Raw genomic sequence first — 71,651 nt, 5'->3', positions numbered from 1 at the left:
TAGAGGGCCAAAGCCGCCACACGCGCCATTGGCACATTCCATGCAACCCTTGCAACCTGGCATGCCAAGCCGTGCAACCTAGGGCCAAAGCCGTCACACGCGCCATTGGCACATGTCGTGCAACCCTTGCAACCTGGCATGCCAAGCCGTGCAATCCAGGGCCAAAGCCACCACACGCGCCATTAGCACATGCCGTAGAACACTTGCACTTTGTCATTTACACTTGCACCCGACGTGCAACCTAGGGACAAGGAATACCACACATTCCACTGGCACATGTTGTGCAACACTTGCACTTTGGCACTTCCATTTGCACCCGACGTGCAACCCAGGGCCGAGGCATGCCACACATGCCATTGGAACATGTCGTGCAACCCTTGCACTTTGGCATGTCGCGCCTACATCAAAGGCCACGATTGCTCTTATACAAAACCTCGACTATCGAAGGTCGCTACTGAGCCGACAAGTCTCTCAAGCTCAACTTATCAAAAACCAGCGACATGCTACATGTTTTCCACGAAAACACTCGATACATCAAAACATATGTCACAAACTGGGGGATGCTCATTAGGGTTTTGGTTTGGCGGTCTACAGCGTGCGACATGCACAAATGCCCGTTTCAAGAAGGTGTAATAAGAATAAAAAGGTTAGTAAATGCAGGAAGTAATGGTGAAACGCTCCTTCATTATGGAACATCAAATTCATCAAATTCCATCAATACCAGGCGTTACCACCTCTTCCCATTTAACTCATCCGTTTCTTTTCTTACGAGGCCAAAGTACGTTTCACTTGGACTTGTATAAATAGGTTTTTCCTATTTCCACCACAACACAATTTTTTGGTCAGGGAGAAATACTACACTCGGAAAGGCAACTCTTGCTAGCTTTCTCAAAGATTTCATCTTCTGATACAAGTCAAGTACTACTCTTCCAGAACTGCTCTGGTCTCAACACTCTCTTCGTTTCCCCCCTAAACCAGCCCTTCTCCTCCTCTTTGTGACTGAAGCAAATCCGGAACAACCATTTCTTGGTTTAGGCCAGATTTGTATAGATTGATCTCTCGAATCTAAAGTACTACCATGAAGTACATTTTTTTAGGGTTTAGATTTGTTTCTCATTCACTCACCGAAATTACCAAAATCAGCAGAAACGGTTTTTGCCTATAAACAATTGGCGACCACAGTGGGAGATTGATCTTTCGGTTACAATGTCAGTTTTCAATCCTCGATCTCATACTTCAATCCAGACATCAGGACGGCAGAAGCGAGCGATCTGTTTAGGGATCCACAACTCGACTACCAGACAACCTGGTTACCAGTCGCAACCACAAGAGACAGCTGGGGACTTCACAGAAACCGAAATTAAATGATCCAGTCATCAAGTGACTGAAAACGACTGGGAACTTTCCACAATCGCGGTGGTGCTTCCCACAAAACTTGATCTTACACACAGAGGATCCCTTTTTCATCAGGAGATCCGGGAAACCGAGTAAGTCTTGCGTAGACATAATATATGGTTTACAATTTCAAGTTTTCACGGGAATGATAAAACCAATAGCCATGTTATGTTTCATCCCATGTCATCTACCAACATGCAACGTTCACGGTTCCGTATCTTCCCTGGGATGTCCGTATCACTTACAATCATAACAAAAAAACGGCATCATCCTAAAACGGTTCATCCCAAATAATAACCCAAAACCCTCATAGGTAACACTTGTCTATCAACCCATAAATCCAGAAAATAAAAACCATAAGTCAGGTGCTTCATTTGCCTTTCGAAAAAAAAAAAACAAAAACAAAAGAATTTCAGAAGACAGAAGTGCATACAAAGGAAGCCATTCAACAGTGGTTCGCTCTTCTCGAAGAAGACGTCCTTCGTCATTTGGAGAACCGCCTGCTTCAGCTCCAACTCTTTGGAAAACCTTCCAACCTCCGCCTCTTGTTGTTTTCCCCGTCCGTAGAAGGACCTTCAGTCACCTTGGCCTGCAACCTTGGATCTCATAGAAACCCTAACGCTTAGTCTTCGTGGAATCAGTTGCATGCCCATGTGTACCTACTTTGCGTCATAACGATTACCAACCACTATTCATGAGGTAGCTGACGCTACTACGGTAATATTCGAAGAGAAGAACAATATTTCTACAGATTTATGGGAGGCATACCTATGGCTAGGGTTTGCACCAACACAAGAAACGCTGGAGTACAAACCTGAAATATGCTGGCCCACTTTATTGCTACCACGCCACGCCAAGACAGATCCCATGCCGGAACCAGCGCCCACGCCAAGCCAGCGTCGTACCAAGCCAGTGCCTTGCCAAGCCAACATCCATGCCAAGCCGTCGCTCGTTCCAACAAGATCCAGCGCTAACAACTTGCGTCTTTCCAGGGCCAGCAGCTTGCATCTTTTCCAGCACACTGACAGCCTGCGTCCTTCCGATACCGGAAGCTTATATCTTTCCAGCGCCGGCAGCTTGCATCTTTTCCACAACTTGCGTCCTTCCAGCGTCACACTTTCACTTCCAGCTTGCATCTTTACAGCAGCTTGGATCTTTACAACAGCTTGGATCTTTAAAGCAGCTTGGATATTTACAGCATCTTGCATCTTTACAACAGCTTGCATCTTTACATCAGCTTGCATCTTCCCAGTGCTAGCAGCTTGCATCCTTATAGCGTTACACTTGAACGCCCCGTAGGGAATCAGCAGTCTGATTTCATCACACGTAAAGATCAGGAACGACTTCTCTAAAATCGAAGAAAAGAAAATCATCAAACCCCCTGAGTTCACGAAGACTCTCTTCCTGTCAAGAGACGCATGATTTATAGGGACTTCGCCCACAAAAATGTGTAGTCCATGATGAAACATTTATGTGAGATTCTATGTTTCTCCAAGGCACAACGTCAAGACATATTTGCATCCCTCAACCGCACTGCATCAGGGAAACAACCTTTTCCAACCAGAGAAATCTTTCCCAAATCTCAACCTCTCTTGGAGAACACGATTAATAGATGGAACTAGGGACTCCTAACCACTGTCCGCTTGAAGGGAGCCCAAACTTACAACACAGTGATTGACGCAGCCTCTCTAGTGGCTCTGTTTCAATGTTCGCTTCAGCAGCCGCTCCGCTTTAAACATTCGCTCCAACATCCACTCCGCTTCAGCGTACTCTCCATAAGCTCCTCTAGGATCCGAAGATGAAACTTCAGCGTCTTTACTCCATAAGTTTCAACGTCCTCTCCAAGAACCGAAGCCACTTAAACGCCCCTTTCCTGCAAAGGATCGTGTCGTGGCCGCCACTCTTTCTTTCTAAGGATCTTGTCGTAGCCGCCGCTCTTTCTTGCTTTAAGCGCCACTCCTTACTTCCAAGTCTCTTCTGATCACATCTGCTGCCAAGAACTGTTGCCGCCCGTTTGTTGATACAGGCCAGAGCTTTACCATGGAAACAATCACTGTGAAGCCCAACGACCACACAAGATAGTAACACACAACCACTATCTCCAATATTATCTCCAACTTGGTCGTTTCCGAGCGCATATTTCATCCATCTGTCGCATTCTGATGAAGTTCAGTAAATTTTGGAATCCATTGGAGAGACATTACAGATGAAGGCGCGGATCCGGACGAGCAACAGAAAACAGGAGAAGGTCAATATCTCTTTTCATGTGGACAGAGTTTCTAGAGTTTGTACAAGATAAATATCCCTTCTTGCTCCATGAAACGGATGACTGGGCGCGACTATGCCACCTCAGGCCCGCAACATCCCTCTCAAATTCTTCCTGAATTTTACTGCCAGGATGTTTTCGTCTCCCGGACGAGCTCGAAACCTAAATATTCGCGCGAAAGGAGATAGGAAATTCTTTTCCGCTCAGAATGGAGGGGCGGACCGTCGAAATCCGTGTTCGTTCGAGAATTATACATTGATTCTACTAAAGGGCGCTAATTAGGGTTTCAGCATGCCAAACCCTAATTCAGACAAAGTTTCCATCATCCCACGGAACCGAAGACAGTCGACATCCTTCCAAGGAACTCAAGCTATCTCCACTCCAAGCCTAGCAACGCAAGCATCTCCGTTTCAAGACGACCAAGTGCTAACGGCTCCAGGTCCAATCCCACCAATGCTAACGACTAATCCCAAGCCGACCCAATGCAAGCGGCTTCCCTTCACGTCAAGTCTATGCAAGCAGATCCGCTCCATATTCCAAAGCCTAGCCCAGAAGACGCGCGACCATTCTAGGTCGAGGCCTACAACTTTCATCTCAACCGACCTCTACCACTCCGCATCCTGACCTGCGGTACCACGAGCAAAATCCACGCAAGGCTGCCAAACACAAGGATCACATATTCTCCTTGCTTCCCGAAAAAGACAAGATGGGCCTACATTACAGCCGGGGACTCAGCCTCAGCAAGATCTCCCGTCAAAATATCTAATCAAGAGTAAGGAAGGTGAAGATATGTACCAGGAACACGCTTACCAATGTTTCACCACCTGCACCGAGGGAGGAAAGCAAAACCGACAACATGACGTGGAGGGAGGAGTGACGCCCCCTTTTCATAGACATGGCACTTTTAATATTTTGGATAAGGAAATGATTCCCAATTGAAGTCGTGAATGAAGAAAGAGAATTGGACCCGCAAGGAAAAGCCTTACCACGCCCAAACAGTACGCACCTTTCCCGCTCCAGCATCATTCCAACGCTATGCTCAACCTGCGCGTTGCCAACAGTCCGCGCTTTCCTTGCCAACGCCATGCTTTCCCAAGCGATCCCCACCTCTGCACTGGAAAGAGGAAGACGGTACAATTTCACAAACAATATATGATGCACCAACCCTAAAAGAAAAAGGGGAAAAGAGAGAAGCAGATTTTAAGAAGACAAGATGGGATTACGTTACAGTCGGAAGTTTAGCCTCAGCAAAATTTTCTCTCGGATTCTAAACAGGAAATAAAGAAAAGAAACGTAAATCATGGGAATGTACCTACTGGCGTTACTATTTCCTGTCCCTACCAGCATCAAGACCCGGACACAAATCCAGTAGCGCATCATGAGAAAAGAAGTAATCCCCTTTTTGGGTATAACGCTTCCTGATTTTTGAATAAGGAAAGGAAATCGGGCCCAAAAGAGCAAGCCTTGTCGCGACCCCAGCAATCCATGTTTTCTTTTTGCAACGGCGCCAAAGAAACCCGTGCTTTCCTTCCTATGCCACGTTGTGCCTTGCCAAAGCGACCCGCGCTTTCCTTACTGCGCCAACGCCATGCCTTGCCGAGCAGTATGCCGACACCATGCTTTGCCAACGTCATGCTCTGCCAAACGACCCACGCCCATTCTAAGCCCATTTGTGCTGACAATCCCCACTCGTGACCAGTCTATGCTAGCAGCTCCGCCTCGCGTTCCAAAGCCTGGCCCCAAAGACACCTAGTCATACTGGGATTTGTGCAAAGCTACCAGATGCAAGGATTGCAAATTCCACTTACATCTCGAAAAAGGTCAGAAAAATCTCCTCGGCCCTCTTTCACGACTTACTGTCTCAGTTCTATCCTCGTCTGTCACCATCTTATGCTTACCTCGCAACAAGGCCCTTGTTCCAAGCTAACCAGGGGACTTAATGTTGATGGTGGTTTTAAGACAAGGGGTAAAATCATAAAACCTCACGTATAGCATGACCTCACCGGTGACACTAGCACATTTATTAGAGCATTTAACGCGCTTATGTAAAAATCACCAGGGTACCCTTTTTCAAATACTAAATTAAGGTTTCGATGCGCGAAACCCTAAATTCACACATACCGCGCAACCATTACGCAAAAAGCATGGAAAACAAGCAAAATGCACCCACCGTGCAATCATCGCGCAAAACATAGCAATTGCACGTACCGTGCAATCACTGGGCAAAAGCATGGCAATCATGCCACTCACACATGTCATGCAACATGCCATCGCGCAAAACATAGCAATTGCACGTACCGTGCAATCATTACGCAAAAGCATGGCAAACATGCCAAATGCACGCACCGTGCACTCATCACACAAAACATAGCAATTGCATGTACCATGCAATCATTGTGCAAAATATGGCAACCATGCCAAAACTACAAATAACGCGCAACCGTCGCGCTAAATATGGCAACATGCCAAACCGCAAATAAATACGCAATCATTGCACTAGATGTAGCAACCGTGCCAAACAGAAAAGCAACGCGCAATCATCACGTTAACCATGCTAAAAATCCAAAATGAACCTACATTGCACAAAATGGCAACCATGCCAAAAGCGCGCGCCATTGGCACATGCCATGCAACCCTTGCAACCTGGCATGCCAAGCCATCCAATCTAGGGACAAAGCCGCCACACATGCCATGCAACCCTTGCAACCTGGCATGCCAAGCCGTGCAACCTAGGTTCAAAGCCGCCACATGCGCCATTGGCACATGCCATGCAACCCTTGCAACCTGGCATGCCAAGTCGTGTAACCTAGGGCCAAAGATGCCACACGCGCCATTGGCACATGCCGTGCAACCCTTGCAACCTGGCATGCCAAGTCGTGCAACCTAGGGCCAAATCCGCCACACGGGCCGTTGGCACATGTCGTACAACACTTGCGCTTTGGAATTTCCACTTGCACCCGACGTGCAACCTAGGTCCAAGGCATACCACACATGTCACTGGCACATGCCGTGCAACAGTTGCACTTTGGCACTTCCACTTGCACCCTACGTTCAACCCAGGGCCGAGGCATGCCACACATGCCAATGGCACATGCCGTGCAACCCTTGCACTTTGGCATGCCGCGCCTACATCAAAGGCCGCGATTCCTCTTATACAAAACCTCGACCGTCGAAGGTCGCCACTGAGCTGGCAAGTCTCTCAAGATCAACTTATCAAAAACCAGCGACATGCTACATGTTTTCCACGAAAACACTCGAGACATCAGAACATACGTCACAAACTGGGGGATGCTCATTAGGGTTTTGGTTTGGCGGTCTACAGCGTGCGGCATATACAAATGCCCGTTTCAAGAAGGTATAATAAGAATAAAACAGTTAGTAAATGCAGGAAGTAATGGTGAAACGCTCTTTCATTATGGAACATCAATTCCATCAAAGTTCATCAATACCAGGCGTTACCACCTCTTCCCATTTAACTCATCCATTTCTTTTCTTACGAGGCCAGAATACGTTTCACTTGTACTTGTATAAATAGGTTTTACGTATTTCCACCAAAACACAAGTTTTTGGTCAGGGAGAAATACAACACTCAGAAAGGAAACTCTTGCTAGCTTTCTCAAAGCTTTCATCTTCTGATACAAGTCAAGTACTACTCTTCAAGAACTGCTCTGGTCTCAACACTCTCTTCGCTTCCCTCCCTAAACCAGTCATTCTCCTCTTCTTTGTGACCGAAGCAAATCCGGAACGACCATTTCTTGGTTTAGGCCAGATTTGTATAGATTGATCTCTCGAATCTAAAGTACTCCCGTGCAGTACATTTGTTTAGGGTTAAGATTTGTTTCTCATTCACTCACCGAAATTACCAAAATCAGCAGAAACCGTTTTTGCCTATAAACAGTAATACAAATTGTCTGTCTCAAATTCAACTCCCGCCACTATTGATCCACTTTTGTTGAGATCATTTCCAGTACATACTCATGTTCAATTACCTTGTTTTGAGTCCATATCTACATCCCCATCTACTTCACCACATATCTCTGATTCTCCCAACAATGTTGTCATCACTACATCTAGTGAACATCCTACTTCTACATTGCCTTCCTCATCCCATCAATCTACTGATTCTTCTACCTCTCCCACTTCCAACAATCATAATATGCTCCCTAGATCCAAAAACAATATCTACAAACCCAAAGCTCAGTTATCCACCAAATATATTCTTCCCACAGCTTATGTTGCTCATGTGAACTCTTGTACTCCTCTTACTTTCTTTACTCAAGCTAACAAAATTCCACAATGGAGAATAGCTCTTCATGATGAGTATAATACACACATGCTTGCTGGTACTTGGACAAAAGTTCCTCCTCATCCTTCTCAAAATCCAGTTGGCTGCAAATGGGTTTTTAAGGTGAAACAAAATGCTGATGGTTCTTTAAATAAGCACAAAGCAAGACTAGTTGCAAAAGGGATTTAACCAAAAAGCAGGTTTGGATTACACAGAGACATTTAGCCCTGTTGTAAAGCCTACAACTATTAGATTAGTTCTTTCACTAGCTGTTCAGTTTGATTGGAAGGTGAAGCAACTTGATGTAAGAAATGCTTTCCTTCATGGTGACTTGAAGGAAGAAGTTTATATGGTTCAAACTCCAAGGCTTGTGGATCCAGACCATCCTGAATATGTTTGCAAGCTCAATAAATCTATCTATGGATTGAAGAAAGCTCCAAGAGCTTGGTATGAGAATCTTGTCGATGTTGTTCTTTCTCTGGGTTTTCACATGTCTCATGCAGATATATCTTTGTTTGTTCATAAGGCTGACACTCAGATTACAATTCTACCGGTTTATGTAGATGACACACTCATAACTGGGTCTTCTGAGACTTTCTGCAATACAGTCATTTCTGACATAAAACAACATTTCCCAATTAATGATATGGGTGAAGTTCGTTACTTTCTTAGTTTGGAAGTCAAGAGGAATTATATTAGTATTTTTATTAACCAAACAAAGTACATACTTGATTTACTTCAGAAGACAAACATGCTAGGAGCAAAACCTTGTTCTACACCAGTTGTTACTGACATCAAAATGAGCAGAACTGATGGCACTCCTCTATCTGATCCTACTGTGTACATGTCCTTAGTTGGGGATCTTCAATACATTACTTGGACAAGGCCATAAATTGCTTATTCTGTGAACCAAGTTTGTCAGCACACGTAAGGACCAACTGACACTCACTTCACTGCTGCAAAGAGAATTCTTAGATACTTAAAATCTACTTTGAATTATGGCATTGTTCTGCAAAAAGGTCTTGTTGCTCTCAATGCCTTTTCTGATGCTGACTGGGTTAGTAATCCTGATGACAGGAGCAGTACCAGTGGATTTTGCATATTTTTTTGGTACAAACCCCGTTACTTGGAGCTCTAAGAAACAAGCTACTGTCTCCAGATCTTCCACTGAAGCATAATACAGATCATTGGCTCAAACTGCTGCTGAAGTTGTGTGGGTATGTCAACTTCTTAAGGACTTGCACATTTTTCTTCCTATCACTCCTACTATTGGTGCTAACAACATTGGATCCATCTCCTTGGATACAAATCCTGTCAACCATAGTAGAATGAAACAGGTTGCAGTTGACTTTCACTTCATCCGAGAGTTGGTCAATTCAAAGACACTCAAGCTTTACTATATCTCCAGAAGTAATCAAGTTGCAGATATATACATTAAAGGCTTGTCTGCTGCAAGATTTGACTTCCTACGTGACAAGTTGAGTGTTCATACGTCTGCCCAACTCAACTTGCGGGGGGCTAATAACAATACTAACAATAGTTAGTTTATAGTCAGATGTTTTCTGTTAAATATAACTGCAACTGTAACTTTCCGTTATGTCTTAGCTGTAATTAGTTGTCTCACCAGAACTCTGTCTGTATAAAGACATCGCTTATTGTGTGTCTGTATAATTCATTGAATTCTAAGAGAACCTTTGTTTCAACAGTTTCTCCAGTTTGAAGTACACTATTTCCGAACAATCCTTCGGAAATAACATATATATTGAAAGTTTGTGTGAGTTTTAGAGAACCAGTTCAGTCAAATAGCTAGTAATTGAACCGGTTCTCTAAAACTCCAGACGTGTATCTGATTACAATTCACTTGTTTTTTTACTAAAGATTAATATAAGGAAAAACAAGACGTCTTTTCCTTTTATTGTCCACCAAATTTTTTATTCGCAACTTTTTATTTTATGTCTTATTCATGCAAACTATCGAGAAAAGTAATTAGAGGCATGAAGGTTGTGATTTTGTTTAGCCGAAGAAAAGAAAAGTCATTGAAAGGCTAGATATAGTTGAAAAGTCTTATTCATTAGGTCCTTGATACTTTGTAGAGATTTCATGATCACTCGGAAAGTCAAGATTTGATTTGGATGACCTAATTTCTCCCTAACCTCTAACCACTGCAATTTCAGCTGATTCTTGCTTCGAAACTAAGATTTCATGACTCAAAAGTTTAAAACTTGGCAAAAGCATCAACCGTTGATAAGAATAAGGTGATCCCATCTTTGACTAATGCGGCAGGTCGGCAGCTACTAGATTGTTCATACCGCAGATGTATGAACAAAAAAAGTTGTTATTATGAATCTATGATGATGATGATAATAAAAAATGTTGTGGAACTCAACCAGGCGCATATTCTCTAGGAAAAACTCTTGTGCTATGTTTTGGACCTCCCCTCCTCTATCTGTCTTGCCTTTTAAAGGGTGAGCTTGTTTTTTTTTTATATATATATTTTTTTATTATTTTTATATTTTTTTTTGGTAAACTTGTTTTATATCTTTTCAGTTTTCCTAAATAAAGAAAAACCATAGAGACCAAGTGGGGCTTAGTTTAGTTTCATGAAAGCTGCATTTTTTTTTGTACTGGTTTATTCTTTGATGTCCACTAGTCCACTACTTTGAAAGTCACTGTCTGGTATTATTCTGCCTAATCTACTTGTTAATGTGTGTTGAAGCACCCTTCACTATCGATCGACCGAGTTGGTATTATTCTCCCTAATCTACTTGTTAATGTGGGTCTCTGCAGAACCCTTCATTATCGATCGACCCACGTCGGTCCAGGGCCAGCCTTGAGGCAAGGTCAACGAAGGTTGACTTTGGGGCAGCACGCGAGAGGGGCAACAAAATTAGGATATTTGCAAGGTTGTTACGTTTAAGAAAAAGCAAAATTGGTTTAAAATATGATTAGAAATCAAAATTGGGACGACTCCGTAAAAAGGAAGGGGCATGCTATAAATAAATGTGTTTCTTAGTGGTCTCACTATAAAATTATACGGAAAATGGGTCATTTGTCCAAATATTTTTAAATCACGGTTCAAATGGACGGGTAAAAAATAGTTTGGGTGAAATGGCCAAAAAAAATAGTAAGGATGAATCTGGTTTCATCCTAGCTTAAATTTAAAAAATAGCAAGGATGAAACTGGATACATCCTGTTTAAATTAAAAATAAGAAAAAATATTTGAAAATAGGCACGATGAAATTGGCTAAATCCTGCCTATTTTTACATTTTTGGCTATTTACACAGTATCAAAATCTAACTGTCCATTTCATCTAGAAATTGTTGATTTTGATTTTTTTAACCAATTTTGTGAAAATTATAATAGAAAATTAAAAAGTTCAGAAACAAACTTTAGTTTAGCCTCAATCAATTCTAAACCCCTTTTTCTCTCTCTCTGTTACTGTCGTCGACGACCATTAATGGTAAACTATTACTCATGTAAGATTATTCATTATAGTTGCTTATTATGTATTTGTTCAAAAACTATTTTGAATCTTCAATTTTATCAAAAACTTCAGTGTCTGGGAAGGTACATAAATTGTTTGCGCAAATGCCTGGTAAGTGGGGAGGAGAACTTTTTTCTCTTACAAATGGAGTGGGGTTTTCTTTAATAAGATTGTGCAGTTTGATTGGCAACAAATGGTTCTTAGCCATCATGTGCCTTTGGATTCTGCGAATCATGGTGACTGGTTTGACCGATTTGGTAGCACCTACTGTACATCTGCTAGAAAGGTGTCTACACAAGTGATTAAACTTCCAAGTTTAAAATGTACCTTGGTGCACTTTATATTATTTACACCCAAAGTATATGGAAGACTTATAATTCAAGGATGGTTGTAAGGATAGTTTTGCAATCTAAAAGCAGTAGTTGTTTGGTTAAGTTTTACTGTGTGCTCGATGTTGTCCTTGTTGCGCACAATTAATTGACATATCTAACAGGGAAGAATTGTTGTTGTCTCGATGGTCTGCAGGAAATGGTTATTGCCATTCATCTTACAGGGCTATTAAAATTACCTCATAATAATCACAATACAGTTGGTGGTCTCATTGAAGTGGAAATTTACAGAAAAATTGTGCCGCTCAACTCAGCTCAAGTGTGTACGAGTACCAGGATGGATGGGGCGAAGAATTTACCAGCGCTTCGGGGCAGCCAAATCTCAGGGCTGGTTCTGGTTCGTGGTACAGTATAACTTCTATAAAATAATAGGCTTGGGAGTTGGGACCAAGAAAAATTATTATTTTAAAGAAATATTATATCATCCATAATATAATAAATTATTATTTTATAGTTAAATAATATATAATTATTTTAAAAAGTGATTCTAGTTTGGAGGTTAAATAATACTTGTAGGTTAAGTAAAATATCGACTAATTTTGTAAAAGTATTATATTATTGACTAATCGCAATACAAATACAAGCACTCTAAGTATTAATGACACTTTAAAATTACTTCTTGTTGCATAATAACAACGTGGCCTTGGGTACTTTGATTGCATTACAAATTTTGAAGATGAAATACAACTTGATTTGAATTTTAAAGAAAAACAAACTAATATTAAATCATATTATGGAAAAGTTTAATATGTATGAAATTAATTTTTTATTTTTCCAGTAGCATTATTATTTTACATATTATTTGGGACCGTGAAATTTGCACCAGTTAGCAATGTGCACCCTAGTTAATAGAGCACCGCAATATATTATTTCAATCATAAACGTAAGAGATGTTTCTTTGAGTTTGCACTGCAATCATAGCTTAATAGAGCACCAGTTAGCAATGTGCACCCTAGTTCTAGGCTGGAAATAAAGGATGCAATATATTATTTCAATTTCCCAAATATCTTTCAAAAAAGCAGAGGGAAAAAACATAGATTTAAAGCAATATAATAAAACGAGAAGTAAATGATGAGACTCTAGTTTTCCAGTTAACGAACACAGTACATTCCAGACAAAATAAAAACCTTAAAAATATCCTTCATCAACCTAACTTTTCAAAGAAAAAAGACTCAAGTGATTGAAACTGAAAGTGAGAATGAGAATGAGTATGAATTAAACAACGCCAGCACTCTAACCAAACATATCATCGAAGAAACCCCCAATTTCTTCATCGTCGCTCTCTTCGTTCTTCTCTTCCTTCTTTGCCTCAGCTGCAGGAGCTTCAGAAGCTGCTGCAATGCCAGAAATTGCTGCTGCAACAGCACCTCCACCACTTGCAACAAAAGAACCACCACCAATTTTTACCTGAAAGAAGCCATCAAGAAGTAAAATAAATCACAGCTGTTTTCCAAATCCGTTAATCGTTGCTCCAGATAGTATATTATAATGCCATTGCCATCACTGACATGTGTGGTTACATTATCTAGTATTGCATCCTAGTATTGTTATATCTGTCGTTCTGCATCAACGAGGGGAAACCGAGATTTTATACGCATTGTTATATCCATAACTAAACATCAAGAATCAAGATCTTAACCCTCAATATATATAGTGTATGTATTCGAAGACATGAAATATTCTATAAGGACATAAAATATTCTGTAAGGATATAACTGAACATCAAGATCCTAAACCCTCAATATATAGCATTACGTATATGTATTGGAAGACATGAAATATTGTGTAACAATGTGAACGGCACTTTCATGAGACGGGATTTCAAGTAAACCCTAAAAAATTTATAATAATATTATGGTTTTCAGAACTATATAAAAAGATAGGGTAGTGATTCAAACCTCAAAAACACCAGAAGTTGGGCTAACCAAAGAGAAGTAAGATTGAACAGCACCAGAAGAATCACGAGACAGTACTTCTTTAACCAATTTCCTCTCTAAATCATAAGTAGAATCAGCAGAGGCTTCAATATCACCGTTGTACTGCTTTGCGCTCCACACTCCGTCTTTACTTTTGCAAACAAAAGTGAAAACACCCATTTTTTTTCTCTAAAAGCTTAACGAAACGAGAAGATCTTTTTATGAAACCCTAGCTAGTTTTTGTATAGCCAAAGAAACTTTGTGTACTAAGATCATGGTTCTGCGTGGTATTTATATAGAGTTCGGGAAAACTATAACCATGTTTAATAAGGAAACCATGTTTAATAAGGAAACCTGATGGGAGTACTCGTAAATAAGGAAGCCTAATGGGAGAGTGCTCGACGACCCAACCGTATCGACGGACAAATTTGAGACCCAAACACTGGGTAAAAATAGCTCTACCTTTTAACACTTTTTTACGTACCAAAAGTTCAGAAAGGGGTTCCAATAGTGCGTCACAGATTTTGAAGTGGCGTTCGAGTACGATAAGATTATTACAAGTACAATATGTATAGTTATTTGTTAACTAGTCCCTACTTAGGTTACATATATACTTAAGAAGCTACATAAGACATCGTCATGCCACCGACGCATATCACAAATGCAACATTTGGTGAAGAATGATATGGGACGATGTACAAAGTGCGGTAAAGGTCCAGTGGAAGGCGAGATTACTTGGACAAGTTGGAGTACTCGGGATGAATCCAGGAGTTGGGTGAAGTACAAAGGATCTATGTTGTATTAGGCGCTAGGCGAGGCGAGGAGCCAAACCTAGCGCCTAGGAAAAATTGGAAAATTGCAGAAATGGGCATGTCTTGGCGCCTTGGGCACCTTTTTTTGCTAGGAGCTAGGCTTCGCTTAATGCGCCAAAGGCGCTCGCCTTTTACAACATAGCAAAGCACCAGTTAAATAACTCCCCAATTTGGTTCCTATGATTAGAACCAAGTGCATATGATCTCGTGGGAGGTAAGGCTATGGCCTGTGGATAATGCCATCTGCTTGATGTTTTATGCACGAGACAAGACGAAACCGGTCCGGCTATTGTTGACCAGTCAAAGATAAATCATAGAACTCTTTTTTAATTTATTTTTGATTTTTATATATAGTGCCAAGTCTGCTGACAAATTCCGAAATCAGGTCGATGGTGTTATCATCACCTAATAAGTTCATCACTGTACTATGGCATAGGCATTTTCCTGCATTTTAGTAGAGGTTCCCAATACTGATCAAAGACATAATAGTGAAAAATGGAGTTGTAAAATCCCAATTTTTGACTTGTAGACAAGTGAGTAAATTTTTAGTTCGTGGTAGAGCAGAAACTAAAAATTATCCTTTCTAATATTTAGTTTTCTTATAAGGTTCGCAAGCAGTGAGCTTATTATTTTTTTATAAGATAGAAGCAGCTGGTTGATCTTTAGGTTTAAAGCAAGCAATATGGTGGCCACGTACATTTTGGGTTTATATCGAGAATGTGAAAAAGAGCAACTATTATGAAGTTCATTAACTCCTTATTACAGGAGACAGCTTAATTCGAGGCTTAGCCTAAGCGTTCGAAAACTTCTCCGAAACTATTCAACCAAGAAGATGTAATCTACCAAGTAATTTACTTAACATTAAGATTTCAGTAACATAAAATAACTTAAGTTTTGCAGTCTCCCTCCGATTGAAGATTCTGAATTCCTTTCCTTTGAGCCTAAATCACTGCTTCCATCAAAGCTTTTGCTTCAACTTGCTCACAGTCTAGAGATGCTGTTGGAGCACTCTTAGCTCCATTGCTTTCCCCCTTGCTTGAAAAAGTTAATAGCATCTTTCAACGCCTCTATGAAGGTATCAACATCTTCTTTGGTGTTGTAGAAATATAGACTAGCACGTGCACTTGAATTTACATCTAGATGGCGATGTAGAGGTTGAGCACAATGATTACCTGATTGGACCGCCACACCGTGTTGGCTATCAAGGTAAATGGCAATATCTGTTGCGTTGCCATCAACGTTGAATGCAGAAAAATCAACGTTGAATGCACAAAGAGCAGCTATTCGAACAGTTGGGGAAGGAGCTGGGCCATATACACGAATGTTGGAATGGAACAAAGGCTTTCGTAGAGATAATCAGCTAACTCAATCTCATAATCATGGATTTTTTGCATGCCAATTCCTGATAAGTAATCCACTGGTGCTCCAAGACCTACTATGGCTTCTCCAATTGCGGGAGTTCCAGCCTCAAACCTGGAAGGAGGTCAATGATAAAATAAATCAATCAAGAATAAATAAATCTACATACCAAAACAATAATGGAGACGATGTTTAACGTGGTTCGGTCAACTCGACCTACGTCCACAAGCAACCCCGTAGGCTGAATAATAATATTGATCATCAGAACATTCTGAGATGATTTTACAATTACATTGAGACACTCTATTTATAGAGTATGAATAATTAATATAGGATATTATATTATTCTCTAGAATATATATCCTAATTAACTATAATATGAATAATATGAAATTAGCTAGATATTTGACTTATCTAGAAAACTACCTAAATTACACGAGATCTTTTTATTCTTGGAAACTTAACTGATCTCCCTCGATCTTTTGTGTTGTTTAATCTCCGTCGATCTTCTGGTAACTTGAGTCTTGATCACTTCATCTTGACTTTGACTTCAGTTTGTATATTGTATGGTCTTCACTTCACGTGCCATGTATATCACGGTCACTTGACTTAACCTCCACTTCACGTGTCTTACTGCACAGTTACTTGATTTAGTCTTCACTTCACCATATAGTTTCCTCGGTCCTTTTCTGCACCTCGGCTACTTGTTTGTATCTGCTATATATTCTAATACCCACCCCCCCCCCCCCCTCAAGTTGGACACGCAGAGAAACGTAGTGTGCAACTTGGACAATTGAAGAAAACTTGTGACAAAAATCTGTACTTCACCTTCAACATTGAGAAATATTGGTAGGCGTCTAGGAGACTTTTCAAATGAAAAAGATTCTCCTAAAGGAAAACATTGTGCAAAATCGTAATAATTATTATTACTAAAAAAATATGATCGAAAATAGGAACTATTTTCGAAAATAAAAGATAAATATTTTATTGAATATCATTTCATGACATAAAGATCTCGCCAAGATTGGCAATTAAATAAATTTACCACTCTTAGCGTCCTTAAATATAAGGAGAAATTTTACGTGGTAAAGATACAATATAATCTAAAATAAAGATAGAAATATTTTATATTGATTTTCGAAAACACATAAAATATTTTCAAGATAACCCAGAAGCGGGAGATTTTCTTCCTTGAATGTAAGGAGATATTTTTATTCCATACAATATCTTTATGGAATTATTTTTACTTACTATTTGCAGTAATCATAAAAGTATACCACAAATATGGAAATACTTTTAGTGAAAGAAAAATACTTTTGCATATAATATTCAGACAAAATATTTCGGGAAAGAAATATTATTGAATATGTTATAAATGATTATCTTTGGGATACAAAGACGCTTTGGAAAGTAAATCAATTTCCAAAATAGGATATACGAAGAGAACAATTGCTTACCTGAATGAAGAAACCTAATTAGACTTAATTTCTTACCTTTGTAATATCTTTAGAAAACAATTGCTTACCTGAATGAAGAAACCTAGTTCGCTGCCTAAATTATGCATCTAAAAGCATTATTTGGTTTATGACTACTGTGACCTTATATGTAGGCTAAAATCAATTGGGTCAAAGCTCCGTATTTGCTGCCAATCGTTCGAAATTAAATGCTATGAATGTGGTGTGCAATAACAACAACAGAAGAAGAAGAGAGGGATAGGTGCTGGTGGCAACATTGGTTTATCAAATAGTTGTACTAGTGGTTTAATGATGATAGTAGTAACTTTATACGCGAGATACTAAGCAGACTACGGGTGAAGTCACTTGCACGATTCCATTGGGCTATGTTAATTTTGGCGGTTACATATCATATCGCGAAAAACTCGTACTTTATACATTTACAACTTGACAACGTCTCAAACACTTTTTCGTCGTTCCAAAACTAGAGCTACTTGTGCAGTGTGGTACCATCCCACACAAAGGTCGGATGTAACTCAGAGGTCAGTAGTTCAGCCTTGGAAAACACTAAGGTTGTGTTTGATAACAGAGAAAGGAAACAATTCCATGGAAAGTGTTTCCATGGAATGAGTTTCCTGGGGGAGGCAAGGAAAGACTTTCCATGGAATTCATAGAATTGAGTTTAAAACATACTTTAGGCCACGCTTTTATTGCAATTTCATGAAAACAGATTTTTGACCAAATGACGAAAAATACGCTATTTCCTTGGAAAGATGGCTAATTCCATGGAATTAACTCCTATCAAACACAACTTAAAGGTAAGAGCATCTCCAACGTGAATTTCTCAAATTCCTATATTATAGGCCTCATATGGTGTGAGAATGGCGTGGTGAGTTAGTTATTACCACATCCTCCAGTCCATCTTTTGGTTTAAGAGGTTCTTCTGGAGAATGTGATAAATCCTAGTCACATATGTTAACCAATCAAAATAAAGTTAAGCCAACGGAAAATAAAAAATAAAAGTAAAGGAAATACTTCAACCAATTAGATAAATCCAAATGGAATACAAATTCCTAAATTGTAGGAAATTTTTGACTTTACATTTTATAAGGATGTCTACCTGCACCACCCACGTATGATATACACCACAATCCATTGGAGATGCTCTAAGCATTACACGAATGTAGGAAATGATGTGGGATAAGTATATTTTTGGTTCACGGTTATTCAAGTGTGATCATTCATAGATCTACAATTTAGATGGGATATAGGTAGCTTCCAAACATAGTTCATCATTCTTAAATCTACAGTTTAGAAGGGTGTCATCTTATTTCGTACATTCATTCGCCTCTAGTAGCTTCCCTGCCTTTCCAGCCCCATGCTAGAGATAGGATTAGAGGGTGAAGCATAATACGTAGTGTTATTTAGCGGACTGAGATGGCAGGCGGACTGAGAACATCTCTACATTCTTGTTTTTTTCTTTCTAGAATTCTAGTTGGCGTGTTTTCACAATTCTTACTATATCCTTATTTGAGAACTCTTGATGACTTGATTCTCAAGTCTCTCTGTTTCCTGTTTTAAAGTTTTCTTCTTCTTTTAGAACTCTACTTCATGCCTATATAAACATGCTTATTCTTTGTTTAAAGATACAATTATTATTATCAAGTTAATACAACTCTGTTTCAGATCATTCTATCTACTTTTCCTTTTCAAAACCTTTATACTTTCATTTGTTTCTCATCTTTTTCTTCCCTTATCATCATCTGCAATCTCCGTATTGCATTCTTATAACTTGTTCTCCATTAGTTGATACCACAGCCAGTAGTTTTAGATTCTTATCTAAAACACGATCCAAATCGTTTCTGCAACTTTACCCTATTACAAAAAAAAACCCTAATTTTTTTTTCTCCGCAAGTAAGTTATATAAGTCTTTATTTCAATAGGAGACTACGTTACTGAAGAAGAATTGACGAAATTCAATGAAGAAAATAATACGAAGATCGAGAACTGGAAAAAAGGGGTCAAAAAAAAAGTTAGATCATATCTGTGTTCTTTTAAAGAAACACCTGAAACTTGAAGACAAATAGCTCTCAGATTGTGAAAAAATCTGACGACGAAAGCACTGGTCCTGAGAATAAATCACAGGAAGAAGGAAAATCATCAAGGTCCAAGTACATATCAAAGGATAAAAAGAAACATAACTTTGTCTATGATTCTCATATTCCACAAGAAATTATTATTTTTTGAACAAGAACATACAATATGAAGGATACATTCATCACCCCTATAAGAAGTTTACAAGTCATAAGTTTAGCAGTGGTGAGGAAGGTGATATTAAAGATAATCTAGAAAGGAGTTTAGCAGAAGAAAAACGTCTTCAATCAAATTAATACTCTTATGGTTATTTACCAGAATACAAGCTTAAAGTTGATATTCCAAGTTTCAGTAGAAGGTTCAAGATTGAGGAGTTTCTAGATTGGTTTTATAAAGTCGAGGATTTTTTTAAATTCATGGAGGTACCAGAACGTTCTAAGGTTAAGCTTTTAGATTACAAGCTCAAATGAGATGCTACTGCTTGGTGGGTGAAACTTTGTGAAGATCGTATGAATTATGGTAAGCCTCCAGTGCGTTCTTGGAAAAGAATGAGAGATCTTTTAAGAGAGAAATTTTTTCCAAGAGATTACAAACAACAACTTTTTTTAAAACTTCAGACTTGTCAACAAGGGGCAAGGTTGGTTGATGAATTATATGTATCTGACTTCTACAACTTAGTTGCACTTAATGAACTCAATAAAACTGAGGAACAACTTGTGCTAGATTTATCGAAGTATTGAATCGATTGATTCAGGAATGACTCAATCAATTTTTACCATGGATGAAGCTATACAACAAGCTATCAAAATAGAACGACGTGTTTTTCGTTCTCAAAGGTTTTCATCAAGACGGAGTTCCAAATATCAAGGTAATTTCAAATCTTCTTCTTCTTTCAATAATTACGGAGAAAATCCTTATTATCAAGATGATATTTCTAGTAGACAACAGTTTCGAACTACCAATTTTACTAATTCATCAATACCAAAGAATTGTTCACATATTCTTCTTAATCCTGTTGAATTTCAACCTTTACAACAACCTCATACTGTTACTTCTCATCCAAGTAACAATTAAAATACTCGTCTTCCCAGTAAAATTCAAACACCTTTTCCACCCCTACAAAAAATACAAGATCCTTATGCCAAATTCAGAGGAGAAAAGTGCAACAAATGCCAATTGCCTGGACATACTTCTTCTGAGTGTCGTAGAGTCCATTGGTTAGTAGATGAAGAACCATAAAATACAAGTAAGTATAGTGGTTCGATTAATGATGATTCTAATAACTTAGAGAAGTCTAAGGATGAAGAAGAGAATAATGAAGTGGTTGAAGAGTTGTACAATGAACATCTTATGGGTATAATTCGACCTTTATTTCTTTCCCAACCTTCTTTTTCACAAAAAAATAGTATTTTCAGAACGTGGTGCTTAATTAAAGGAGTTAGTGTGATCTGATAATGGATATTGGAAGCATGGATAACTATATTTCAGCTAAGGTAGTTTAAAAGCTAAGATTAACAATTACTCTACTCATCCTTATTCAGTAGGATGGGTCAATAGTTCTTCTTCTTAGAAAATTACTCACCAATGTCTTGTTGAGTTTGCACTTAAGGGTTATCAAGATTCAGTTTTATGTGATGTTATTAATATGACTGCTACACATTTAGTACATGAAAGACCTTGGAAGTATGAGATGTGCGAAGTTCAAAATTGTTTTGAGAATACATATACCTTTTTCAAGGATGGCAAGAAGAAAATTTTGGTTCCTTCTAAATCTACAGCCATTTACAAAGAGCATAGCGATGACAAGACAAGTGCGTTAGTAGCTAGAATTGTGAAACAACTTCAAACGCATACTCTTAATTCACATGACAGTTCTAAGCTAATGATAATTATTCCAGAAAGAGTGCATCCTTTGATCAATCAGTTTCATGTTTTATTTCCTGATGAACTTCCAAAGTCTTTACCACCTCTTCCAATTCATTCTCATTACAGATTGAGCCCTAAGGAACATGAGATTTTGCAAGGACAGGTAAATGATTTATTGGAGAAAGGATTGATTAGATTGAGCAAGAGTCCTTGTGTTAGTCCAACATTTCTTGTTGATAAGAAAGATGGAGGTTGGAGAATGTATATCGATTGTAGAGCTCTAAACAAAATCACTATTCCCTATAGATTTCCTATACCAAGATTGGATGATTTGATTGATATGCTTGTTGGGTCTAAGGTGTTTTCTAAGATTGATTTTCGCAGTGGTTATCATCACATTCACATTAGAATGGGAGACGAGTGGAAGACATTTTTCAAAACTCGTGGTGGATTATATGAGTGGTTAGTTATGCCTTTTGTATTATCAAATGCACCCAGCACTTTCCTGAGATTAATGAATCAAGTACTGTAACCTTTCCTTGCTAAATTCATCATTGTGTATTTTGATGAAATTTTGATTTAAAGTCGTAATGAGGAGGAACATTTTTCTCATCTTTCTCAAGTATTTCAAGATCTTGATGATAATGCACTCTATGTGAACCTTAAAAAGTGTACTTTGTTAACAACTTCAGTCATTTTTTTGGGTTATGTTATTTTTGATCAAGGAATTTCAGTGGAAGATTCAAAGATTAAAGCAATATCTGAGTGGCCTACTCCAAAATGTGTTAAATATGTTAGAAGTTTTCATGGCTTGGCATCTTTCTGTAAGCGTTTTATTTGCAACCTTAGTTCTATAACTGCTGGAGTCCCTGATTGTTTGAAACAAGAAAAATTTATTTGGACTGAGAAAGCAGATAAAAGTTTTAATTTTCTCAAGGAAAAATTATGTAGTGCACCGGTTCTTGCAATGCCAGACTTACTAAGCCTTTTGAAGTTGAGTGTGATGCTTCCATTGTTGGGATTGGAGCTGTATTATCTCAAAGTGATCAACCAGTTGCTTTTCATAGTGAAAAAACTCAGAAGCTAAGAGGAATGGTCCACTTATGAGCTTGGATTATATACTCTCGTTCAAGCATTGAAATACTGGCATCCTTATTTGGTGCATAGTGAGTTTGTTGTCAATACTGACAATCAAGATTTGAATTTTTTGCAGACATCAGCTAAGGTAAATTGAATGCATGACAGATGGTTATCTACCATAAATCAGTATACCTTCTCTATTAAATACAAGAGTGGTAAAATAAACTAGGTAGATGATGCATTGAGTAGACGTGATCACCTTAGTGTCACTCTTTGTAATGAGAGTGTAGCTTTTGATTACATCAAAGACTTATATGTTGATGATGATGATTTTATGACAAAAATGGAGAAATGTGGAAATATGTATTCTGGGATTGATGATTTTCTTATCCAAGATGGATTTCTCTTCAAAGGTAATCGTCTTTATATTCCATAAGGTTCTTTGCGACTTCATTTAATTCATGAACTTCATGGCAGTAGATTTGGTGGTCATTTTGGTCGAGACAAAATAATTTCCATAGTTGAAGAACGATATTTTTGGCCTTCTTTAAAAAGAGATGTGAAAAAATTTGTTCAGAAATGCATGGTGTCCCAACACTCCAAAGGTACCATTCAAAGCACTGGCTTATATACTCCATTCCCAGTTCCTGAAGCTCCACGGGTTGATACGATAATGGATTTTATATTTGGGTTGCCAAGAACAATTAAAGGGAATGATTCACTTATGGTCGTTGTTGATAGATATTCAAAAATGGCATATTTTGTTGCCTGTAAGGAGACTACTGATGCTTCCAATGTGGCTTATTTATTCTTCAAGGCGATAGTACGTTTGCATGGAGTGCCTAAGTCTATCACTTCAGATCGTGATACCAAGTTTCTTAGTTATTTTTGGAAATCAATGTGGATGAGATTGGGGACTAAATTACAATACAGTACTGTCGCACATCCATAAATTGATGGGCAAACTTAAGTTGTCAACAAATCATTGGGGAATTTAATTCGTGCTAAGATTGCTGAGTTTCAAGAAAAGCAATGAGAAACGTTTCTTCCTCATATGGAATTTGCATTCAATAACTTTGTGAATCGTTCTACAGGTAAATCTTCATTTGCTATCGTTTATTCGAAAGTACCAAATCATATACTGGGTTTGGTTGTGTTACCTAAACCTTCCAAGTCTCATGAAAAGGTTGATCAACTACTTGACAAGGCTTCTCAACTTCATAATGAGGTCAAAAATAAACTTGAAGATTCTAATGCTAAGTATAAGGCTGTAGCCGATCAACACAAACGGTTTAAGAGTTTTGAAGAAGGAGAGATTGTGATGATACATCTTCGGAAAGAGCGTTTTCGAACTGGTACTTACAACAAAACTATGATGAAGAAATACAGACCTTTTAAAAATTTGAAGAAAATAAGTGACAATGCTTATGTGGTGGATCTTCCTGCAAACTGGAACATTTCTAACATATTTAATGTGCAGGAAATCTTTACATTCCATGGTGAAGTTGATCAACTCGAGGACGAGTTATTTTCCAAGAAGGGAGGACCGATGTAGAACATCTCTTACATTCTTCTTTCTTTCTTTCTAGAATTCTAGTTGGCCTATTTTCACAACTCTTATTGTTTCCTTATTGGAGAACTCCTGAGGACTTGATTCTCAAGTCTCACTGTTTCCTGTTTTAATGTTTTCTTCTTCTTTTAGAACTCTATTTCATGCCTATATAATTCGGATTATTCTTTGTTTAGAGATACAATTATTATTATCAAGTTATAATAGAACTCTGTTTCAGAGCATTTTATCTACTTTTCCTTTTCAAAACCTTTATACTTTCATCTAATTCTCATCTTTTTCTTTCCTTCCCATCATGTTCAATCTCCGAATTGCATTCTTCTAATTTGTTCTCCATTACTTATTCTGGTACAATGACGGTTCTCTTTGATTATATGTCCCCAAATTTCCAATGTTCTCTTTGGTTATCTGTCCCCAATTTTTCAATGAAAAATTTGAAGGAAGGGTTTTCATTTCCATCCTTATTCATTAGCTAGTTTTCCAGGTGTCCCAACGGGTCGATTCATTCACTTTACATCTCGTGTCCTCCCACGTCTGTAACAGTTTTTAGCTCCTGTTAAGTTTGGTTCAGTGTGTTTTGTGCAATGAGAATAGGTAGTCGTAAAATCACATGTTTATCCACTGTAAGTACTCTTTTGAGATTTGGAAATATTTCATTAAAGCTTTCAAGATAGCGTCGCCAACGCCAAGAACTTTGTTCGGCTGTTTGAAGCATGGTCGAACAATGTGTTGCAAGGGAGAGGTAAAGATGTTTGGTGTATCTTACATTATGCGGCTTGTTGGATCTTATGGAAGGAAAGGAATGAACGAGTATTTGGAGGTCGACACAAGAGTGTGCAAGGAAATATTGATTTGGTTAAACAATTGGTAATCTTATGGTCTTGTGACAACGATACTCTTAAGTATGTTGATCCTAATCTAATTTTGGAGTATGTGTTTGTAGTTTGTGTTGTAATAACCTTGGTTTTCCTCTTTTTTTTTAATATAACCTTCTCTTCGAAAAAAGAAAATAAGTTTGGATGGTGTCATATTTTACAAAGTTTTGAAAAATACGGGCTAGTTATGTTTATACGCTTTGGGACACTAAATACAAGTTTCCAAGATAACAAGCCGAAATGTTAGGAATTTTAACTTTCACATATTTGTTTCCTGGTACAGACAAACATACCCACATTCTTCAAGTGGCTTCCAGTGACCTCGTTTTGGGCAAGCAATTGAAGAACAACTAATAAATTGTTGACGGAAATGAATCGTTATCTAACAGATATAATGTACCCTCAACTCCCAATTTCGTTGGAACACATTAGGGATGTTCCACGTTTGATGGTTTCCCGACAAGTGTTAGATCCAAATATTGGTAGTGATTTCTCAAAATAATGTGCTTAAATGGACTAACAACAAAATCACTACTAGTGTACTACTCATCTAAGGGCAAGTCCAGTGGAGTGCTCTAATAGGGAACTTGGAAACCATAAAGGAGTGCTCAAACTGACAAACTAGATAAGAAAATGTCCAAACCTGGACATTTGAGAATCGCAGTCAAGAACTACTGTGCGGCTTGGTAAACCAGCCAGACATAACTTAATTAAGCAGACTTGATGTGTTGTCTAAAGGGGAGTTTAAAGCCCAAGTCATGATATTAAAGCATATGACCAGACCGATGAAAGCACGCTAAACAAAAAGCTTGCGTTTCAAGAAAGAAGGGAAAGACGTATGTGGAGAAGAGTACATATATAAATGAATTAGATTAATTTTCTTATATTCCATTTAAATGTATAGTGCTCATGGAATGAATCATTATATTGAAGGAAATTATATGGTATTTGGGAAAAGTTTAAGCATACAAAGTTTGAACACCATTAATATCGTCGGAACCTAGTTGCCTCTTTGTCACCCCATGTCCAATAGTCGGAAACATGACGGCTTCTAATGGTAACTGCAAGATCAATCTTAGCTTATATAAAGACAACTCTCTTTATTGATGTTTAGAAAATCTCTCAAAACTAAACACAAGCTCTAATCTTACTCATATGATCAACCACAACTTTGGTGATCATATATATATAGAACTATGAATTCCTTTTCCTAGTCCTATCACCTTATTACATGTAGTCTTTACTTTTCTTAGAACTAGATGACTTCTAATTCTCTTAGGATTACATCAATTTCCTAATCTTGTCCTAACTAGCTTGTTAGTGACTTCTATGTTGAAGTTAATCCAACATTCTCCCCGTTAAGCTTCAACCTTACCCGTAACATATCTTGTACTCCAATCAGTTGTCTCATTTCTTCAAACTTGATCCGAGCTAATGCCTTTGTCAATATATGTGCTTTCTGCTCAGTTCCTGGTATGTGTTCAACGTTGGTGATCTCCTTCTCGATACATTCTCGTATGAAATAATACCTTTTGTGAATGTGTTTCGTCTTCCCATGAAACACTGGATTTTTAATGAGTGCAATTGCAGACTTATTATCAATCTTGATGAGAACTTTTTCAGGTTCTCTTCCTTTGATTTCACCCAATAATTCTTGAAGCCATATTGATTGTTTAGCTGCTTCTGTTGCAGCCATAAACTCAGCTTCACAGGATGAGAGGGCAACAGTGTCTTGCTTCTGTGAACACCATGTAATAGGTGCTTCTCCTAGATAAAATATATGACCAGTTGTACCTTTTCCATCATCTTGGTCAATATTATGATTGATGTCACTATTCCCAATAATTCCTTTTGATCCTCCTCGACCATACTTCAATCCACAGCTGATTGTTCCTCTTAGATATCTCAATATCTGCTTTATTACATCACCATGAGACTTGCGTGGACTCTGCATATAACGGCTTGCTACTCCCACAGAGAAAGCCAAATATGGTCTTGTGTGTAATAAGTATCTTAGGCATCCAACATTTCTTCTATAACTCGTTGGATCTATCTCAGGCTCCTCTTGTGCATTTGAAATTTCCAGTCCAAATTCCATTGGAATTCTTGTTGGATTACAAGTTTCGAGTCCTTCTTCTTTCAGAATTCTCCTTGCATAAGCTTCTTGTTTAATCTGAATCCCATCTACTCCTTGATGGACTTATATGCCAAGGTAATAAGTGAGTTTTCCGAGGTCTGACATCTCAAACTTTGATGACATTTCTCTCTTGAACTCATTGATCACCTTAAGGGAGTAACCAGTCAAAAATAGATCATCTATATAGACTGCAATCACAAGAAGCGTTCCCTTTTCTTCTCTTATGTATACAGAAGTTTCTTTAGAACACTTTATGAATCTCATTCCCTTTAAGATTTGATCTAACTTTGTATTCCAGGCTCGAGGGGCTTGTCTTAGACCATAGAGAGCTTTTGTCAACTTGTAAACTCTATGTTCTTGTCCCTTTACTTCGAAACCTTCTGGTTGTTCAACATACACATCTTCACTTAGTTCGCCATGCAAGAATGCCGTCTTTACGTCTAAATGATGTATTTCCCAAGAGTTTGATGCAGCTTCTGCTATAAAGAGACGAATTGTCTCTAGTCTAGCAACTGGTGCGAAAACTTCATCAAAGTCTATGCCTGATTCTTGAACGTATCCCTTAGATACAAGTTTGCCTTATATTTGTTAATAGTTTCATCAGCATTTCTTTTAAACTTGAAGATCCACTTGACCAATCACTTTTACCCCACCTGGCTTATCAACTAGAAACCAAGTCTTGTTTCTGTTGATTGAAATAATTTCTTCTCTACATGCTTGTGTCCATTTAGTCGAGACCTTTGCTTCCTGAAAATTCCTTGGTTCATCATTAACAGAAAGTAGCATAATCTCACATTCTTCTGCAGCTTGAAGAACATAATCCTCCAGATACTGTGGCTTTTTATCTGTCTTGTTGATTTTCGCAGTGGTGGGTTGAGCTTCTTTTTCTTCTTCTTCTTCTTTACGTTATTCTCAGTGTTTTCATTATTCTTCTTCTTCTTCTTGATTAACATCATGTTTCCATTGGTATTGATGATTATGGGTCCTTCGCCTTCATCAATTACTTGACCCCATCTCATGTGAAACATTCCTGGATCCCTACTTGGTCCATCATTAGTTTCTTTCCAGTTCCAGTTTGCTTTTTCATCGAATACCACATCTCGACTCACTATTACTCTTTTCGTTGTTGGATTGAATAATCTGTAAGCTTTGGATCCAGGCTCAATTCCTAGATGCACAAGAGTCTGAGATCGATCATCCAGTTTCTTAAGAGTTGCAGAATCAACTTTTGCGTATGCTTTGCAACCAAACACTCTTAAATGATCTATGTTTGGTTTTCTCTTTCGCAAACTTTCATATGGAGTCATGTCTTTCAGAGCTTTCGTAGGTATCCTGTTTTTAGGTATGTGGAGTGTCGTACAGCTTCTCCCCATAGATAATTAGGTACCTGCATAGCCTTTAAAGAACTTCTTGTCATCTCCATTAGAGTCCTGTTTCTCCTCTCCACCACTCCGTTTTGTTGTGGTGTATATGGTGTTGAGTTTCCTTTTGATTCCATTTGACTCACAGAACTTGTTGAACTCTAAGGAAGTGAACTCTCCTCCTCTATCAGTTCTAAGCATTTTGACCTCCTCTTTTAACTCTTTTTCTATCAGATTTCTGAAAGCTTTGAATCTGTCAAATGCTTCACTCTTTTCTTTCATAAGAATAGACCACATATATCTTGAGAAGTCATCTATAATAACAAATATGTATTTGTTATTTGCAAGGGTTTGTGGTGTAATATGACCACATAAATCAGCATGAAGAAGCTCTAATGGCTTTGAGGCTCTGAATGTTGTTGCTTTTGGAAACCTTGACGCGTTTGTTTCCCAACTAAACATGATTCACAGATCCTTGATTCATCGTTTATTTGTGGTATCCCTCGAACCATCTTGTTCTGAGACATTGCCTTTAAAGTTCTAAAGCTTATGAGTCCTAATCTTGCATGCCACTTCCATGTCTGATCTACCAATCTCATATTCAGACACAATGACCTTCCAATCATGAGACTTATCTTGTAGAGTCTATTCTGTGAGCGTGAGACTCTAACTAAAAGTCTTCCACTTGGGTCATGAACTGTTAGATAATCTTGTCGCATTCTAACATCACATCCAACTTCTGTAGCTTGTCCTAAACTTAGAATGTTGCTTTGTAAGTTTGAGATGAAGTAGATGTTTGTGACAAGCTTCTGTTCTCCGGTCTTGCTCTGAAATAAAATTGATCCTTTCCCTTCAATTTCTACAGAAGATCCATCCCCAAACTTCACTTGTCCTTTGATTTTCTCATTGAGTTCAGAAAAGTAGTGTCTCTTACCAGTCATGTGATTGCTGACTCCATTATCTAAATACCAGATTCCTTCTTCACCATCCTTTGATTCGTAGTTCTTTGGTATTAGTTTCCCTTCGTTTAAGAATACAACTTCGTGCATGAAAAGAGATGTATCTGCTTCCCTTGTTTCATTCTTGTTTGCTTCTTCCATTTTTTGTATTCTTTCAGGGCATACAGAGGAGAAGTGTCCTGGTTTATCACATTTGTAACAAATAATGTTTGATCTATCCTTCTTTTCTTTCCCTTGGTTTTGATCATTCTGACTTTTTGTTCTATCTTGCGAGTTAAACCTTCCTCCCCTTCCTCAGCCTCTGTTTACTCTACCACCTCTTCCACGACCTCTTCCTCTTGTCACAGAGTTTTGTTGGTAAGATTTTGTGTACAAGAGTTTTCCTTGAGTTTCTCCATTGTTTTCTTCATCAAGGATTCTCTCTTCATATGCTTTCAATCTTCCAATTATATCTTCATAGCTAGTCTTCTTTAAATCTAAGACTTGTTCGAGAGAATCTATGATATGAATATACTTGGATCTTGGTAAACTATTGAGAAACTTCTTTACCAGTTTATCTTCATCAATGGATTTTCCAAGTGACGCAGCTTTTGAGGCTATTTCTGATATCTTTCCTGCAAATATATCAATAGTATCAGTGTCTTTCATCTTCACTCTTTCAAATTCAGACATTAAGGTTTGCAGACGGGCTTCTTTAACTCGATCAGCTCCGAGATTACGTGCCTTTATTGCATCCCAAATTTTCTTTGAAGTTTCATGTTCACCAACTTGTAGAACAATACATTCTGGTATTGCTTGAAAGAGTAATACTATAGCGATGTTGTTCTTATCTGCATCATCTATTCCTGGTTCAATTGTATCCCACACCTTGTATATTTTCATCAGTAACTTCATTCTCAAGGCCCATACTGTGTAGTTTGTGGCGTTGAGGATTGGAACTTGTATTGATGGTGGCGTGAACTGTTTTGCACCCACAATGGTGGTTTCGTTTTCCATGGCTCAGAAACAAGCTCTGATACCAATTAATGGCAACTGCAAGATCAATCTTAGCTTATATAAAGACAACTCTCTTTATTGATGTTTAGAAAATCTCTCAAAACTAAACACAAGCTCTAATCTTGCTCATATGATCAACCACAACTTTGGTGATCATATATATATAGAACTATGAATTCCTTTTCCTAGTCCTATTACCTTATTACATGTCTTTCCTTTTCTTAGAACTAGATGACTTCTAATTCCCTTAGGATTACATCAATTTCCTAATCTTGTCCTAACTAGCTTGTTAGTGACTTCTATTTTGAAGTTAATCCAACAGCTTCCTCATCAGAAGTATGTCCTAACCCTAAAATATGTCCAATTTCATGAAGAGTAACTAATTCTAAATCAATCTCATCTGATGCTGGATCAGTGCCCCAATTCTCATCCGCATCATAATGAAGTCTTCCATCTGTTGGATGAAAAGCATGAGCAACGATTTTCCCTCCTGCCCCATCAAAAGGATGACCATCACCATGAGCACCTCTACGAAAGCCAATAAGGATATCAGCATATTCACCTTCACCCACCTCCCTAAACTGAAAATGACTCACAGCTGCCCATGTTGCGAAAGCTCGCGCACAAACAGAACTTAGGGTCTGATTATTTATTTCAGTTACAGTGCCATCAAGGGTGAATTTGTAAGTTAGATTGTATTTGGAAGGTGGCCATTTAGGTTTTCAATCGAAAAATTGAAGTTTATACCCACGCGTCCTCCATGATGAGATTCCATCTCATTGAACTTCTGCCGTTGTTATCGTTATCTGGCACTCCAGATCTAGACAACATCATCTGTTCTAGAGTTCTTGTGTCTAACTTCCTAGTGACGTCAAGATTATAATTCAGTTGATAAACCTTGATCTCTGACTCTAAAACGTCATCGAACTTATCGTCGTCTTCGTGATAGTCATTGATATTGGCCACCATGGTAGTATAACCAAATTTCTTGAGATAGTTTTTTATTTCATGCAAACCTTTTACAGTCTGACCTTTACGACACCCCTCTAAATGTTTTAAGGATAAAGGTTGCAGTTGTTTTTTAGATAAAATTGGGTTAGGCAATATGGCTAGTAGGGAGATAATAAGAAAGACAAATACCTGATGAAGAAGAAAAGTTGGTTTAGGGCTCTTCATTATGAGCACATGAAGTGGTGAAAAGTTACTTTCTGTGGTGAAGTATCCTTAATTTAAAGCGTACAGTACAGAGTACTAAAGTATCCTTAATTTAAAGCGTACAGTACAGAGTACTAAAGTATCCTTGATTGTTTTAGGAAATGCATTTCTTGGGTCCAGATCGTCTGTGCGCATAACAAGTTGTGCTGTCTGTGCTTGCCAATAATATTTCTGCATTGGCATTTGTCATACCATATTAGGATTTACCGACTCTGTATAATCTTTCCATATTTCACACCCTTATTATCAAATAAGGAAAGAAAATGAATATCAATTTCTCACCCCCATGTGGCTTGTGCTAGTTAATAGTTATAGTTCTACCGATTTCAAAGTTTTTTGCCGCAGAAATAACTATCTATTCCTATAGGAGAAAAAAACAAAAAAGAAACAATCACTTGAACCACGAACAAAACTCAGGATCTCAACGGTTTGTTCGTACAAAAGAAATTAATCACTTTAATTATTTTGCTGTGGTTTGTTTTAGGTTTTAATTATTTAGCTGTGGTTTGATTTAGGTTTTATATAAAAAGAAGATAATCAATGTGTTGATTTGTTCGTTATTCTTGATTATTAAATTCTTTAAATATCTTAAATGATGATAAGTACTAGATGACCGCTGCCGCAGTGGGACAGCCGATCGAAAAAATCGACGCGAAAGTATCATTTTTTCTAACACGGTTCGAAAGTTTTATTTTTTCTGATACGGGATGAAAGTATAATTTTTCCTGACACGGGGGCGAAAGTATTATTTTTCCTGAAACGGAATATTACCCGATGCATAAACAAAGATATGACTGCATAATGTGTTATGCATCCTTCGTGGTGGTTTGCATAATAGTTATGCATTAAATTTTCGAAAATTGTATTTAAAGTGAAAGTATTACTTTTCTTGAAGCGAAGGGAGTACATCGTTTTATTAGTTGCAACGCAAATTAAGTTGATGCATAAACCAAAATATAGCTACATAAAGTATTATGTATCATTTGTGGTGGTTTGCATAATGGATATCTATATCTATTTTCCAAAATTGTGCCTAAAATGATAAATACCTCGGAATTTTGCGTAAAAACTCTAAATTAATTTGATATTGTTGTTTGAGCTCATTGGGTAGATCATTTTAAAACCATTCCAACGAGATAAAATTTATAAAATGCCAAGGCATGGATTTTTAGATATGTTACATTAAAGTTTGGTTACCAATTATATCCCTAAAAAATTAGGATACACAAGGAGTGATAGTAATTGGACTAAAAGGGAGGGACAATTTGGAAATTTTCAAGGTACGATACCAAATCCAATCTTTTTTGTCAAATTGGAAAAAAAAGTCATGTGCCACATTGACACAAAATCACCATATATTGAGTCCTCCCTTGCTTCGCTCGGTCGGCCTAATTATTGATTAATAAGGATCTTTTATAAGGATAAATTCTTTAATCTTTGAATGAATCAGATTCCCATTTAATCACATTAGACAGATCAGACATGATATACAGGCAAGTTGGTGACTCTAGTCTTATTAGTAAAGACAAAAATAATAGATCCTGGATATGGTTTATAATGATTTCTTCCAAATGGAAGTGGTAGTTACCTTTTTGTTGGAAATAATAACAACACTTGTAAAATACTGAGAATAATACTTAGCTCGAGCCAATGGTTTAATTTCGGACGCAACAACAATAATTGTAGCAGAAAATAATAGAGGCACATATGATATATCCTAAAGACGATATCGCTTGCTATTCCTCTAAACAGAGAGATGTTGTAGCTTCATCGATGAGCTGCCTCCAGGATAAAATTATCGTTAGGTTCCTCATTGTAGCATACAAGAGAGCGCCCTAAGAACTTGGCATTTATTAACGAAACTAAAAACAGAGAAAAACTCAACAGTAAAATTGTTTACGGAAGTAGAGTTGTTTCTATGTGTGTTCAAAATAAGATGAAGACTACTCTCTTATATAGTGTTCAAAACGTTATAAATAAGAGGAAAAAACCCATGCGTATGACGGAAAAAAATTGAGAAGATTCTCACGTGCACGCGTACTGGTAAATGTTTAGTGAAAAACAGTGCAAGACAAAGTCAGACATGAAACAAAATATTCTCACGCGTACGCGTAATGGTAAATGTTTAGTGAAAAATAGTGCAACACAAAGTCATACATGAAACAAAATGTAGATGCTTTTGCATCTAAAGCAACCTTGCTCTAGTCTAGGTTTTCTCCCTCACACAAAAGTGTGTAGACCTAAACGGTCATGCCATTTAGTCAAAACCCGTGGTATTTAAGTCTAACAACTCTTATGGTGGGTTTGGTTGCAGAATTCACGATTCCGAGGAATTTATAATCCCATCCGATTATAAATCCCGAGATTCATGCAAATCCCTAGTGTGTTATAGAGTTTACTGTTTGGTATTACCCTCATAATAGTAAAATTGTATATATATGGAATTTTAGGATTAAAAATGTGGATCCATAAATCCTTTGAGATTCCCGTAGGAAACCTGATTCCAGGGGATTTGGGATACCAAACGTACCAAAGGAAATGCAATTCCACCAAATCCTCTGAACCCATAAGTTCCACCTTTAAAGTTCTGCGTCCAAACCCACCATTAGTGTTTAGTTTATCTGGGACTAATGTTTTATCAATTCAAATGAAGAAAACATCTAGTGGACAATAGGTCCAGAGATCAAATCATGGTCCAAACACTTTTAACGTTAATAGAAAACCGGCTTTTTCTAACACTTTTTAACCTCAAATCACCTCATAAAAATAAAGGATCCTTGATCTCTATGAAACCAATTAACTTGATGATTAATTAAGAACGTATTGAACTTAGCGATCCTACTATTGTCATAACATTGAGAAATACAAAGATAATTAATCTTGCGAAAACAAAAAAGTAAAACTTGGTTCTTTCTGATGGAGCGAAAAAATAGAAAATGAATTTGATTCTCGAGAGCAAAGGAAAAAATTGGTTTTCGTTTCCTGTCCTTGTTTGGTAACGGAACAAAATATGGAAAGAAAAAGAGTAGTAAATTTAAATATAGTAGGACAGATGACAAAATTCTATTGGAGGTACAGAGGGACACACTTACGGGCACAGAGGACCCTTAATATTTCTTTACATTATGTTGGAAGAACAAAGAAAATATGTTACGTTGGAGGAAGTTGTTGTAGGGCCTGAGGTCCATGGGTATGTTGTCCAACTAAAAGCCTAAGGGTTTCTCTTTACATGTATATAAAGGATACTTTACCTATGTAATAGGTTAATCATTAGAAATCCTTCTCTTCTCTGCCTCTTCCTTTTCCCCCTAATATTCTACTACAACACGTTATCATGCACGAAGCTATACCCAGAGCTATATTGGATCGGTTGATTTTCTTTTTGCATGGATGCGTTACCAGGTATTTCTTTTGAACAAAGAAATTTCGTTTCATAGTATATATTAGGGTTCCACGAAATCATGATTATACAACGTATAGATTTCACCGTTATATTTTCATGACAATTTAGTATGTTCAACCCAACTAGTCTTTATTTACGATGTTAAAATGGAAATCAAATCGGAATATGATGCAATCTCCAAATTCTTATTTTAGTAGAACTGTCTTCGTTTAGAAAATCCTAATTATAACATAGTCGAAAAACTTAAGTTTAGTATAATTTTAACCGTTGGATTATTCTGTAATTTTTATATGTGGTATATGTTATCCCCATGGATATACTGTAAAACTTTCATAAAGATCCAACAATGTAAAATACTCAAAAGTACGTGATATTTCCCGCTATGTCCACAGAAACGTGAATTGGAATAGTTATACGTCGTCACAAATATGTTTTTATCTAGCCGTTGGATGTCTTTGAAATTTTAATATGTTTTTCAAAACATTGTGGTGAATCTACAATAACAATTTCATCATGATCGGACTATAATGCATTTATCTGTCGATCAGAACAGTTGAAAGAAGATTTTTTCAATTTTTAGGGTTAACGATATGCTTTGAGCTCATATGGTAATAGTTACCCACTTATTATCAATGCGCCTGAATATTTCATATATAATGGACCATATATGTTTATATTCATTAAACATGACCTTGTCAACACAATGGACCGGGTCTTGACCAAATAGTTGACCAGACTTTGACTAAACCAATTCGACTCTAATTTGACCTTTTGAACTCAGAAGTACTTGAGCACTACTAAAGAGTCTATGATGTGGAAGTTTGTGTACACAACTACAGTACTTTCTTCATAAAAATCTTTAACTTATAAAGATACACCTTTCAAAGAGACCTTTAACATTTTCAAGGAGACATATTCACTTCAGAAGATGTATTGCTTTGAAGGAAGTTTTTCGAAGCATTCATTTTCCCCCAAAACTTGAATGTTAAGTGGGATGTATTCCACTTGTTAGACTATAATAAATCAATAACTTTGAGAATGACATGTTGTAATTAAAATCACACCTCACGTTTTGTGGAAAGAAACTCACAAAAGTTTCCATGAGTCAGAGATGTAATTCTGGATCTAGTAGTAATGATACAAAGTAAATGTATCTACCTATAATGGGACAAAGATGTAATGCTGACTCATACCAATGAGGTTTGTAAATCTTGGTATAAGCATTTTACTGAGAATGATACAAGCGTTGTAATGCAAGTATCATATATTAGTAGTCAAGTACAAGAGATATAAGGAGTTTAAAGGAAAACGAACACACTATATTCTTGGAGAAGTTCATGCCCTAGACATCAACATTAATGGAAAATAGAAATTTTCCAAGTCAATACACTTACGCTTTTTTTTCTTACCTTTATTCAATCGAATTCGTATGGTTAGATTCTACATTTTGATCTCTACATGATAGTTTGACATATATTTCATTAGCTAAAATAAAGAAATATTTTTTGTGAAGAATTAAATTCATTGTATGCACTTATGGAATGAAATGTATATCATTTTCATGAGATTGAAATACTCTAAAGAACTTGAGATATATTCAAAAGTACTTGAGTTATAAGGATCATTCGTACATTATGATAAAAAGTATATCATATTCATGAGCGGTAACACTCTAAAGAAAATGAGATAGATTTTCTTTTGTTACGTAATAAGGTCACACCATTTATTACACGAAACTCTTAAGGAATTTAAATTAGTTGTTGAACTATTTCCTTATAATGTGACTACGATTATTGGGTCATCGAGCGAAGCAATGCTCAAATTTTGTTTCCAAGATGGAACAAAGATTAAAAGTCACAAAAGCTTTATATGTACCGAGAGCTAATCACCTTGTTAAATTCCAAAAAGACCCATGCAAGTGGATATCATATGGAAACTCACAATGATGAGAATGTAATTGATTGCATCTTTTATAGTCTCTAATATATTTGGAAGGAAATATATGTTAGAGAAACTAATGAGTCAGTATAGCTAAATGTAAATCACTATAATATTTGGATTATTGAATCCATATTGACTTCGACGACCAAATATTGGGAATTGACTCAAACAGACTTTGACATAACCATAAAGGCACTTTGGTTTTGACATGATGTTTCGTTTCGAAAGGACTCATACGTACATCACTGTGTTTGAGTGGACGAGGCAACAGGAAAAAGATTGACATAATGCGAAGTAACATCATATCTCTCAATAAGTGTTCTCTAAAGAACTAGATGCACAACCCCCCTTCCCGTTATGCTTTTAAGTAAGAGAGCATATCCGTCATTTCACAAAGCCTTCAGTAAAATAAGACTGAGACCATCCTAAGATGCAAATAGTAAACAATCCATATTACAAAGAAAACGAGGTGATATTTAGAAAAATATCCATGCATAATACGGACCATTAAAGTGACTTATGGCTCTCGTGGATTTTTTTGACATTTTGGACTAGTTATAGTTCCCAAGTAATGTTGCGCTGGGAAAACTACTAGCACACATTATACATGTAAGGACTCACCACCCCTTGTAAATGCTATAGAGTATACATCAAAAGGACTTGATGGTTATTGCATGTTTAATAGGATCAATGTAGAGTATCCTATACCCTATGGTCTCGCAAAGACTATCATCAAAGGTTACATATGGTGCCTAAGGCATGGTTATGCGTACAAACCTACCTTTAACTGCTTGGGGAATATGCAATATTGCACGCATCTTCACTTATTTGTTTTAGACCCACAATTGTTCAACCATTCTTTGCATACCAGTTGGTAACTGGATATAATCCTGACATTTTGTGTTCTTACAAATTTTTGGTTGCACTATATATGTGCCCTTACGACTCCACATCGTACTATGATGGGTCATCGAAATGATTAAATGATTATGTTGGACAAGAATTTACAACAATTATCCGCATTTTAAAACCTTTGGCAGGAGATCTCTTACCGCTAGATTTACAGGTTATCACTTTAATGAGACAGTCTTCCAGTCGTTAGGGGGAGATAAGAAAAAGTATTTTCTAAGGGAATGACAGGAATTGTCGTGGTGTGTTCACACTGTGTCTCATATTAATTCTTGTACTCCACAAATGTAAATGTGAAGTGAAAGAATAATCGATTTTCAGAATGTACATTGATGTCGCTAAAGTGATGAGATCACACATACCAGCTGCAAACCTACCTGCAAGGTTGCAAATACTCAATAAGGGATATACACCATAGACTAAGGTGTTGCAACTACACTTAGTGGAAGTGTGGTTGAGGTCGTGGCTTCATAAAAGAAGTTGGAGAGACCACTTGGTTCGATCAATCCTCACCTAGAAAGGAAGTAGCTAGGTGAGGAAGGAAAAACTTACTTATATCATCGGAAATCATCTCATAATATTGTCTCTGAATATGTCCATGAATCAAACTGGAGGACGCTCCAAAGTTTAATGATTCCAGAGAACAATGACATCCCAAGTGGATTATGAGAATGCGCACGAGTCAATGGAAAGATCATGCGCGCATATTGATGATCAATTTCTTATACACTTGATTAAGGAAATAGAGCAACACGAGATCGAACCATTCTCCTTGTTTCTTAATGTCAACGAATAGCATATTTGGCCTATACAATCCAGGTAGAACTTGGTTCTTTGACAAATATACGGGCATTTGGTGTGGTAGTGCTAACCAACCAAGTGTAAAGCCTATTGGGTATACATGATTAATTTTTCATAAAGCATAATGAGAAGAAAGAAGTATTATAGTATAAATACTCGCCTTGTGGCGCGAGGTTTCTCACAAAGCCCTGAAATTTTTTTGTAATGAACTTCATAGTGTTCGGCTACTTAGTTAGCTTGGTAATTTCAAAAAGACTTGAAATGCAGCATATGTATGTGGTTGTTACGTATCTCTGAAATAATCAAGAGATAGAAGATATTTACAAAAGTACTTGATAGCCTTTTATTACCCAAATCAAGTGACTCTGAACCACATAGTGCATTTACAGTTAGACAGAACGCTCACTTATAGATAGAAGCAATCAGGCGGATGTGGTATACCCGTCTATGTGGATATTTGATTTGGAGGGGATAAACAAGTAAGTTATTTTTCCTTGCGTATTCACAAGAAATTTCCTGATTTGGAATTTTAGCAACCTATGTCGATGGTACAGACATGATGGGTACTCTTGATGTAATAAGAGACCTTAGAAGCTATTTGAAATCCGAATTTGAGATTAAAAATCTGGGGAAAGCTCGACCGAATACTGATCTTGTGGTATATCATTCCACCAGTTTGCATATGTCTAAAATTGTCAGGCAATTTAATAAAGACAAGCATCCTGATAGCACTCCCATGATTAGTCGAGGTTCAAATGTAAGTAAGTGACCATTTCGTCTAAAGGTAGATGATGAAGATGTGTTGGGGATGAAATTCCCATATCTAAGTACAATATACACATTTTTGTACTTAATATAGTAATATACTCGATTAAATTTTACATCCTCATGGAACTTGTTAGCTAGATATAGCTCAGCGCCAACCCAACATCATTGGAATAGTACAATGAATGTACTCATGTACTTAAAAGTAACCATTGACATGAGTTTGTTTTATCCCAGCAAACACATAAAAATGAATGCTAAAGAAACTGCAATCCAAAGGTTGTTGATTAGTGAAAATATCTGAATCAAAGAAATGAAACGCGATATTCTCTTAAGCAACGTAACTTCCAGAATCAACAACATGGTCTTATAAACATTCAAGTCACCAAAGTAAAGTGTGATAAACTCCTTTTGAATGCATTAGAATAATGAAAATTATCTGACATCAGGGGGAGCATCTAATGGTGTGTTGAACTATTTTTCTTCACCGAGGTTTCTTTTTCCCATAGGGTTTTGTTACTCGGCAAGGTTTTTAATGAGACATCAACAAACACCGGTAATATAATTTCCCAGCTAAGGCTATTGTCTTTCCCACGAGGATTTTCTGCCTTAAGAGTTGTGAAGCAACTAGTCAAATTCAACGGAGCAAAGTGATCATCTGCAACGGATCACCTTTACTTGCATCTATCACGTTGTAATCTTTTCCCTTCGTCAAGGTTTTATCCCGCTGGATTTTCCTTGTCAAGGTTTTAATGAGGCAACATATTTGAGTCCATCTGTGTTCTAAGTTTGCTTAATATTGTACTATTTTTCTTTAGTTCAGGTTTTGTCCCTCTGGGGTTTCCTGACGAAGTTTTAACGAGGCAATTAACTTAGACTCGTCGATCTTTGAAAATTGTATTGCATGTGATGAACTGCATGTAAAGTACGTGACAACATGTGAAGTACTACATGTGACGAGTTTTAACAAGGATTTATCCCACTGGGTTTTTCCTTGTTAAAGTTTTAATGAGGGTATTGATTTCGGCACAAGTCATCAAGAAGAACACGACATTTGAATACCTACATTAGAAGCACTATACATGAAGCACTACAAACGGAGTTTTATTGGACCACACAAGGGGGGTGTTGTAGGGCATATAGCCCATGGATGTGCGTCCCAACTAGAAGCCTATGGGTTTCTCTTTACCTGTATATAAAGGATACTTTACATATGTAATAGGCTAATCAGTAGAAATACTTCTCTTCTCTGCCTCTTCCTTTTTCCCCTATTATTCTACTACAACAGAAATATGTTTTTTTTTGACGTTAAAAGGTTAAAATTTTATTGAAAAAGAAAAAGAGAATACAAGATAAGAAAGCGCCTAAGCGCAACAAGAGAAGGCCGAAAAGCCGACCCAAACACATAGCTGCGGCAAAGCTATAACATACCTAGCAAACTATAGCGAAGTCTTTTTCCTCTACCTAATTTCTCACTCCTCGGACCCAAATCCTTGTTTGCTTTCAAGGATTTGTATCTATCTACAATGCCACCAAAAATGTTCTTCGCCTCAGCTTCTTTATCTCCAATAGGAGCCCCTAGAAAGGAACTTAGATTCATCAGAGTACCTATATGTTGCTCTATCGACATTGGTTTTCTTCGAAAGACATCCTCTAAAGGCTTCAACTTTTCAACACACAACTTTTCTATATCAGTATATCATATTCTGACTCATCACTTAGATCTGCATAAGTAACCACAACCTCTCGTTCTTCATGGTGCTTCTCAACTTCGCAAGATGTACCAACGTACTTGTCTTCTTCTTCTCGACTCTTAGGAGGCGCTTCTACTGTTTCACTATTAACAATTTCATAATTTGATCCAAAAACACTAAAAGGGTTAAAATAAAAAAATTGGAATTTGCTTTAGTTTGAAAAACCTCTTACTTGAGTTTTTGTTCCTTCTAGTATATGTCTTTCTTTCAATAAATGGTTCTTCATTCAGATCACCATTCTCTCAAAAGCTCCAACACCATCTGTTACGATTTGCTGATTACGTTGCACATCAATGGGTGGTATGTGCCCCTCTACATTCTCAATGTTCACACCTCCATCATTTTCCTTCGATATTTGGCATCTCCTTAGAAAAGCATTAACTCTTCTCTAAAACCACAGAGGTTTGCTTCTTCCTGCGAGTCCAGCGGGTTTTACTCTCAGCCTCATTTAACGAACATATGTTGCTAGAGTGCCCCAAGGATGAGCAAAGAACACACTTCTGTGGTTTCCATTGATATTCCACAGGGAGGTTCATAACAAATTTTCCATCAATCCACAGTCGAATTAAGTTGGGAAACTTACGATCAATGTTAATCTCTACAAGCACTCTAGCATAGATAAGCGTAGTTTTATTGCGATTACACTCATCCATCAACAAAGGTTTTACCTACAAAGCTAGCAATTTGACTCAAACCTAAATTGTTCCAGAGATGAAGAGGAACATTATAAATCATAATCCACACAGGGATAGACTTCAATTCCGCAATGGAGTTTTCAATCAATGGACTCCAGGATCTAACAATAAACAAACTCTTACCAATGTAGAAATCCTCCTTATCTACGGCTAAATTCCTATCCTCTGCATTCATAAATTTAAAAACAAATGAATTGCTACTGTGTAAAGTAATTGATAGCTCTGATTTCGTCTTCAACAGTTTATCTGTTGCTTCTTTCACCATCGAGAAAGAAAATTTTCGACCTACACAATATCCACTCACTAATTCCTCACAAGCTTTAATTTCGTCTTGGAGAATTTCAGAAGAAATTGACACCCATTCTTTATTACCCATCAGCACTGCAGGTTGATAAATCATAGTACTGACTTCATTACTCTTCACATTCTCAATCAGAGAAAATGATGACCAAACACCATTCGAACCCAATTGCGAAGCAGATCTAGGATTTTCCTAGGATTTTCTTTTGGACCTCCATTTTCACCCGATGAATTACTCAACGGAGGAAAATTAGCTAAACCTAAGTTTAAATTCTCTTCAATCAATGGTCTTTGCTCTTTGTTTCGTTGCGAATCACTCGGAGATGTTAATGAACCAACCTCCATCGAGGAAAAAATGCGGAAGCAGAAAACCTACAGAAATCTCTTTTGGAGTTGCTGCCACATCATCAGAGAAGAAAACCGTTTTTGGATGATTTGGGATGACAGATGGATGCCTGGTAGGTCTGAATTGGTGTCATCAAGATTTCGGTCAATCTGATTTTGTTATTGGTATGAAAGATTTTCAAAAACAGAAGTGGGTCTACTCAAATCAATATCTAAAGGAAAAAAAGAATGATTCAAATAACACTTAAAGATCATATAACTATGAAAGTTCGGAAGGAAATCCACTTAGCTTTTTATAATCGAACTCCCATATACTGCAAAATCTAAGTGCTAATTCAGACAAACAATTAATTCCATGTTGCATTTATATCATATATGAAACTGTTAAATCTGATTCACTTGAAGCAAGGAGAAATTGTACAAGAACAAAGCCGTATTAATTGGATGACACTCTTAGAGCATCTCCAATGGAATATGGTCTCTAAAAATATTGAAGCCACGTAGGATTTTAGAAACTCTCGACAAAAAAAACGTCTCCAGTGATGGTTGGATATTAAAAATTTAATCTGATGTGGAAGTTTAAGTTTGGAAGAGAGTATGGGTTTTTAGAGACTCTCATTCATACCCACGTCATCACTATTTATTTTTATTTTATTTATTTTGTTAGATTTTGTGGATTAATTTTCTACAAATAAGTGACAAGTATTTCAAAATAGGTATAGATACAACTACCACTGAAGATGCTTATCAAAACCAAATTATTTGACTATATATTGTTAAATACCTCTATTTTAGGTCTCCACATGTAAATATCCATACACCATTGAACATGCTCTTAGCCATTGAAGGGTATAGACAGTCAACAAAAAACACTCAGATAAGCATAGTAACAGGGAAACAAAGAACATTGACTTGGGTTTTGCATCTTAGTGCCAAAAGTCAAAAGTTTAGGCTATGATATTAGTGGACAAGGAGGCCAAAACAAGACTCAAAATCAACAATTCCACATGTAGTCCTAAAGTTTTGTGAGGAAAATAAAATCAAGCACAAGACAGAGTAGAAAAGTGCCATTTTCTGGAACAGTGGGGACCGAAATTATTCAAACACCAAAACAGTTCTTGGAATCATACTCATTATATGCCTCTCTGTGACTCAAGAATTTGCTAACTCAAATATCATGGTCCAATCATGAACCATCTTCTAGTACTTATGGTGAAGAGGTAGTGAAAGGCTCCTCCTACTCTTCTTTTGCTGGCCACCTCCTCGTGTTTTTGTTGACTTCTTCCCATCCATTCTTCATTATTGTGGTCAATCTATTGTTCTGAGTACAAACAAATCTGACTCTCTTACACTATTTAAATGAAAAATATACAAAAGAGACAACAGAGAGAGTCAGATTCTGAGTCAAAAGTTTTCATAAGAAGAACAATTTATTGAGAATGTACAGTTTCAGAAACTCTATCATGGAGAAAGAAAAAGCGATGGGCTGTCGGCCAACACCAACTCTATCAAGCTTTAATTTTGTAAATGATCATGTTACCCTTTATTCAAAACCTAACCCTATAAGTTAATCTTCTACATGTATAAAGCGGTGGGATGTCGGCCAACACCAACAACACCATGGAGAAGCTTCACTCAGATATCCTGGAGAACATACTTCGTCGATTACCAATTGAAGCAGCTCTACTATCCAAACAGGTATGCAAGACATGGAGAATTCTCCTCCGTAGTAAGACTGATAAGGTAGGTTTGCTTTTTGTTGAATCTAAGGAAGAGAATAACAAAGTTTATTATGGTGATGAATATGATCCAATTCGTGGCAAGATGAACGACAATTACTCTTACGATACACTTGTATGGATAACATGGATAATATCCTTAGGTCATGCAATGGTTTGGTTTGTATGCTGGGACTCAATATGAAGGACAGGGAAAAACCTTTACCGGAGAAGTTGTTTATATTCCAAAACCTAATAAATCCATAGCGCGAGATCGTGATGCGACTAACGTTAGTGGGTTTGGTTATTGTAATTCAACGAACGAGTACAAGATCGTTAGAATGTATTCGGACTATAAAGGGCATAAGTGTCGTTTCCTAGTCCATACTATCGGCGATGGTCGTGGGTGGAGAAGCAAGGCATCACCGGTCCATATTTCTTTACGGTTTCCTTTAGGTGTCTATGCAAATGGATATCTTCATTGGCTATTTGGCTGTTCAATAATAATATTAACGAGCCGCACAAAGGTTATATGATCATGGCCTTCGATTTGGAAGACGAGAAGTTTGAGTTTGTCGATTTGCCGCATTTAAAAGATTTAAGTTACGATCATAGACCAAAATTGCTGGGAGGCGATAAGTTATATTTGGTGTACACGGCGTTTAAAAGTCTGCCTGGCTACACGTATATTTGGGCATACAAGAGGGAAAAAGCCAACGACAAGAATTCGTGGGGTTGGATTAAGGAGTTCAGTATAGAATGGGAAATGCCGTACTGGTTATATCTGGTATCCGTTGAACCCTTGGCACTTACAAGGGATAATGAATTTCTATTGCGTTATGGACGCACGACTCATGTACCTAAATTGCTTCGTTGCATTTTATAATAACCATCATGAAAAAATTAAAAGTTCGGCTCATGAAGCCACTATTCCTAGAACAGGTTGACCCTGAAATTTGATTTGAGTCTGCTTTTCTTGAATAGCTTCTTCCTCAGATGAAATCTTTGCTTCAGCTTTCCCTATCTGAACACCTCAGAGAGTTCAGTTTCCAGTAATTTTTTTCTTGTCCGAAGGCCAACATATTTCCCCTGCATTGCATCCAATACTAGAGGCTATCATTTTTTAGCTGCTCTACCATTCATTATCGGCCTGTCTGGTAACTGGAGTTAAGGTAAACGTTTAGCATTGTTGCATGAACTCTTTCTATCTTCATTTGTTAGACTGATTCCTCAAAATTCATATTGTTCTTTTAATATCTAGTCATTCATAATTATTCATCTATAATACCGAAGTGGGGAGTAGTTAATTGTCGTAGTCATCGACCGATATATTTGACCCATGCAACAAGTAGGTGCATGATTAGTTGGTGGGAATAATCCCTGGTCAACAAAATGAAAATTTCCAGGTTGTCATGAAACTTTTTCTCCTGTTATTATAAAACCCAAATTGCATTCAACGATCATGTAGCCATCTCGAATAAAATAATCACAACTTAAGTCGTCTGATGGGAAAAACAAGCAAAATGACGTTGACATTATATAACACATTATGGGGCTTGATTGATTATCACTTGAAATTAAACAAAATCTATTCTCTAGAAAAAAATTCAGAAATGCTGCTGCGAGTAAACGTTGTCTCTGCTACTTTGCTAGTTTTGGTACTAGTGTTTGCTTCATCTTACAGAGTTGTTGTCTTTGCTTCGAGTTCTTCTTTTTCGCTAACGCCTGAAACAAAGTTGCAAGTTGAAGAACAAGTTGATGCTCTATTGAAATGGAAATCAACCCTCGTTAACCAAACTCATTTATTCCTCCCTTCTTGGAAGATAAATTCTACTGCAAATACAAGTAGTCCATGCAAGTGGTATGGAATCACTTGTAACAAGGAGGGAGCAGGCGTCTCGAAAATTAGTCTAACAGGTCTGGGATTACAAGGTACACTCCATACTTTCAACTTCTCATCATTCTCCAACTTTGTTAGTCTTAACATGAGCTACAACAAACTCTTCGGAACCATTCCGTCCCAAATCAGTAATCTTTCGAAGCTCACCGACCTTATTTTTGTCTCGAATAGTTTTTCTGGAAATATTCCAATAGAATTAGGCTCTCTCACAAGTCTAGAATACTTAGACCTTTCTCAAAATCAAATTAGTGGATCCATCCCTCATGAGATTGGGAAATTATATTTTCTCGTTGGTCTTGGGTTGTCGGAAAACAATCTGACTGGTTCACTGCCTACTTCTATCTGCAATCTACCTAACTTGGCCTTTTTCTTAATTTATGAAAACCAAATCTCGGGTGCCATTCCTAAAGATATCGGAAGACTAAGTTCTCTTACCATGTTAGTTTTGTCCGACAACAATCTCAGTGGTTCCATCCCCGCTTCCATAACCAATTTGACTAGTTTAAACTCTCTTTACCTAAATGGTAACCAACTTTCTGGCATCATTCCTCAAGATATAGGAACCCTAAGCTCTCTTACAAGCTTAGACTTTTCCACAAACAATTTTTTTGGTCCGATACCTACTTCTATATGCAACTTGCCAAACCTCACTTATTTATCACTTTACGGAAATCAACTTACCGGTGACATACCTCAAGATATTGGTAAACTAAGGTCTTTAGATAGCTTATACATGGACCAGAACAAACTCACTGGCTTAATCCCTGCTTCTGTGGGTAATTTGAGCAATTTGACTGATTTATCTCTTTTTCAAAATCATTTAACCGGTTCGTTACCAATAGGAATCAACAATCTAACGAGGTTGAGAAAGTTGTATTTAAGTGAGAACAAGTTTTCAGGTTACTTGCCTCAAAATATATGTCAAAGCGGAACTCTTGAAGAATTTGAGGCAAGTAATAACCATTTTACGGGACCTATACCAAGAAGTCTTAGAAATTGCACCAGCCTTAGGCATCTCGGGCTTGCACTTAATAAACTGGTAGATAATCTGACAGAAGCGTTTCATGTATACCCGTATCTAGATTGGTTTGTTATGCGTGACAATATATTGTATGGTGAACTCTCAAAAAACTGGGGAAGTTGTCAAAATTTGATACTCTTCTTTATTCCAGGGAATAACATCACTAGATTGGTTTGTTATGCCTGACAATATATTGTATGGTGAACTCTCAAAAAACTGGGGAAGTTGTCAAAATTTGATACTCTTCTCTATTCCAGGGAATAACATCACTGGTAAAATACCGACTGAGATGGGCAAGTTAAAAGCTTTAAGTGGACTGTCACTAGATTCAAATAACTTGGTAGGAGAAATTCCTATAGAGTTGATGGAATTGCCTTCATTGATCCAGTTAAATTTGAGTAATAACCAGCTTTCCGGTAGGTTGTCTTTTGGAACAGGAATGTTATCCAACTTGCAACAACTTGATTTATCAACAAATAAGCTCACCGGATCAATACCCAGACAACTAGGGGAGCGTTCGAATTTATTGCACTTGGATTTGAGCAGAAACTATTTTAGTGGGAGCATTCCATTTCAAATTGGAAACTTGAATTCGTTATCGATCTTACTAGATCTTAGTCAGAACGAGTTGAGTGGAAATATACCGCCAGCTCTCGGTAAATTAAGCCAACTTGAAAAGTTGAATTTATCCCACAACAAGCTTTTCGGTTTAATTTCATCTTCATTTAATCAAATGGTCAGCTTGACCATTGTCGATGTCTCTTACAACGAATTGAGTGGCCCTATTCCAGATATCAAAGCCTTTAAGGATGCTCTTCTTGATGCATTGAGAGAAAACAAAGGGTTGTGTGGGAATAACTCTAGAGGTTTAAGACCGTGTAGTGCCCCGGCTGTTACCGGGAGAAAAGAGGCCAAGCATAATAATAAACTTGTGCTCATAATCCCACTTCCTTTGCTTGCACTACAAGAAAACATAGATTAAGCGACCAAAATCTGAGCAAGCTCCCAAAATTTTGGTCGCTCTAATGGTCAAGCAACCAAATTTCCGACCACCAAATAGTTTGCTTGCTTAAAATTTAGTTCCACTATCTCGTAGCGACCAATAAAGATGTTAGGTTGGTACATCACTTTTTCAAGTTATCTACAGCAATTACGAAAGTGCTTGAGTCGTTATTTACTTTGAGGCACAGTGGACCAGCAATTCAAATATTTGGTTGGTACAATCCTACCTTAGCAAAACGACCCTTTCAAAGAAAAGTCAAATTTTTAAATTTGTTTTACTAAGTTTTTTCTTTTGACCATTCTAAATTTAGTTATGTGATAAGAAGAATCAGTATGGTGGGGAATTTCAAAGATATGAGGATATTATCCCTTTGAAAATCTAGCATTCATTTTTTAAATCCATCATCAATAGGTACAAATTTAGTTATGTAATAACAAGAACACAAAATTGGTTAAAAAGAACAAAATTAACAATTCCTTGGTGAAACAGATTTGTGCATTTTGATACTATTTATATGGACATGAATCATAAAAATACATTTCAATTATCCATTTTGGATATTTCACCCAAAAAATTAAAAAATGAAAAATGTCTTTTACCTAAGGGTTGTCTAAGGATATTTCACCCATTTTGGATGTCTTTTACCCATTTTGGATATTTCACCCATTTTGGACATGAATCTATAAAAAGAAATAGGTTATTGATGAGTAAATTTTCCAAAATATGATGATCATCCCATTAAAATATTGTATGTTGTGTAAGTAGTTTCCTTTTGAGAAGATAGGATAAGGGTAATTCAATCTGTTTCAAATAAAAACATCTCCAGTCCATTTGACCCAGGCGGAAAATTTACTCGTCCATCTGAACCGGAAAAAGTATTCTTTTGGTCAAATGACCCATTTTCTGTAAAAAGAATTAGTTTGTTGATGAGCAAATTTTCCAAAATATAAGAATCATCCCATTGAAACACTGTATGTTGGAGTAACATTTGGTCCCTGCTAAGTAAACAATCTTTTCTAGCAAACACGTGAAGGATAAGAAGTCAACTAGACAACTACCAAGTTTTTATTGGACCTAGATACAAGTGGTGAGAATTTTGCCACGAGAAGGAACCTTCAATTCAAACCAAGTTGAACTTCGATGCCAAAAAAGTTTTTCCAATTCAAAACGAACTTGTGGTCGTTGGATAAAGTTGCAATCCGTATGAGTTTTCATTTAGAGTTGATAGCCGTCGATTAAACATTTTGGTCTCCTATGGGAATCTGTATGAGCTTTCTTTTTGATTTAACAGCCTTCGATTATACATTTTAGATCCTATTGGTCATATTGATGTCATACGGATCAAGATTGTAATGGCAATCCGTATGAGTTTTTTTTGGTGTTGTTAGCCGTCGATTATGGATTTTAGTCTTCTATTGGTCAGATTAAGTCATACAGATCATAATTTTTACTATATTTTAGATAGATTTAAGTTTTGTTTTCCTTTTCTGTTCTTAGCTGTATTTTAGATAGATCATAATTTTAGTTTTACTATATTTTTGATGAAAACGAAAGTGTCCGCAGGAACTCAAGTGATGATGGTAAAGGTGTTTGATGCAATCGAATGAAGTTACTAGTCATGTTTTTGTATCTTGCTGCTGCGCTGAGCTGCCTGAGTGAAGTTGCTCCTTTAATTTTCGATTGATCCAAAATGATACAATTGAATTGAGTATTTGTATTGATCTAACATTTTCTTCGTATTAATTTTATCTTGGTAACTAGTAATTTCTTGTAAATCTAATTTCCAAATAAAATCATTACAAATTTGTTGGTGTATAGAAATTTTGGTTTTTGAACCAAAGTCTTCTTAAATAATTTTTGATTTTTTGTCTGATGATGGTCAATAAAGACGTTTCCCATTCTTTCTCATTTTTCCAATCATTTCCATTCGATTGATTCATACACGTTATCAATATTCAATCCATTTTTTATATGTTGTACATATTTCGACAATGATAATTCCCCGATTCATTTTCATTCACTTTTCGTACATTATTCAAAATTCTGTCTAATAGAAAATCAATAAACATTATTGAATTTATTTCCTACCATTATCATTAATTCCTAGGTTATACTCTGGGATTTCTAGTGGCCGGATAAATAAGCTTAAAAATCATAATCCTTGTTTTTTTTGGAATTTACTCAAATTTGTATTACTAGTGAGATACATCTCCTGTAACTTTGAATCAAGCAATAATATCATCCCTTTACTTCGTGGACGTAGGTAATCATACCGAACCACATATATCTTCTGTTCTTGAGCATCTCTTGTTTGTTTACTTCAATATACGTAAAGAGCCTTATAGTACTGTTAGAAAGACAAAGAATCCCAAGTTAAAGTTATCCTTGCGGAGTTCCGAGGAAAGAATCGAGAAACCCCATTTTGACAACCTGCGTAGTTGGGACACCGGCAAAAAGATTTACGGAAGTCACCACTACAAACCCTATCCAAGAGAGAAACCTTCCGATCAAATGTACGGACGGTTAATGATTTCTGGCACAAGGAATGTAAAAATTTAAAACTACCAGTTTACCCTCTATGAAATATTAATACTACTAATTTGTCCCCATCGAATCCTAATCATAAAATTAAAAATTAAAATCAAAATCATAAAACTAAAATCATAAAATTAAAAACTAAAATCAAAATCAAAATCATAAAAATAAAATCATAAAGTTAAAAACTAAAACTAAAATCAAAATCAAATTCATTTTTGTTTCCACTTCAACTGATTTTTCTTCTTTTCTTCTCAACTCAATCCTATAAACTAGGTTTTAGTAATATAAAAACGCTTAAACATTGAAAATTTTGAAATCAAATTTTTTCTGGTTTATCAGAATCGGTTAACGCTAATGTATATGTGATCCGATTGCAAATAGAAACGGTTTATGTTCATGCTCACAAAGACTGATTGTCCTTGATATGTTTTGTGGTTTGATTGATATGAAGCATAATCGGATTACAATAGCACTTGTAAAAAACCGATTGTTGTTGTATAATGCTAGAATGGGATTTTATATGTGTGTCGAATAAACCGATTGTTATAATAAAAAATGCTCAATTTTTCTGTATCTTTTTTTTTTTGTTAGAATCGGATTACATGAGCACTTTTATAAACCGATTCCTGTTATGCAATGTCAATAATTTGTTTTTATGTGTGCATCGTGTAAACCTATTCTAGTTATACCGATGTAAAAATGAGTATTAGTAGGATTTTACACAATTTCACTATGGCCAAGACGATTTTAATTGTTCACCATAGACGAGAATAAATAGGTAAATTGGTAACTAAATTAAAATATATTATATATCTTCTTTTGATCACTAGATTTAGAGTAAACTTTAACTATTCTTGACCCTTAACTACAGCAGCCACTGTTGCTACTATCGGCAGTAACTAAATTAAAATATATTATATATCTTCTTTTGATCTCTAGATTTAGAGTAAACTTTAACTTCGACAAGCACATTTACACATGAAAAAAATCTCACTGAAAAAAACGAGGACAAATTATAACTCGAACTTATTAGAATAGGCAGTTTGGATTTTCTGAAAATCCATGCACATAATTATACCTGATTCTCTAAGGAAATGTCGTTAGTAAAGTAATAAATCATAATGTAGTTAAATTTTGTTGAAGGTTGCGTATTGAGGATATATAAAAGAATGGGCATAATCACTTTGTACCGATAATAATATCAAATTGGACGAAAACTTTTTCCATCCTAAATTCGATTTCCATGCTGGTGTCACAATAGCATAGTGGTAAAATTACTTGGTGATGATATTAGTAATTTGAGTACGAAATTTGTTGGCACCAAAATTCTTTATCGATAAAATAAAATCGGTTTCTATTCGTTAAAAGTTTAGTGAATTTTATTGAGATTGGAAAGAAAATAATTCCATTTTTCTTTTATTTTATGAGACACCAAATTGTATGATTATTGAAATTAAAATATTAGTATCAACAATCAAATGTAATCGAATTCAAGAGAGCGGCACTAGTGCTTCCACAAATTTTATGTTAAGAATTTTAGTGCTATTAAATTTGTAGGTTCCTTCAAAAAAAAAAATTAAATTTGTAGGGTTTGGCAGCTTTGGCTAGAACGATGCCGGTCAACGAAGACCAAAAAAAAAAAAAAAGGCACACCCAACCATAAACTATCAAGTACTTCGTATGCACTTAAACCTTCACATGGTCCCAAGATTGGAGACACAGATTGTAGAAAATCTTAGTCAAACTTATCAGCATCTGTACGTGTTTAATGATTAGTAATTACTCCCTCCGTTTCTTTTTTATAGGCTGGTTTCCTAAAATATAAGTTTCAAAAATATAGGCTGGTATCCCAATTGGGATATACTAGGTTTCACTTTTACGATTTTAACCTTCTTAAAATTGTTTTTTTCCCACTGAGACACCTTCACCGTCATTAAAGGCGTCCTTCAGCTTCATCTTCTCCAGCAGAAACCACCACCAGCAACACCATCGCCACCACTACACCACAAGAAACACCATCTTACCGGAATCATTCTCCTCCTTCTTCTTCACAGCAAAGACGTTCTCATCATACCACAATCATTCTTCTCCTTCTTCTTCACAGTAACACCAACAAAACCAGTCAATTCTTCACCATCTTCAATGGTACCATTGATATCTTCTTTCTTCAATCTAATCAACTCCGACAACAACTCAACTGATTCAAGACTGATAAAATGGTTAGACATTCATTTGGTTTTGTTCGTCAGTAAATCCACAAATCAACTGAAAATATTTTGTACTCAATGGTTTTGAAATTCAATGAATGGGTTTGCAGAACAAGACTCAATGATTATAAATCTAAAATCAAAATTTAATGTGGATAAAACTTTGCTAGACAATTAGATTTTCATGGGAAACTTCGATTGTTGCTTTAAGGAATTTTTTCTAAAATTTTGCTTTAAAATTCTTACAGTGTAATGATGAACGCGAAGACGACGGCAAACAGAAGAGCAACAATAAGAATAGACATACAGAAGAGATGACAAAGCTAAAAGACCCGAGTTGTTCCAGTAAGCACCAACTAAACCAGCTAAGGAAACGAAGAGGATTAGTATTCCTATGAAGAGAATTGGCCACCGGAATAGACCTATGCATTCGTTGTCTGGTTTTGATGATAACCAAATTCCTGAACCGATTATGGGTATTGAGCAGAGTAAGGCTATGAAGTTTAGAAGTGATGTTATGTTGTTTCTTAGTGCCATTGAGTCTTGAGACTTTGTTTCGGTGAAAGGGTTAAAAGCGTTGGTTACTCAATTGTGATGGTGGTTGTGGTTGTGGAGTAGTAATCCACTGTGGATGGAGAAAATGAGTGAAGTTTCTTTTCCGATTGAAAACTTATGGAAAGTTCTCATTAAAGAATATGGAGAATGGAGTTGAGTTTGTTACTGTAATTGTAATTTAAAGAGATGGGAAGTATGGAGTTACTGTAATTGTTACTGTAATTGTAATTCCACAGTATGGATTTCTCATACTCAATCTACTCAATGGAGTGATCATGGAGGAAATGATCATAGAGTACATTCAATACTGGCCAGTATTGTAACTTGGGAGAAAACACAATCATTAAATTACTGACCCTGACTAGCCTAGGCAAGTTTTTAATCAACCAAAATGGGAAAAAACACATAACTCCAAGCCAGGAGAACAATGGTGGTACCACCCAAAAAAAAAGAAACCAGAATCTGGGGCTATAATACTCCAATTACTAAATCTGACTATGCTGGCCAGAGAGGTACTGATGAGAATTCCAACATTTGGCCGTCTACACAACTCTGTGATCTACTCGACAGCCTACATCATAGCTTTGGAAAGCTTTTCCACAGATTCCATAGCTTTCTCGACAACGTGCATCATCTTCTTCGCCTGTACGTATGTGCAAACATAATTATTCAAATATTTTCAATGCGGGAGCTGATGCGTAACCTATAGCGCCATTCAAGTGACGGGTTCTGTGTAATGATAATTACCTTGCAACTCAAAGAACAAAATCTGAATGAACCAAGCAAGGTCCTGCCACAAATTTCACATGTATTTGTAACTCTTTTACCATGTCTTAATTGAGGGCGTTCGTTGAGAAAAACGATTTCAGCATTGTTAATTACATAATGTTGAACACCAGAAATGTCTACGTGCTTCTGAACTTCATTAACCCTTATAACGTTGTGGTAGTTAGACCTCCTTATCTACAATTGGCGGAACAAAAATGTTACGTACTCATGTATGTTGAGTAATTACTTACGTTGTGGTAGTTAGAGTGGAAACCCATACAATAAAAAAAAACTGAGAGAACTTACTTGAACAATGCGATGTTCTCTATGATGAATCAGACAGTAAGAACAAATGGATTTACCCATACAATCCAAGCAGAAATATTTGGATTCACTTTTAGACATTTCTTCCCCATGGTCTCTACAAGGAATGAAATAGTTTGCTTCCAGTAATGGCCTTAACCATTGAGCACCAAAGCCATTGTTTTCTTCAATTGGGATAAGCGGAACGACCTAATCAGAACACACAAAGAGAATTCTAAATCAGGTACATTCTCACACATACATCTGCATTCTATACAACCAATTTGAAGCCACCATCATATTTAAAAATTGAAAGCTAGGCTCATGACGTGCAATTCAAATAAACTGTATAGCAAGGTACTCTTAAGCAAAAATCGATTTTAGGCTGGTAAATCACTGATTAGAAAGACTAAAGATGGTAGAATTTTCAACTGGAAAGTTGAAAATGATGACTCTCTATGCACGTAGCAAGAGGCATTTGAGAAGGTTAATTTATCTTTGGGATTCAGTATCGAGTTGAAGTTCGATGACTATGTTATCTACAAGGAGGAAGAACTAGTTCATGCTCTTCAAGCAGTCTTAAAAGTGGTGTTTGAGTATGCTAAAGATAGACCTATTATCTTCTCAACTTTCCAACCAGATGCTGCACGGCTAATCAGGAGTTTACAGAAAACGTATCCTGTTTATTTCTTAACAAACGGCGGAAATGAAATTTACTCAGATGTAAGAAGGAATAACAAAAGTAGTGGGAAGGGTTAGCTTACTGGTTCAGGTGGTTTGGGTAATAGATCCCTGTATAGATCAAGCAATGGCTTCGGATAATATATCCCTGTGCAATGCTTTCCTGCCCCACATACAATCGCTACTGGAGGGAGGTCCATGAGCTGTGCTATCTTCATTTTATTGATCGATTTGGCTCTCTGCAAAAACATCATAGTACAAAGGTGTTTTTAGCTACAAGGAAAACACTGCAGAGTCACCAAGTATTGTTCCCAGTCATAGATTTTTGTATAGAAGGTGGTGCAATATTAAAACCTTTTTTCTTCCGACAAGGTCAGAGGCATCATCAATCCAGCTCTGGTAAAGATCGTTGCCGATGATAGTTTGTTTAAAATCCATAGCAAGCTGGCCCGTTCTTTTTCTTTTCGTATTCGCCTTCATTTGATTTGCTTTCATAGGGTCTAAAACTATTATACTCCATGGAGACAAACATTGAAGGATGCAGCTGTTAGTGTTTAATAATTCATATATATGTGCCAGATAACTACAGTAATGCACACCGTTTCTTCGATTTTCTTATGGAAATGATGTACATAGATCGTCCCAAACAGGAAAATAAAAAAAAAATGAAGAGATAACAAGAAGCAAATTAAAATTATTTAGTTGAGATATTAGGTACTAGATAGATATCATATCACTGCTTCAATGTACTGCTTTGCTTTATGAATGTGAATGAAACCAAAACTTGAAATAGAAACAAGGAATTCAGATGTGTCTTACCAATCACGGATTTTTAGAATCCATCATGGTTCTAGTAATTCAATTGTCAATGAAACACTATCGAATCAATATGTACCACGAGAGTTAACTAATGTACCAAGATAAATAAAGGCGATCTCTCCAAAGTCAGCCGTGAAAAATCCAGGTTATTGCCCCCTCTATAATTCTAATTTCTGGTAATAGACTTTCACTGGCCGAGGACGAACCTTGTGGATGTTTTAACGCTTTTCAAATGTCTTACATGTGAACAAAACATACAGCATCGAGGCAAGACAGAGAAATGAACAGAAAAGAAGAGAAGCCAATGCTGATAAGTTCGTTCCAAAATGGTTCGACTTGAGTGATGAAGTAAAAGCTACACCATGGGGTGATGTACGGTCTTACAAATACAATGGTAACTATGATGAACACAGGGCAGCAATAGATACATCTACAGATAAGGATGTAGACATTCAACCAACTGAGTTCAACCCCTGGCCTTTATTTATGCTAATAGAAGTACACGGTCACTAGCAGATCAAGATGGGTAAATATGTACATATATCAGTTCCTTTTGATCTATTAGCTCACCGTGTTGAATCTTCTCCGACATGGTCACAGGAAGGAAAAAAAAACTGACTCAAATTATCTTTAAAGCACAACGCATCAAAGGTAAAAACAAGTTTGAAATCACATACCTGAAGAACTTTCTTGCGTAATTTCATACTCCTTCATAAATTCCCAGGCCTCATTCAATACTTGAGGATCACAGTCAAGTACATTAGGGAGTTGGCCATCTCTAATTAAACGCAATTTATGCATATGAGGAATCTTGTAGTGAATTCCACCCTTGATTCTAAGAATCTCCTTCATGCAAGATTGTAATGTTATGAAAACATTATTTGCGTCTTCAACCGAGAAATTTTCAAACGCTCTCGTAACACTTGCGATAAACTCATCTACTGTGATTGGAGCATCAGTATGATGAAGTGCAGATATAGCGCTAAAGAACCCAAGGTCTAAAACATTCAAATCGGGGCTGTTTGGAGGTTGACACAACAACTCTATATCCAACCCGTAACTTTTAACCGCTCCCATAAATTTTTTATCATTCTCGTGGACATGTGGTTTTGCATTGTCTTGTTGTATAAAGATCTTCTTACAATTATTAAACGGCCATTTCTTCTTGATAGCAGGCAGCAATTTCTCAATCAAAAAACACCTCATAACCTCTTTGTCAACAGATTTCATGGCCTTGGTTTCCATTGTCCCAGCTTTGCGGTTTTTGCTGCTCCTTTTTGCGGCTTCTTTAACAACAAAAGGCCATATTCCAATCTTACCATCAAAACCCAAGCGAGGACGAGCCACGGCCGTTAAAAACATGATTTTGGTGATAAAATTTTTACTTTTGCACGTGCGTAAAGGCTCTTCTTCTTCGGCATGAAGATAATATTTTTGTGCTCTTCTTGTAATGTAAAACCATTTTTCATCTATATGAATTCGATCCAACATGTCAATGAATGAATTTGAAGATTGGTTCATACCTTTGTCTATCATTTTTAAGCAAAAATTCACCCTTGCCATCTTGTTTGCATCCGTAAGTCCCGGCCTCAAGGCATTCGAATGTGGTCGAAGATTCCCATCCTTGATTCGTCGATGTACTGTTGAGGTTGACAAGTTTAGTGCGTGTGCTAATCCTCTTATCGTTGTTCGTTTGCGAAGAGGTACCAACTTAATTCTATGTAAATCTAATTGAATTCTCTTTCTACCAACTCTGTCGACCATCTTAGAAGATATATCAACCACATCTCCATTTGTATCAGCCAGTTTTGCATCATGCCATAATCTTGAAACAGTTCTGATACCAACTTTAAATAGAGCGGCAGTATCAGTGATAACTCCCTTGCGAAGTCTCCTATTTGTGCTTCCTTGCATCAATTTTTCAAGAACCTTTCTCTTCACATCAGAGGTTAAATTCTTCTTCTTATTTCCATGGCGAATAGGTTCTGGTTCTGCGATGGTGTTAATGGGACAGTGTATCTCTTCCTCCTCCCCCTCTTCTTCCTCTTCTTCTTCCTCTTCTTCTTCTTCTTCTTCTTCACTATCACCATCATCATCTTCTTCCGGGTAACATTCGTTTAAATCGATGAGACAATATTGATTTGAATCATTAATAGTTGGAGATTGAATTGTAATTGGAGATGGAAAATTACCTTGAGATAGATTATCCTCAGGAATTTGATTCAAGTCAAAACCCATTTCACTCGGTAATTTTATCAAACACGTAAAGGGTGAATCCCCATTGACACACACTGAGAATAATAGTTGGAATTCATCAACACAGTTCACTCAGATTCAATACTTTAATATCAGCTGGAATTCATCCATCCATTTTCCGCAGACCATGTAAACAACATCAACCCCTGTCTCTAATTGTGCATACCCTACAAAGTTATCTGAAAAAGAAACAATACACAAAGAGTAACCATAACTAGTCATCTGAAAACTCCAAATCTGATCAAGAATAATGCTCACAATGTTAAAGCTTTGGTGATAGTTTCACATTTCTCTTCCTGCTGATATAAATTTTATTTTTAATTTTTTTATTGAAAGACATGACATGAGAAAATAATGTAGAGTGCTACCTCTGGCAGAAAGTTACAGCTAAAAGAAAAACTACATAAAGATTGTAGCCCAGTTAAGAATTGAACTAGAGAAATTGATATGTAGTGGAGTTCCTGCCACTAGTGGCTGAGTGACATTTTGTTAATAGTACACCCAAAACTGGTTGCCAAAATGAAATCCTAATTGCTACTCTATGGTATGAACTCATTTGAGGTTACCGTGCTGTGAGTAGTTTACAGTGCTGTTAGAATCATGTGACACAGAGATCTTCGCGGTGTTTGGCAACTCTATGGTATGAACTCCCTTCATCTAAATCTGAGATTTCCTGTCTGATATCACCAAATCCCCAAATCCAAGACCCCCAAAATTTAACAACAAAAACTTCTGATAAAATTCTCTTTTCCTAATCTGAATTCATGAGAATTATGATCTGAATTCATGAAAGTAGAAATAGAAGAAAAATACTCCAACAAGAGAACATCAAAAACAGAGCCGAGAATCTGAAATTTCTACTGTAGATTCATTTGAATTTCAAGGAAATCTCGGAACAAGAATACAGTTTCATCGAATTTCAAAAATCATTCACCATGAAAAAACTTACTCCAATCAAAATCTTGCTCGATTTTCATCAACGCAAAACAATAAACTGAATTCAATTTTCGAACTAAGTACCGAACTCATCTTTAAAATTTAAAATTACCTGAAATGGAAGCAAGGTTTCTCCAAGCACCAACAGAAGCTGAGCTTGCTAGGTTTTTGAAGGGAGAAAAATGAGAAACGAGATCAGTATCATTAAACTGATCTAAAACCAAACTCCAAATTGAAGGACCATCATGTTTCTCAAATTTATTCAAACCCTTAAACAATCTGACGACGCTTCTCAACTTCTTCTTTAGTTAATCAATTTTTTTTTTTATTTGAACAATCTGATTCATCTTGCTTCTTTAGGAAACATTGATATCCATCTTTAATTCGATTCAACAGATCCAGAAAACATTCATGGTGAATCTGAAAGAGTTGTTTTCTTATTCTCAATTTCAAAGAGAAATCCCTTTTGAATTTCGTTGTTTTGGAGAGACGAATTGATTAGATAAGGGTAAAAATGGAAAGAAACACAAAAAACGGCGGAATGAAAAAATTCTTAATCTCCCCGCTATCCCATACCAGCCTATAAAAAAGAAACGGAGGGAGTAAATATCAAAAATGGATGTAATTTATATAACAAAAAATTAAGATATAAAACATTCATACCCACCGAACCCTATTCTTGAGTCTCTAACTCAATCCGCCTCCTCTTCCCTTCTTCTCTAGAAATGCCTCCTTCTTTCTCTGCAACTCTTTCTCTCTCTTAAAATCAAATCATATCAATGAATCTGTAATGATAATCGGAGGGTGTAGATTCTGATTTTCTTTTCTTTCATTTTCACTTTAATCATATCATTTAATCTGCGATGATAATTGGAGGGTGTAGATTCTGATTTTTTTTCATCTTTTACTTTAATCATTCAATTCTATTTACATGAAATTAGTTCTCAGATCTAGTGATTTTTCATAAGATTTTGTATTTTAAACCCAATAATGGGTATTTTTTATTTCTGTAATTTGTTTGTTGTTGCTAAAGAAATTCAAGGTTTAGATCTTGAGTTTTGGTTTTATTTATCCGGTTGGGTTTCCTCAAAACTTGTTATCCTGGTTTAAGATGTTTCTGGTAGTAACCTTATTCATGGATTAAGGAGCTATTTTGACCAATCTTTGGACGGTAACTGAAATTTGTTTATATCTGGTCTTTTTCTGTGATGATAATACAAGGATTAAAGTTATGATTGCTATTCATTTTCACTGTATTTATTCAATTCTATTTACTTGAAATTAGCATTCAGTTCTCTTTACATAAAATTAGTATTCAGATTTTTGGATTTTTCAATAAATTTTGTTTCTGATCTCTTTAATTTGTTTGTTGTTACCAAAACTATTACAAATGATTCAGAATTTCATTGAATGTTGGCTTTATTTATCCGGTTGGGTTTCCTCAAAAATTTCTTGGTTTGCATTGATTGTGGTAGTAACCTTATTCATGGATTAAGACGTTATTTTTGACCAAGATTCGGAAGTAATTGAAGATTATATCGATTTTCTGAAGATCTATTTTTTTGGTCAGATTGTATAAATTCTTGTATTTCTTTGATTTTTGTAAAGGGTCTGAAAATTTATGTTATCTGGATTCGTTCTAATGAACAAATCTGGTTTGAAGAATGTGTTTGAAAATTGTCAAATATCAGGTATTGTTGTTTTGTTTCTTGATTCTTTTGTTAATATTACTTGAGTATCCGTTTCTAGGTTTAATGCTATTTTTGTTTTAATTTGATTTTCTTATTCTTCATAGCAATAATCTTCTGTGTTTATTTGGGTGTTTTTGTAAATGCAGGACCCGGTTTTTATCATTTAAGGGAGGGAGGAACGAGATCCCAATGATGAGAAAAGAAATTTAAACGCATTGATGGGTGATTCAAAGTAGAAAGCGTTCTTTATCTCTTGTTTTAAAACTGTGGAGATTGTAATTTTTTTTCTTAAGGAATTGATTAGATTTGTATTTTTGTTCTTTTTTTTTCTTTTCTGTAAAGACTATAATTTACTTAAGAAATGATGTAAAATGAATTCTCTGATATAATAAAATTTAATTATTTTCTTAATTTGGTTCACCATTTGTTGTAGTTATTAATTTTAAATAATAATTACAATTTTGGATTGTAAAATCATCATCGGCGTTTAGGGAGGCAAAAATTTGCTAGCTTAGATACTTAAGCAACCTACTTCAAGCCAGTTGCTCCATGTATCTATGGACTCGGTATTCTAATTGCTCGTTGGGTGGTTGGTCTAACTTTTAAGCGATGGGTAGTCTACTTGCTCTAGGATGGTTGGTCTAACTATGGAGGCATTGGTGTTTAACTTGCTCTAGAACGGTTGGTCTAGCTTTAAAGTGATGGTTATTTTGCTTGCTCTAAGTAGGTCGGTCTAGCTATGAAGCGATGAACAAAGAAGACGCTACATGATAGTTGGTTGATTATTAAAGCAATTGCCTAGCTGCTCTGGACCTATAGAGATCCCACCTTTTGCAACTCAAGAGCGAGAGCCAAATTAAGTCGCTCTAAAGGTTAGAGCGACTCAATATGGGCTTTTGCAACCAAAACTGCCTGGTTGCTTAATCCAGTTTTTCTTGTAGTGTTGGTTCGTTGTTTTTCTTATTCATACTCTTTGCCATTTGGTTCCGCCTTCGAAAAAGATCCGTAAGAAATGTCGCAACTATAAATCAAGCTAGAGATGCCTATACTAGAAGAAATTTATTTTCGATTTGGAATTACAACGGGAAAATAGTGTTTGAAGACATAATTGAAGCAACTAAGGATTTTGATAATAAATATTGTGTTGGAACGGGAGGATCTGGGAGCGTTTACAAAGCAACGTTGTCAACAGGTCAAGTTGTTGCGGTAAAGAAACTTCACTCGTCAAATGAAAACTCTGAGATATTTGATCCCAAGTCATTTGAAAGTGAAGTTCTTCCATTAACAGAACTTAGACACCGGAATATTGTGAAACTTTTCGGTGTATGTTTTAATCTCGAAAGGAATATTTCATTTTTTGTTTATGAGTTCGTGGAAAGAGGAAGCTTGAAAAATGTTTTACGCGACGGAGAACAAGCTATGGAGTTTGAGTGGATAAAAAGAGTGAGATTCATTAAGGGAACAGCTAATGCACTTGCTTACATGCACCATGATTGCATTCCAGCAATAGTTCACAGGGACATATCTAGCAACAATATCTTGTTGGACTCTGAATACGATGCTCGAGTTTCAGATTTTGGTACGGCGAGGATTTTGAAGCTAGATTCTTCAAATTGGACCTCACTTGCAGGAACCTATGGATATCTTGCTCCAGGTATATAACCCAGCTGAAACTTTAAATAATTTCTTGTTATTGGCACCATTTTTCTGAAGTTAGTAAATACGTTTCAAGTTGATCTTCTTTGTTACAGAGCTTGCATATACAATGAAGGTGACCGAGAAATGTGATGTGTATAGTTTTGGGGTGATCATATTAGAAGTACTTATGGGAAGGCATCCATTTGAAATCATCACATTGCTCTCGCGAATTTTTCTTTCATCTTCGTCTTTGAGTAAGGAGGAGCAAAACATAAGGTTGGGAGACATCTTGGACCAACGCATCAGAGCACCAACAGATATTGTGGAGAAGCAAATAGTGCACATCATGAAGGTTGGATTTTCCTGCTTACGCGGTGATCCATGTACTCGGCCAACTATGCAAGAAGTAACAGTAGAGCTATCATTGTCAGATCCCAACATAGCAAATTTAGCAAAGCCATTTGAAATGATTACATTAGGAGACCTACTGCTATCATAATAATTTGTTCAACGAAGTCGTCTTAATTTCATTTCATTAGTTTTCTCCAAATTGTTTATAGTTACGGAAACATTTCTCTCAACTGGATTCCTTTTTTTTTTTCTTAGTCTACTGAAAAATTGTCTTGATTCGGTTATCAAGAGCTGGAAGTTTAAGCTTGTGCATCCCTTGGGGAAAAACCTGTGGCCTTAATTTAATCCAAGCAGACATATGCGAGCCTATCTAAAAAAAAATCAAGAAACACTATAGTCTTTGACGATGCTTCAGCAACCATCACTTCTGTCATTAAATAGGTGAAGATCATGCAAACTCATTTCTGGCGCAGAATCCTAATCTCCAGCAGCTAATTTCCCTTCACCATCGTTACTGTAGTAACGCAGCTTTCATTGAGCAAAAAAAATTGATTAAGAGAGCTTTTTGTAAACAGAAGAACTAAAATATGACTAAGGTGGTGTAATTGGTATGGTGCCTTTTCTCGGGTGCAATGGTGAAAGTGGAGGTGGTGCGGCGACAGATGGTAGAGTCCGGGAGCAGTGGCGACAGTGATGTGGCCGGGAAACTGTGATAGAGTCTGTTGAAAACTTTAGGGTTCTAAGTTGGGATGGGCTAGTATCCGGTAAAACTACTTGGGCTCTTACACTGATGAGTTTGTAAACTTTATTGTAATTGTAAGTAGCATTGTTAGGTAGCCTCTGGACAACTGGGTATGCCCTATATTTTCTGGAACTATTTTTTAGGGACCATGGTTTTTTTAAGGGGATCATGGTTTTATTAGGTCACCTTCCCTATAGTTATAAGGGGTGTCCTAAAGCATTGAAATGACTAACCTACTCTTAACCTAATTTAATTTAAAACCAACCCAATAACCACCTATATATGTATATATAACCACCACCTCCTCCCACCACCACCTCCCACCTTCGCCGATTACCACCACCACCACCTCTGATTATCACCACCACCAACCACCGATTACCACCACCACCTCTGATTACCACCACCACCACCACTATATATATATATAGCTTAATTTAAAACCTTAACAAGGATATTCTCACAAACCCATTAATTGTCGTTCGTTTTTGGTTGAATAAATGAGAAGTAATCATTAAAGTGAGTTGAAAATGGAAGTTGCAGAGAGGTTTAATGGAGGGTCTTTTTTTTCAGAGAAAAGTTTGGTTATCACGAAATAATTTTTTCTTAATCGAACTCAGAGTTCGGTTGATTCGCAAAAAAATACGTTTAACCGAACTCCTTGTATTAGAACAACACAAGTCCATAAGTTCGGTTCCTTCGCAAAAGAAGGATATCACCGAACTTTAATTTATGAAAATAATGAGAAGTCCACAAGTTTGGTTCGTTCGCAAAAATGTTAAGTTTTCTTTGTAACTGAACTCTACCTTTGAAACTTCGTAACCGAACTCTACCTAATTCTCCAAGAAATAAAATTCGTAGTAACCGAAAGTTTGCCTAATTGCATATATGCATATATAAGCCCAGTTCGGTTGATTCGCAAAATATGTTGAAGTTTGCGAACCAACCGAACTTCTAACACTAGGTTACTTTTAACCTGCAGTTCGGTTGGGAACTTGGTTGCATTGAAGTTTGCGAACTAACCGAACACACAAGATGTACCCAAATAAATTGTTAAGTTCAAAGTTCGGTTACCTACCATTTTATCCTAGGTAACCGAACATTACACTGTATGACCAAAACCTCCATTAACGAGCGAGTTCGGTAACCTGCGTGTTTGGAAAACGTAACCGAACTACACTTTCAGGTGTGTTCGGTTACATGTTCTTGACATATGGTAACCGAACTGGTCCAAATCTACATAAAAAATTTCATTTTTTTTGAAAGTTTGGAGCAATTGAACCAACATTATCTAAGTTTGAAGCATACCTGGGTACCCAAATACCCTTCCTCCAGTTGTGGTTGGTAAAATCCATCGTTTTTCATGTTTTCCTTCTTCATCTTCTCTAACTTTACTCTCTCAATAATTCTACTTCTTTTAAAAAAAACCATCTGATTTTTTAATCTCACTAATTATCTTTAACATAATCATCTCACTAATCATTATACTAACTATTATTAACACTAATTAATCATCACCCAAAATTAATCAGGCCGGTAATTTAGGTATTAATATAAATATCTAGATAAGGGGTGACCTAGATTTACTTCTAATGTCTTTATCCAAAATAAAACCATGGTCCCCCCAAAAAAACCATGGTCCCCAAAAAATCGTTCATTTTTTGTAAACGTGCATAGTTGGTTATTAACTTGTGGGGCTTTCTTACTTTATGTAAGCATAACAATTGTTGTGCTCATTTTTGAGCTCGGAATGGCCTTTTATTGTAAAGGCGTTAGGCGCATGGTGGATGGGAAACTCTGTTTTTTACCTAATATAATTCTTTTTATAATGTTGTAGTGGAAAATATGGAGAAAGTAAAGAGACAAAGAGAGGTTTCTATTGATCAGGATAATAGAGTTACATGGATACAATATCCTTTATATATATATGTAAAGGGAAACCCTAGGTTCCTAGTTGGGCCGCACATCCGTGGGTTGTAAGCCCTACAACACTCCCCCTTGTGTGGTCCAATAGAACTCCATATACAGTGCTTCACATAAAATTCTTCGAATATAGTTCTGCAAATGTTGTCCTCTTCTTGGTGACTTGTGCCGAAATCAACTGCCTCATTAAAACTTTGATAAGGAAAATCCCAGTGGGGAAAATCTTGGTACAACTCTTCACATGTAGTATTTCACATGTTGTCTCGTACTTTACATGTAGTTCATCACATGCAATACGATCTTCAAAGATCGGCGATTCTAAGTTAATTGTCTCGTTAAAACTTCGTCAGGCTAACCCAGAGGGACAAAAACTGAACTAAAGAAAAAAAGTACAATATTAAGTAAACTTAGAACATAGTTGGATGCATATACGTTGCCGCATTAAAACCTTGACAAGGAAAACCCAGTGGGATAAAACCTTGACGAAGGGAAAAGAGTACAACGTGACAGATGCAAGTAAAGGTGAACCGTTGCAGATGATCACTTTGTTCCATTGAAGTTTACTAGTTGCTTCAGAACTCCTAAGGCAGAAGATCCTCGTGGGAAAGACAATAACCTTAGCTGGGAAATTACATTCCCGGTGTTTGTTGTTGTCTCATTAAACACCTTGCCGAGTAACAAAACCCAGTGGGAAAAAGCAACCTCGGTGAAGGAAAATAGTTCAACATACCATTAGATGCTCCCCCTGATGTCAGATAATTTTCATTAGTCTAATGCATTCAAAAGGAGTTTATCACACTTTACTTTGGTGACTTGAATGTTTATAAGACCATGTTGTTGATTCTGGAAGTTACATTGCTTAAGAGAATATCGCGTTTCATTTCTTTTATTCATATATTTTTAGTAATATCAAAGTGATCTCTGTGTCTTCAACGTTCAACATACTTGATGTTTTTAGTGTTGTCTTGCTAAAAACCTTGTCGAGTAACAATACCTTATGGAAAAACTATTCTCGATCGAAGGGAAAATGAGTACAACACATCTTCAATTTCGAAGTAAAATATGTCGACATCATATCCTTGGATCTTCCCCCTGATGTCGGCATCTCCCCCTGATTATTTTCAGAGTTGTTCCAGATAGTTCCTTTAGTCATGTACTTTTCGAAACTGAATATCGGTAATGACTTAGAAAATAGTATACCATATCTCCCCCTGATTACTTTCGTTGGAGAAGAGATTATTGTTCCTTCATAATCAACAACCTTTGGATTGCAGTTCCTTTAGCATTCCTTTTTATGTCTTTGCAGGGATAAAACAAACTCATGTCAATGGTTACTATTAAGTACATGATTACATTCACTGTGCCATTCCAAAGACGTTGTGTTGGCGCTGAGCTATATCTAGCTAACAAGTTCCCCGAGGATGTAAAATTTAATCGAGTATATTACGATACTTAGTACAACAATGCGGATATTGTACTTAGATATGGGAATTTCATCCCCAACACATCTTCGTCGTCTTCCTTTAGACGAAATGGTCACTTACTAACATTTGAACCTCGGCTAATCATGGGAGTGCTATCAGGATGCGTATCTTTATTAAATTTCCTGACAACTTTAAACATTTGCAAACTGGTGGAATAATATACCACAAGCTCAGTATTCGGTCGAGCTTTCCCCAGATTTTTCATCTAAAATTCGGATTTAAAATATCTTTTAAGGTCTCTTATTATATCAAGAGTACCCATCATGTCTGTATCATCGACATAGATAGCTACAATTCCAAATCAAGAACTTTCTTGTGAATATGCAATTAAAATAACTTACTTTTCTATCCCCTCCAAATCAAATAGTCACTTAGACGGGTATACCACATACGCCTGACTGCTTCAATCTATAAGTGAGCGTTATATCTAACTTTAAACGCACTGTGTCGTTTAGAGTCACTTGATTTGGGAAACAAATGGCTATCAAGTACTTTTGTAAATATCTGCTATCTCTTGATTCTTTTATGGATTCATAACAACGACATACATATGCTGCATTTCAAGTCCTTTTGAAATTACCAAGATAACTAAGTAGCGGAATGCTATAACGTTCATTACGAGAGAATAATTCCAGGGCTTTGTGAGAAACCTCGCGCCACAAGGCGAGTCTTTATCTTTTAAGACTTCTTTATTCTCATTATGCTTTGTGACAAATTAATCATGTATGTCCAATAGGATTTACACTTGGTTGGTTAGCACTACCACACCAAATACCTGTATACTTGTCAAAGAACCAAGTTTTACCTGGATTGTATAGGCCAAATATGCTCTTCGTTGACATTAAGAAACAAGGATCTTGGTTCGATCTTATCTTGCTTTATTTTCTTAAGTGTATATGAAATTAATCATCAATATGATCGCATGATCTTTCCATTGACTCGTCAGCATTCTCATAATCCACTTGGGATGTCATTGTTCTCTAGAATCATTAAACTTCGGAGCGTCCTCAAGTTTGATTCATGGACATATTCAGAGAAAATCTTATGAGATGATTTCTGATGATATAAGTAAGTTGTGCCTTCCTCACCTACTTCCTTTCTAGGTGAGGATTGATCGAACCAAGTGGTCTCTCCAACTTCCTTTATGGAGCCACGACCTCAACCACACTTCCACTAAGTGTAGTTGCAACACCTTAGTCTACTGTGTATATCCCTTATTGAGGATTTGTAACCTTGCAAGTAGGTTTGCAGCAGGTATGTGTGATCTCATCACTTTAGCGGCATCAATGTACATTCTGAAAATCGATTATTTTTTCACTTCACATTTACATTTGTGGAGTACAATAATCAATATGAGACACAGTGGGAACACACAACGATGATTCATATCGTTCCCTTAGAAAATACTTTTTCTTATCTCCCCCTAATGACGGGAAGACTGTCTCATTAAAGTGATAACCCGCAAATCTAGCGGTAAGAGATCTCCTGCCAAAGGTTTTAAAATGCGGATAATTGTTGAGAGTAAATATCCAACAAAATTACTTAATCATTTTCGTGATCCATCATAGTACGATGTGGACTCGTAATGGCACATATATAGTGCAACCAAAAATGCGTAAGAACACAAATATCAGGCTTATAACCAGTTACCAACTGGTACGCAAAAATGGTTGACTAATTGTGGGTTCTAAAACGAATAAGTGAATATGCGCATAATATTGCATATCCCCCAAGCATTTGTAAGAAGGTTGTTACGCATAAACTATCCTTAGACACCATATATAACCTATGTTGGTAGCGTCTGCGAGACCATGGGGTATAAGATGCTCTACAATGATCCTATTAAACATGCAATATCCATCAAGTCCTTTTGATGTAAATATATAGCAATAACAAGGTTGGTGAGACCTTAAATTGTATAATATGTGCTAGAATTGTTTCAAAAACGCATAATTTCTTGTGAACAATAATTAATTCAACACTTTGAATTATCCATCAGAGCCATAAATCACTTGAATGGACCGCATACTGTATGGATATGTCCACAAATATAACCTTGTTTCTTTTGAAAAAATGGGTTGTTTACCATTTGCATCTTAGGATGGTCTCAATCCTTTTTACTAAAGAATGACTTTGTAAAATAAGTTACATGCTTTATTACTTTAAAAGCATAATGGGAGGGGAGGTGGTGTTTCTGGTACTTTAGAAAGAGTTGATTATGAGAGATGTCGTGACTTTGCATTCTTTCAATCTTTGTGATTCCAATTTTCTTGTTAACTCAAATAAAAGGATTTCCATTTGAGTTCTTTCAAAACAAAACATTATATCACAACCAAAGTGTCTTTATGGTTATGTCAAAACCTGAGTGAGTCAATTTCCAACATTATATTGTCAATTATCCAAGTATTAGTGATTTACAGTTGACTAGACTAATTGACTCATTATTTTCTCTAAAATGTGATTCCTTTCACAGTCATTGGAGGTAATTTGTAGATGCATTCCCATTCTCACGGTTAGTTTTCGTTCAATAACCGTTTGCACAGACTTCGTAGAAACTTAACAAAGTGTGACTAGCTCTTGGTTCTTATAGAGCTCATGTAACTTTTACTAATTATGCAACAAAGATTGAGCATTTTTTTTCGTTCGGCTATTATCTGTAATGATCCAATCATCGCATGGTATTACATACGGAAACAATTCAATAAGCAGTTTAATATATTTCCTTAAGAGCTTCGTGTAATAAGTGGTGTGGCCTTATTACGTAAAAAAAGAAAATTTATCTCATTTAATTTAGAGTGTTACAATTCATGAGGATGATATACTTTTCATCATAATGTACGAATGATCCTTTTAACTCAAGTACTTATGAGTATATCTCAGGTGCTTTAGAGTATTTCAGTCTCATGGAAATGATATACTTTTCATTTCATAAGTACAAACTATGAATTTAGTTCTTCGCATAAAAAAATTCTTTATTTGAACTTGAAAAAAAAATGTTTACTAAACTACCATACAACCAATAGTCCAGGATCAAATCATACAAAATTCTGTTGAATAAAGATAATTAATAAAAACTTAACAAAATGTAAGTATATTAATTGGGCAAGTTTCTTATTGCCACTGAAGTTGACAAGAGGGGGTATGGCCTTCTTTTAACATATAGTGAGTTTGTTGTCATTTGAACTCTCTATATATCTTGTAGTAGGATGCTATTATATGATACTTGTATTCCATCACTTGTACCATACTCAGTAAATGTTTATACCAAGCGTCCAACTCTCATTCCAATGAATCAAAATGACGTCTGTCTCATGCTCAGTAAATACATTTACTTTGTATTGTTACTACTTGAGCCAATATTAGAAGTGTTTTAAATTCCAATGAACATTCAAATTTTCGGGGGGGAAATTTCATGAATGTTTCAAAAACTTCCTTCCGAGCATTCCATTGTTTAATTTCATGTAGACACAATTGACTTCTGTATCAGAGGCTCTTTAATGGCGCTCAAGTACTTCTGAGTCCAAAAGGTCAAATTTTATTCGAGTTGGTTTAATTAGAACTCAGTCAACGGATTGGTCAATGCCTGCTCCATTGGGTTGACTATGTCATGGTTAACAAAATTCCACGTATATGTTCCATTATATATGAAGTGCTCAGGACCATTGGTAATAACCTTGAAACTATTAGCATATGAGCCAAAACATATTGTTAACCCTAAAAATGGAAATTTCATCATCCAACTTTAGTGATCAGAAAACAATTGTAAACATCCCCGATGATTATGAAATTTTTAAAGTAATTTCATAATACTGTTTTGACAAACATAATAGAATTTCAACTCAATCCAATGGCTAGATAAAAACTTATCCATGACTCCATATGACTGTTCTAATTAGCGTTTTTGTGGAAACAGTTGGAAATATCACGTACTTTTGAGTATTTCCATGGTTGGATCTTTATGAAATTTTTACAGTATCTCACCAAGAACAATATGCAAAACATACCAACAATATAGAATAATCCAACGGTTGAAATTCTCAAAACTTAGGTTTTTCGACGCTGTTAAATATTAGGGTTTTTCTGAACTTACACAGTTTTATTAAACACAGGTTTTGGAGACTGCATCATATTCCGATTTGATTGAAATTTTAACATTGTACGTAATGACTGATTGGGTTGAACGTCTTATAATTTCATGAAAATCTAACAGTGAAATCTCTATGTTTTATAATCATACGTTTGGGGTACCCTAATATATACTACGAAAACGAAATTTCTTTGTTCAAAAGAAATACCTGGTAACATCCATGATGATAAACAAATAGGATCAGAACCACGCTAATCTTCAAGGAATAATTCATAACCAATCTTGAACGAAGAAAAAAAATCGCTCTAGTTGGTAGAGTCGTGCATGAGAACATGTTGCAGTGGAAAATATGGAGAAAGTAAAGAGACAAAGAGAGGTTTCTATTGATCAGGATAATAGAGTTACATGAATATAATATCTTTTATATATATATATAAAGGGCAACCTAGGTTCTTAGTTGGGCCCACATCCGTGGGCTATAAGCCCTACGACATATAATTCTTTTTACCGAGCAAAAAATAAAAAATAAAAGGGGAAATTAGGCTCAGGCCCAACCCATGGATAATCCATAATATGAGGCCCTTAATTAAAAAAAGTTTAAA

General features: G+C 36.5%; 5 protein-coding genes and 1 long non-coding RNA gene across 6 annotated transcripts; 3 read left to right on the top strand and 3 right to left on the bottom strand.

Annotated features, from left to right (window-relative positions):
* Window positions 1–13,054: 13,054 nt before the first annotated feature.
* LOC113342687 (60S acidic ribosomal protein P3-2-like) lies at window positions 13,055–13,917 on the bottom strand. The gene is made up of 2 exons (XM_026587148.1): window positions 13,720–13,917; window positions 13,055–13,228 (listed from the first exon to the last, which is right to left on the bottom strand). The coding sequence occupies exons 1-2, from the start codon at window positions 13,915–13,917 to the stop codon at window positions 13,055–13,057; spliced, it is 372 nt and encodes a 123-aa protein (XP_026442933.1).
* Window positions 13,918–15,560: 1,643 nt separating this feature from the next.
* On the bottom strand, window positions 15,561–18,284 carry LOC113342686 (cysteine desulfurase 1, chloroplastic-like). Its single transcript, XM_026587147.1, has 3 exons — window positions 18,268–18,284; window positions 15,946–16,022; window positions 15,561–15,853 (listed from the first exon to the last, which is right to left on the bottom strand). Exons 1-3 carry the CDS (start codon window positions 18,282–18,284, stop codon window positions 15,561–15,563), a joined length of 387 nt encoding a protein of 128 aa, XP_026442932.1.
* A 2,817-nt stretch (window positions 18,285–21,101) lies between these two features.
* Window positions 21,102–23,957, top strand: LOC113342684. The gene is made up of 6 exons (XM_026587146.1): window positions 21,102–21,784; window positions 21,908–22,115; window positions 22,274–22,417; window positions 22,536–22,547; window positions 22,632–22,815; window positions 23,497–23,957. The coding sequence occupies exons 1-6, from the start codon at window positions 21,102–21,104 to the stop codon at window positions 23,955–23,957; spliced, it is 1,692 nt and encodes a 563-aa protein (XP_026442931.1).
* A 1,849-nt stretch (window positions 23,958–25,806) lies between these two features.
* LOC113342683 (metalloendoproteinase 1-like) lies at window positions 25,807–40,964 on the bottom strand. Its single transcript, XM_026587145.1, has 4 exons — window positions 40,766–40,964; window positions 31,048–31,346; window positions 30,621–30,941; window positions 25,807–25,908 (listed from the first exon to the last, which is right to left on the bottom strand). Exons 1-4 carry the CDS (start codon window positions 40,962–40,964, stop codon window positions 25,807–25,809), a joined length of 921 nt encoding a protein of 306 aa, XP_026442930.1.
* Window positions 40,965–44,024: 3,060 nt separating this feature from the next.
* LOC113342682 (MDIS1-interacting receptor like kinase 2-like) lies at window positions 44,025–48,049 on the top strand. The gene is made up of 6 exons (XM_026587144.1): window positions 44,025–44,171; window positions 44,311–44,489; window positions 44,603–45,002; window positions 45,131–45,198; window positions 45,831–47,112; window positions 47,219–48,049. Exons 1-6 carry the CDS (start codon window positions 44,025–44,027, stop codon window positions 48,047–48,049), a joined length of 2,907 nt encoding a protein of 968 aa, XP_026442929.1.
* Window positions 48,050–59,806: 11,757 nt separating this feature from the next.
* On the top strand, window positions 59,807–61,235 carry LOC113342693. Its single transcript, XR_003356783.1, has 2 exons — window positions 59,807–60,824; window positions 60,971–61,235. It is a non-coding gene; the product is annotated as an uncharacterized LOC113342693 (long non-coding RNA).
* The last annotated feature ends 10,416 nt before the right edge of the window (window positions 61,236–71,651 follow it).

This window comes from Papaver somniferum, unplaced genomic scaffold, assembly GCF_003573695.1.
Source record: "Papaver somniferum cultivar HN1 unplaced genomic scaffold, ASM357369v1 unplaced-scaffold_46, whole genome shotgun sequence".
Taxonomy (NCBI): Eukaryota; Viridiplantae; Streptophyta; class Magnoliopsida; order Ranunculales; family Papaveraceae; genus Papaver; species Papaver somniferum.
Note: the sequence above shows the minus strand (reverse complement) of the source record. Positions and strands in the feature narration are given on the sequence as shown.

Excerpts from the sequence above, each read along its gene's own strand:
- LOC113342687 (XM_026587148.1), bottom strand. The coding sequence starts at position 13,917 with ATGGGTGTTTTCACTTTTGTTTGCAAAAGTAAAGACGGAGTGTGGAGC. Across the intron at positions 13,229-13,719 it reads CAACTTCTGGTGTTTTTGAG|GTAAAAATTGGTGGTGGTTC; the intron begins GTTTGAATCACT and ends GGCTTCTTTCAG.
- LOC113342686 (XM_026587147.1), bottom strand. Across the intron at positions 15,854-15,945 it reads GGATTACTTATCAGGAATTG|CTCCTTCCCCAACTGTTCGA; the intron begins GCATGCAAAAAA and ends TATATGGCCCAG.
- LOC113342684 (XM_026587146.1), top strand. The coding sequence starts at position 21,102 with ATGACTGCTACACATTTAGTACATGAAAGACCTTGGAAGTATGAGATG. Across the intron at positions 21,785-21,907 it reads CGTGGTGGATTATATGAGTG|TCGTAATGAGGAGGAACATT; the intron begins GTTAGTTATGCC and ends TTTGATTTAAAG. Across the intron at positions 22,816-23,496 it reads AGATGGATTTCTCTTCAAAG|GTAAATCTTCATTTGCTATC; the intron begins GTAATCGTCTTT and ends ATCGTTCTACAG.
- LOC113342683 (XM_026587145.1), bottom strand. The coding sequence starts at position 40,964 with ATGTCGATAGAGCAACATATAGGTACTCTGATGAATCTAAGTTCCTTT. Across the intron at positions 31,347-40,765 it reads ACTTCGCTATAGTTTGCTAG|AGGGGTGTCGTAAAGGTCAG; the intron begins GTATGTTATAGC and ends TAAAACATTTAG. Across the intron at positions 30,942-31,047 it reads TCATCATGGAGGACGCGTGG|ACCCTAAGTTCTGTTTGTGC; the intron begins GTATAAACTTCA and ends ATAAATAATCAG.
- LOC113342682 (XM_026587144.1), top strand. The coding sequence starts at position 44,025 with ATGTCGGCCAACACCAACAACACCATGGAGAAGCTTCACTCAGATATC. Across the intron at positions 44,490-44,602 it reads GAGTACAAGATCGTTAGAAT|GTGTCTATGCAAATGGATAT; the intron begins GTATTCGGACTA and ends GGTTTCCTTTAG. Across the intron at positions 47,113-47,218 it reads ATCTGACAGAAGCGTTTCAT|GGAATAACATCACTAGATTG; the intron begins GTATACCCGTAT and ends TCTTTATTCCAG.